The 72089-nt window shown below is 37.7% G+C and overlaps 1 protein-coding gene across 5 annotated transcripts; it reads right to left on the bottom strand.

The window, feature by feature from the left end:
* Window positions 1-19388: 19388 nt before the first annotated feature.
* LOC149554259 (uncharacterized) lies at window positions 19389-60660 on the bottom strand. Of its 5 annotated transcripts, none has more exons than XM_089789472.1 (3): window positions 60392-60625; window positions 59303-59597; window positions 19389-20616 (listed from the first exon to the last, which is right to left on the bottom strand). In XM_089789472.1, exons 2-3 carry the CDS (start codon window positions 59433-59435, stop codon window positions 19535-19537), a joined length of 1215 nt encoding a protein of 404 aa, XP_089645598.1. In that variant the 5' UTR covers window positions 59436-59597; window positions 60392-60625; the 3' UTR covers window positions 19389-19534. The 5 variants fall into 5 exon arrangements, with proteins under 5 accessions (XP_089645598.1, XP_089645597.1, XP_089645599.1 ...); XM_089789471.1 differs by having other exon boundaries at window positions 60373-60525; XM_089789473.1 differs by lacking the exon at window positions 59303-59597 and having other exon boundaries at window positions 19389-20624; window positions 60373-60660.
* Window positions 60661-72089: the final 11429 nt, after the last annotated feature.

Here is a 72089-nt window from a genome sequence, read left to right as displayed (position 1 = left end):
TTAATCTATGACCCCTTTTGACGCATTGGAACAAACCAAATGGGTCCCTAGGGGTCCTAGGTTCCCTAGGGGCATATTTTTTCATGAAATGCATCGAAAGGGTCATACGTTAACTTATGACCCCTTTTGATGCATTGAAACTAACCAAATGAGTCCTTAGGGATCGTAGAGCCCCTAGGGACATATGTTGTCATGAAATGCATCAAAAGGGGTCATAGATTAACTTATGACCCCTTTTATGCATTTCATGACATATGTTGTCATGAAATGCATCGAAAGGGGTCATACGTTAACTTATGACCCCTTTTGATGCATTTGAACCAACCAAATGGGTCCCTAGGGGTCATAGGACCCCTAAGGACATATGTTGTCGTGAAATACATCAAAAGGGGTCATAGGTTAACCTATGACCCCTTTTGATGCATTCAAACTAACCAAATGGGTCCTTAGGGGTTGTAAGGTCCTCGGGGACATATGTTATCATGAAATGTGTCAAAAGGTGTCATAGGTTAACCTATAACCCCTTGTATCGCATTCGAACCAACCAAATGGGTTCCTAGGGGTCTTAGGGCCCCCAGAGACATATGTTGTCATGAAATGCATCCTAAGGGGTCATAGGTTAACCGATGACACTTTTTGATGCATTGGAACCAACCAAATGGGTCCCTAGGGGTCGTGGGGCCCCTAGGGACATATGTTGTCATGAAATGTGTCAAAAGGGGTCTAGGTTAACCTATGACCCCTTTTATTGCATTTGAACCAACCAAATGGGTTCTTAGGGCCACTAGGGACATATGTTGTCATGAAATGCATCAAAAGGAGTCATAGGTTAACCTATGACCCCTTTTGACACATTCAAACCATCCAAATGGGTCCCTAGGGGTCATAGGGCCCCTAGGGACATATGTTGTCATAAAATGTGTTGAAACCTATGACCCCTTTCGATGCATTAGAACCAACCAAATGGGTCCTTAGGGGTCGTAGGGCCCCTAGTGACATATGTTGTCATGAAATGTGTACCCTTTCGATGCATTGAACCAACCAAATGGGTCCCTAGGGGTCGTAGGGCCCCTAGGGACATATGTTGTAATAATAATAGTAAAAATCATAATAGTATAATATAATAATCATATTTTTTTTAATACATTATATTTATAGGTCATAATAATAACAATAATAATATATATTACTATATTATATTTAATAATAATAGTAAAAATCATAATAATATAATATAATAATCATTTTTTTTTAATACATTATATTTATAGGTCATAATAATAATAATAATATATTACTATATTATATTTAATAATAATAGTAAAAATCATAATAATATAATATAATAATCATATATATATATTAATATATTATATTTATAGGTCATAATAATAATAATAAAATATATATTACTATATTATATTTAATAATTATAGTAAAAATCATAATATAATAATATAATAATCATATATATTAATATATTATATTTATAGGTCATAATAATAATAACAATAATAATATATGTTACTATATTATATTTAATAATAATAGTAAAAATTATAATAATATAATATAATAATCATAATAATAATAATAATATATATTACTATATTATATTTAATAATAATAGTAAAAATCATAATAATATATAATAATAATCAAATTTGTTTACATTGCCCACACTTTCCAAATTTTGACTTTCCTCCAAAATTTGGGCATCGATTTCGAGTACCGGATATGGGATCAGGTACCTGAAATACTGGCATATTTTTTCCAACACATTCCCTGCCACTACAAACCCTACAATCACATTTTTTGCAATCATTTTCACAGATCTAGAGAAAACCAATTTTTTAGGGCCCATACGATCGAAAAAGGTTTTATAATGTATGATTAGGTGTTCGATATTATTTTTGGAATGGGGAGCAGTAGTCATCAAAAGGCTAAACATAAAAGGAAGGTATCGAATGAAGAAATTGCAATATATAGGGAAAGGGACAAGGTAAATCACTGAAGTAAGAGACAAGTTATGCTAAATGTGAGTCAAGTTGATGATGTATTGATTGAAGGTGAAATCATAAAGTCAGATAATGAATATGTGCAGTTGGGGAATAAAAATGTACCAATTGGTAATGATAATGTTGTGATTGAAAATTTAGAAAATAAAAATTTGGAGAATGAAATGCTACTAGTTCATAATGTAAATTGCATGATTGCCCATGTCGAAAATGACAATGTGCAGGAACGTTACATATATCTTAATTATAATTGACATGAAGGTTTTAGAATACCAAAATGGATAATTGAAATTGATAAAATGATTATTACCAATTTGAAAGGAAAAAAATTAGAAAGAACCATTCAGTTATGGGCTTCAAGACTATATAAGATGTTTTTAGACAACAAGACAGTGGTGGAGCAATGTCAACTTTTTATGCACTTATTAAAGATGCAAAAAATGAGACCTATGCTTTCCAAATTGAAGATTCGTGTCAATAATAAATTGAAAAGAAATATTATTATTGTGAAGAATCTTTTCAATGCTTTCAATAGCATTGAAAAATATAGTAGGGAGAAGGATAAGAGAACTGCTCGAAGGGTTATTACAACATCTGTGGTAAGTCATCATTTGAGAAAGGGTAGATATATGAGACAAACTTGTATTGACTTAAACCTAAATCGTATTACTTTGAGAAGAGCACTTAGTAGACGAGCAAGAATTAATGATCCTCTTCAAAATGAAACATAGGCTTTTACTGGGAGACTTCCATGTTTTGATAAGAAGCTATCCAATGATGTGAAGGAAGAAATTACACACTGTTGGCACTCTAGCTCAAGAGTATCACCTAATGCTAAAGATGTGTTAAAGTTGAGAATTAGCACCAGAGATTGCACGCCACATCCTAAACATTATTTGGAGATAAGTCAAACTATGTTGTTCAAACAATTTAGGGAGAATCATCCAAGATTACATATATCACAAAAGGCTTTTCAATCTTTGAATTTATTTTATTGTGTGCCACTTAAAATTTAAAATACATGTAGTTGCAAATATCATGTCGAGTTTTCTAGCACCATGAACTATTACGCTCCATCTGTTCTACTTTGTATAGTAAAGAAATGTTAGAGAATTGTGGTGCTAGTGGTCTTCCAAAATCATTGAGAGACTTGCTAGATCAATTTTTATGTCGTAGAGTTGATAATTATTTATTTTATAGAAATGCTTGCTTAAATGAGAAGTCTTCAAAATGTGGTGGCTTATCCAAGTTTGACACATGTTTCCATGAGGGGTGCAAACAAGATCTTGGGAAGACAATAGTAAAAAAATTAGTATATGAAATGGTGAAATACGCATTGAAGAGTGAGGGTGAGGGCTCTAGATGTGAATTGGTTGCAAAAGAAATCAGTGTGGCTAGTTTTATTTCAGATTTCAAGACAAATCTTTTCTACAAGTATGCAAGACATAGTCACAGGTCTCAATGGTTGGATCAACAATTTGGAATGTGTAAGGAGACTTTTCCCTTTGGCACTATTATATCATTTGTTGAATTTGTTGAGAACTACACATTGCAGCCTCAAAATGAGACACAATCTCAATATTACAGCTCCATTCTGATTGTTATTTTTGTCCACATAACATATAAACATCCCCCTGATAGTGGGAAGATAATCATAAGATTATTAGAGAGTACCATTTTTATCGGAGTGATGATAGATCTCACTCTCACGAGTTTGTGCAACATTGTTCCGAGAATTATTTTAATTTCTCACAAGAGCATGCAATTGCTATGGATAGACATATCATTTGGTTACGTAATTGCATAGGTCAATTCAATAATGCTCGCATATTTTATTGATTGTGTAGGATGCACATAGAGAGGGGGGTGCCTCATATTTGGATTTTTTTAAGTCTGGTCATGATAAATGGGAACATGATGGAGTAGACGCATGTGTGAAGAGAGCTCTAGTTAAGGAGCAATTGAAGATTTCAGGAGTAGAGCTTCTTGATGCTCGTAGCATTGTTGATTGGTGTAGTTCAGCATTATCACACAAGGGACTCTTGATTAAATAGTGCGCAAGTTATTTTAATTGGTTGAGAAAGGGTCCATAGGTGGTAGATCAAGTTGTGCTACAATGAGAGACTCGTCAAAAATGCATTCATTCTAGAGCTCTAATTCTAGTACATGGACCATTTGGACATGACAACTAGCTTGTTTTTGTCCTAATTGTTTTTAGTGTGATTGGGATCACTGTGACTTGAGTGGGTAGACACATGGGCTCCACATTATTTTACTCCATTTTCTATCATACCCTCTATCAAAAATGATGACATGGAAAGTTCACTTGAGCATAATCATCTATTAGATCTTCTTGAGCTAGGACATGACTTTACATTGGTTGCACCACATGAGAATGATGAGAAATCAAATTATTGGTTAGCATGTTGTGTAAGAGGTAAACAAAAGCTTGCACAACCGATCACATATAATGATGGATTCACATATCCTACTGATTTAATGGTTGTAATTGGAACATGGTTGCAAACATACATGCTTAGAAGGAATGGAATTCTTGCATTCGAAGATTATCAAAAGCACAAAACAATTCTCATATATTTGCATCTTATTATAGCAACAAATGTAAAGTTGTTGAAGCATCAAGGAAGACCAAAAGTAAAAGAACTTTTTACTATTACTAATTTTGATAATGAAGCCCTATTGGAGACCATAAAATAGAGAGAGGACCCTACTAGAACACTCAACTAAGTATATTTACTTCTTATGTTATTTTGTTCATAATGATTCAGTGAACCAATGATTATCTTGTTTAATACAATAAGTTACTAATATGTTTTATGATATTAGAATCTAGATACATCATGAAGAGTAGCCATGCATGAAGATAAAAAACTAAATAGGGAGCAAAATGAAGAAAAATATATTCTATTTTTGACACTACTTTTTTTGACACTACAATTTTTTACTCTACTATTTTTTATAGTTGTGTATTGATGTAATAATGATGAAACACTTGAGATATTGTAAATGTAAACTTGTTTATTTTATGTAAGAAACAAAGATGATTTTACTTAATGCAATTTATGCGGAGGGACCTAAAAAATGATGATTTTAATACATACTAACACCAAACTTGCATTGTGCCCAATGCCAAAAACTTGAGAGAGGTAAAAAAATATTTTTTTAACTTAATAGTAACCCTATTGACACCCTTTTTCCAGCCACAAAGAGCCTCCATAATTCTCAGTAACCCTGTACCAAAGAGTCTCCAAGGTGCTCTAAGTGTGTGTAGAGGTCGATCTTCTGAAGGTTGTAACTCAGAGCTCATGAGGGCTATTGATAAAATTTCAAATGGTACAAGATGGTCATGTCGAGGCCTAAAATAACCTATCTCATTTTTTAGAGATCACATTTCGTTTGGATTCAACATAGCAATCTCACTCAATGTTGAAACTCACAGTGTGCCTTAGTTCATAGGTGCATCACAGAGTAACTTTGAAACCACTGATCTTGGCATCAAATCGTTAGTGCCATTAGCTCCAGATGGGTGGGTGAACCCTAGTGACACCCTTGTTCCAATCATGGAGAGTCTCTATTGTTCGCGGCCACCTCATACCAAAGAGTCTCCAAGGTGCTCTAAGTGCGTGTTGAGGTCGATCTTTTGAGGATCGTAACTTGGAGCTTTTAGGGGCTATCAATGAAACATCAAATGCTACAAGATGGTCATGCCGAGGCCTAAAATGAACTATCTCATTTTCAAGAGATCACATTCTGTTTGGATTCGGCACAACGATCTTGCTCGATGCCAAAACTTGTAGTGTGCCTCAGTTTGTAGGTGCATCACAGCATAACTTTGAAACTACTAATCTTGGCATCAAATTGTCAATGCCATTAGCTCCAAATGGGCAGGTGGACCTAGTGACACCCTTTTTCTAGCCGCAGAGAGCCTCCATCATCCACAACCACCCTGTACTGATGAGTCTCCAAGGTGCTCTAAGTGCGTGTCGAGGTTGATCCTCTGAGGGTTGTAACTCGAAGCTCGTGGGGGCTATCGATGAAACATTGAATGTTATAGGACGGTCATGACGAGGCCTAAAATAACTTGTCTCATTTTTGAGAGATCACATTCCATTTGGATTTAGCACAGCGATCTCGCTCGATGGAAAAACTTGCAATGTGCCTCAATTCATAGGTGCATCACAACGTAACTTTGAAACCACTGATCTTGGCATTGAATCATTAGTGCCATTAGCTCCGAATGGGCAGGTGATCCCTAGTGACACCCTTATTCCAACCACAGAGAGCCTCCATCATCTGCAACCACCTCGTATCAAAGAGTCTCCAAGGTGCTCTAAGTGCATGTCGAGGTCAATCTTCCAAAGATCGTGCTATTGATGAAACATCAAATGCTATAAGATGGTCATGTTGAGGCCTAAAATGACCTATCTCATTTTTAAGAGATCACATTTTGTTTCGATTCGGCACAGTGATCTCGCTCGATGCCAAAACTCGTAGTGTGCCTCAGTTCATAGGTACATCACAACGTAACTTTGAAACCTTTGATCTTGGCATCAAATCATCAGTGCCATTAGCTCTAGATGGGCAGGTGAACCCCAGTGACACCCTTGTTCTAGTTGTGGAGAGCCTCCATCATCTGTAGCCACCTTGTATCGAAGAGTCTCCAAGGTGCTCTAAGTGTGTGTCGAGGTTGATCTTCTAAGGGTCATAACTCAGACCTCGTGGGGGCTATAGATAAAATGTCAAATGCTACAAGATGGTCATGCCAAGGCCTAAAATAATCTATCTCATTTTTGAGAGATCATATTCTGTTTGGATTCAGCATAGCAATCTTGCTTGATGCCAAAACTCAGTGTGTCTCAGTGCATCGGTGCATCACAACATAACTTTTAAACCACTGATCTTGGTATCGAATCATCAGTGCCATTAGCTCCAGATGAGCGGGTGAACCTTAGTGGCATCCTTGTTATAATCGCGGAGAGCCTCCATCATCTATGGCCATCCCATACTGAAGAGTCTCCATGGTGCTCTAAGTGCATGTCGAGGTCAATTTTTTGAGGGTCATAACTCGGAGCTCATGGGGGTTATAGATGAAATGTTGAATGCTATAAGATGGTTATTCTAAGGCCTAAAATAAGCTATTTCATTTTTGAGAGATCACATTTTGTTTGGATTCGGCACAATGATCTCACTTGATGCCAAAACTTGCAATGTGCCTTAGTTCATAAGTGCATTACAATGTAACTTTGAAATTGTTAATCTCGGCATTGAATTTTCAGCACCATTAGCTCCAGATGGCCAGGTGAACCCTAGTGAAACCCTTTTTCCAGCTATGGAGAGCCTCAATAGTCTGCGGCCACCCTGTACCAAAGAGTCTCCAAGGTTCTCTAAGTGCATGTCGAGGTTGATCTTTCGAGGGTCATAACTTGGAGCTCGGAGGCTATCAATGAAATGTTGAATGCTACAGGATGGTCATGTCTAGGCCTAAAATAACCTATCTCATTTTTGAGAGATCATATTCCATTTGGATTCGGCACAACGATCTCGCTCGATGCCAAAGCTCGCAGTGTCTCAGTTCATAGGTGCATCACAACATAACTTTGAAACCATTGATCTTGGCATCAAATTGTCAGTGCCATTAGCTTCGGATGGGTGGGTGAACCCTAGTGACACCCTTGTTCAGGCCATGGAGAGCCTCCATCGTATGCAGCCACCTCAATGTAGGAGCACCTAGGTAGTCTAGTTTGTACCTAGTGCTTCTTTCTTATCATTTTGGCTTGTAGTGATGGTAGCCACATCACTAGTGGTTTAGTAAGACCTATTAGGTCTTTAGGTAAGGTTAACTTGCTAAGTGGGTTTTTGCTCCTAAGTTGTTGTTACGCATATAAGTTGCTCAATAGGGGTTAGGTTGACCAAAGTGGTAGAAAAGTTGACCAAGGGTCAAAAACCATCTTTAAATGTCTAAATTAACCTAATAGGACCCCTTACCAAGTTTTTTGAACTCATCTAATTTAGAATTTTAAGTTATAGCAAAAATTGCTCAAAATTGCAAAATTGCAATTTTGCAACTTTTGCGACTTTTTCTTGCAAAGTTGAAAATGAGTGCAAAGAGTTAGTTAGGGGTTTGAGCATGACCAAACAAGATTGGAAACACCTATATAAGGTGTGAAATGACCTTGTTATTGCTGTAATTTTAATGTGCTAACAACAGCAACTACTTAAAATTTGTTTGAGATATTGATTTTTAGTTATTGTAGAGTTGTTGGTTGACCCAAACTCATACATATCAATGTCATGATGCTAATGGGAGCCTTGAATCTTTCTTGCATTGTCAAAATGTCATGTGGTCTTGGTAAGCCGAATGTGTAGTAAAGTCTCATAATAGCACTTGTTCTCATTTTTCTTTGTAAAGTTGATGTACCAAGGTGAAGGAGGTGGATCTTAGTTGGATCCAAAGTGGAAGAAGAAAGAAGAAAATAACAAAGTCTTGAATATGACCTTTCGAAGTCCTAAGAAGGACTAGTTAATGTGAGCAAGCCTTGTAGTACATCACATCCCGTATCAAAGAGTCTTCAAGGTGCTCTAAGTGCACCTTGAGGTCAATCTTCCGAGGATCGTAACCCAAAGCCCATGGGGGCTATTGATGAAACGTCAAATTCTATAGGATGGTCATGTTGAGGCCTACAATAACCTATCTCATTTTCAAGAGATCACATTCTATTTGGATTCGGCACAATGATCTCACTCGATGCCAAAACTTGTAGTGTGCCTTAGTTCATAGGTGCATCACAATATAACTTTGAAACCGCTGATCTTGGCATCAAATTGTCAGTGCCATTAGCTCTAGATGGGTGAGTGAACCCTAGTGACACCCTTGTTCCAGCCATGGAGAGCCTCCACCTCATACCGAAGAGCCTCTAACGTGCTTTAAATGCATCTCAAGGTCAATCTTCCAAGGGTCGTAACTTGGAGCTCGTGGGGGCTATTGATGAAATGTCAAATGCTACAGGACATGTCATGCCAAGGCCTACAATAACCTATCTCATTTCCAAGGTGCTCTAAGTGTGTTTGGGTAGGTGAACCATAGTGACATCTTAAGGGATTCCAGAGATTATTTCAATTAAACATATATGATAGAATTTCAAATTAAACATTGCATCAAAATTTGATAATAAAGGTTGTTAAAATGTTATTCACAAATTATTGCATTTGAATTGAATATAAAAAACATGATCAAAATGAATGATATTCCATAAACATGAACAATACACATGATCCAAAATAAATTGAACAATACTATGCTAAATTAATATGTATATCATTGTGCACATAAATGACAAAAATATATATCAAAATACATGTATCCATAGACAAATTACCCAAATATATATATCAAAGTTCATGTATCCATCGACAAATTACACAAATATATATCAAAATACATAGATGCTTATACAAAATGTGGATGATCATGCCATTGGAATGTGTATAATATCAATGTTTCTGTATACAATGTGGCATATGCCATCTCAAAATGTCTCATGACGCATCCTATGACAACTATACTATCCTAGGCTATTGGTGGATGATCAAAATGCAGCCTCTTCGCTGCACTAGGTGGATCAGATGCCTCCTACATAAACAAAAAAGGAAAACCCAAAGTTAGACTACTAAATTTATATGATTCTATGTATCTAACATTGAATTACTCAAATGCATAATGGTTTTTTTAATGAATATTTATATTATTAAACTTTCATCATAAATACCTCTCTCATCAACCTTTTGCACCGGTCAGGAGTCCTCTCATCTGTCCTCAACAATTCTTGAACCTCGTTGATTGTGGCTTGTGTATGTTCAAGTATGTTTGTCAGATGAATCTACAACTTAAACTATAACATTATAATTCATAGCATGCTAAATTTATAACATATAATCAAGAATTCAAACTACAACTTACCTGTGTTGACTCCTCTAGATATAATGGTTGCGTCAGCAAAGATACAAAACTCTGGCATCCAACCTCCTGTGCACTAGGTGTTTCCTATGAGATACAAAATACTAGTTAATATCACGGAAATCAGTTTTGACTTTATTTATGAAAATAAGGAAAATAAAAAATAAATGATACTTATACATACAATGGGGCTCTCACTGTGAATGGAAATGCCAAAGGGTCTACAACATGGAATCTGCCTAGACTCATCACCAGTAGCCACACCCTATAGAATAAAGAATGTAATTAAATTTTATTACCACAAACATTTTACAAGAATGCATTGATATTTAATCAAATAGAAAGCACCTAATTACCTTTCCCTTGTCAATGGGTCATGCCTCATCCCCCACACTCTGACCCCCACTGATAGGTGATACCTACAAGAGAAAAGAAAGATTAGAAACCATATATGCTCCAATATCAAATAGAAAAAACAATGAGAACACAACATAATGTACCATATATGTCTCAAGGCCAAATGAAATAGATGAGAGCGTGACATTATCAACCTATCTGAGCTCCTCCTCAGTGATCAACTAAACATGAATGAAGATCACATACATGTATAAGCCAGTATGGGTTAATAATTAAAATTACTCTATTATAAAGATTAATTTTAAATCACATATGTCATAACCAAAAAATGTATACACGTACCAACATAGAAGGACTCCATGCCTCTGCATGCCCCTCCTCTCTCACGTCAAGGTGTGCAACATTTGTACGTGCATCTAATGTGTCCTCCTCAAATACAAACTAATACTCAGAAAGATCACCTATGGGACCCAAACAAATATTCTTGCACATTATGCAAGTATGGGGCACACAAACATGTGATGAGCTCGTCAATGACGAACTCACGCCAACATCATCAACACGGGGAGGCAACACTGACCTAGCCTAAGATATCAATAGGCTACTCAATCTATGGATGGTTCTAATAGTCTGAGAGCTACCCTCTTCAATGATATCAGGATGTTGCACTCGAGGAGGGGGGGAACATCATTAGGGGTGACAAAACTGCCAGCTTTCTTCCACTGGGAAAAGGGTCTATCCTAAGGAGCTCCTCCTCCTACACCCATGTTGGGCTTCATGCTCCAATAGTTCACCTTGAGGCCCAACACAAATTTGGCATACAATTTTTTAATGAAATAAAATGGCACCACTAAATTGTTGTGTGGAGGGATGTCAAAAACCATCCACCAATAATCCCAAAAGTTCACATAGCCTCATTTGTCCACCATTTAATTGATAGTTTGGGCTTTGTGCGTTCGACTTGGTTACCAATTTTTGGGTCCGCAAAAAGGCTAACCATATTAGCGTTAGTTATATTTAGGGTTGAAACCTTATCATAGTCCAACCCATCATCAAACATGGCATGCATTTGGTCACGCCAGCAAAGAGCAGCATTTTGTTCATTGGTAAGTGTTTCAATAATATCCACTATGGTGTTTAAAGTGGATAACATGGGAGCCAATGGGGGTATAGTACTATATGTGGTTCGCAAAACCCCCAATTCAGCAAGATTTTCAAATATCAAAACTTCAATTCAAGGAGGGTTTTTTAGGGGGTAGGGAATCATTTGGTGGACGGTTTTGAGGGGGCATTAGATTGTTTTGTGGAGGGTTATGAGGAACATTGTTTCTTGCCTCAGCACCATCATTTGGGTTAGTCATACCTATTAATTTGCAAAACATAATTTCTATTAAAAATAACCTAAATTTCAACATATTCTATTAAAAAACCTAATTTTTAACAAATTCAATTTAAAATAACTAATTTATAATTATATTCATTCAAAACATTAAAAAAAAAAAAACAAAAAAAAACCTACCCTTATTGTATATCCATTCCAAAATCCGATACCTGAAGAGAGCTCAACTCTCAAACAAACAAAAAATGCAACGTGAAAAGAGCTCTCGAGTTTTTTTTTTAAATCAATGTTATAGGTTTCGGGTATCTAATTTCATATTGGATACCCGATAAGGCTTGGTCCTAACTTTGTAGCTTTGGTATCAAGATGGGTGGAAAAAAGTCAGAGTGGATTTTGAAATGCTTTTAGAAGTTTTCAAACTCTATTTTTTTCACATCACCACTTTCTGGCACACCATGATCTTGCACATACCTAGGGGATTCAATGGTGGTGGTGCAAGCGGTGAGTAAAAAGTCAATCCATGCATGGCACCTAGCAAATTTGTTAGTCTATTATGGAGGAGTTAAATGGGTTTGAGGAGTTTAAAATTTGTCATATTTTTAGAGAAGCTAACAGAGAGGTGGATGCTCTTTCAAAATGGGTAATAGGTTTAGTAGATCATGGAAAGCCAATCTTTCAATATTGTAGTCATTGAGAAACTTTGAATGAAGTCGAATTTAGCATTAATTAAGAGGTGACCTTTTTAAGATTGGTCGAACGCTTCTGAGATAGGAAGTAATGATGATTGATGTCATAAAGGACTATTAGTAAAAAAGAGGAAGAGATTTGGGAAATCAGCAAATTATTGCTTTCATTATGACAAAAGGTGGTAATAGGCTTGCTTGATATGTGCGAAGGAGTGATGGGACGTTTTCTTCAATGGGAAGGCAGCCAAAAAGCAATATAAATTAATGAAAGGAATATAATTCCAACCACCTAAACAAAAATCTAGAAGAAGTGAAAATGACAGATTTTAAAGGCAGATGGAGGTGACCTTTACCTTTCAAACTAGTCGACAACATAAAGCTCCTTTTGGGCCGGTACAAGACGAAAGGCTAAAAATGCTACTAAAATGCCCAAGTCCAAGAGTGGTAGAAGCCATGAAAGAGATAGTTGGAGAGCTGTTTCAAAATTCCACACATCATTGGAAGATTAATGCAGATATTGCGGCAATCATAATGGCTTGGGGGGCTAGAAATTGCAAGCCCAGTGGATGAGGTGGAGTGGGTAGTGAAAAACTTGTCCCCGACTAATTTAATTGTGGGAATGGAATCACTTTTAGAATGGGCATGGTCGGGGAAAGGCTTTGACTATAGTGAGTGCTACGAAAACTATGAAGAAGGAAGGAGTAAAGGTAGAGTGGGATTCCTGTGGTGACGAACAAGAGTGGATAAGGGAGTTTATAGAGAAAAAGTAAACCAGGTATGGGCAAAATTGGTGGTAGAAATTGAATGCTTCCTGGAGAAGAGTGGGTAGAGGGTTAGAGGATTTTTCATAAATCACCCAAGGAAGAGGAGAAGTGCTAGTGAAAGAAGGATAAGGAGGATGGACATGGTGAAATTCCTTGTGCGGGTGGAAGAATGATGAAGAAGAAGAGGCAATTTGGAAATTTTGTTCCAAATTTTTGTGGGTAATTGTCGACAAACATGTTTAAAGTGACTAAGGAAGGGAAGCTGTGAGGATGGCAAGGAACAAGGCAACAGAGCAGATCAATTCAAAGATGAAAAAGATAGTTTTGAATGCAAGTTTTGGATGACCGAAAAGATGGATTAGAGGAAGGCATGTATGAAAATGGTCGAGATGAGGCAAGGGCCGAATGATGGCAAGGAAAAGGGAAAGCCAAAAAAGTTTTAGATGAATAGAAGGCGAACATTTTGTTCTTTTTGATGTTTTTGATGATAGCCAATTACTAATTGTAAAGTTGTATTTGGGAAGGGTTTATCAAGTTAGGGGGTTTAGGGAAAGAGGAAAGATAACTTGTATCAAATAGATGGTTTCTAGTAAAGAAATGTGTATGTGAAAAGGAAGGCTATTTTTTAAAGCCCATATGTAATTCTGTAAAAATGATATTTGAATAATATATTAAAAAAACTTATTACCAATCAAAAAAAAAAAAAGTTATCTTCTTGTACATGTACTTAAATGTATGTAATAGATAGAATCTTGTATAGAAATAATAATATGGTTTCACCGTTATTTTCATATCTATGTGCACATACATAAATATGTGTTATACTGAAATGATGGAAATGTCAATCATAATCTGATAAAGGTATGTAATTTAATTGAATTAAAATCATTAATATTTTTAATGTTTATCTAATAGCTCATGTGTGTCCATTAATTGTATCATGTTATGTAGTTGCTAGGTCCTCAACCGTGGTGATTCACGATTCATACCCATTTTCCCTGTGATGATGATGCTCCTGTACCCAATTATTTTCTGACAATGCTTCCACCCCTTTGATGTGCTCCCTACCAGGAAATTATCCTCAATTAAATCATATTACCATAACAAGTTATTAATCATAAATAATCATAACAACTAACTTCCTTTTCAATTCCATGAATTCATGATAAATAATGAACTAGCATGTTATCTTCATATGAAATCATCACGACTAACCATCTTACCAGTTAACAGGATTATAACAAATTTAACTATCAACTGACTTCATGTGAACCTCAACGGCTATATAAACATTTTAAATTGGGTCAAAAATTGGGATGTAACAACTAGACCCAATATTGCTTATAGTGTTGGTTTAATTTCAAGATTTATGTCTAAACCTCAACAAACACATTTCAAAGTTGCTAAAAGAATCTTAAGGTATATCAAAGGAACAATTAATATGGGATTATTTTATGATGCAAATTCTAATTTTATTTTACAAGGCTATACTGATTTTGATCTAGGTGAAGATCTCAATGATGGGAAATCTACTTGTGGGTATTGTTTCTTTATTGGTTCAAGTGCAATTTCTTGGAAAAGTAAAAAAGAACATTCTATTTCTCTTCGCTCAACTGAAGTTGAATACAAAGGTTGTACTAATGCATCTAAGGAGGCTTTATGGCTTAGAAGGATCCTTGAAGATTTGGGTTTACCTCAACAAGCACCTACTCCATTACATTGTGACAATCAAAGCATCATTGCCTTAGCAAAAAATCCAGATTTTCATGCAAGGACAAAATATATGTCTATTCAACATCACTTCATTAGAGAACAAGTGGTTGATATTTTGACAAAGTCACTCTCTAAAGAGAGATTTCAATTTCATTGTAAAATTTTGGGTTTACAACCCCTTGATGTAAGCTCCCCAAGTAAAGATTAAGGGGGGTGTTAGAAGTATTAATTTTTCCTTGGATGTATTTAATTTGGGATATTCCAAAGATCCCTACTTGTATCTTGTCCTTTTGTACACATGTGGAGGACATGTCATTTACTTGTCCTCTAGTCCACATGTGAGGACAACTCATTTTATAATTATGATATTGCTATCAGGATATAACTGTGTAGTTTTTGAGTTAAACTCATTGACCCATATATCATGAGTAGTGATTCACAAATGAATCCATCTCTCATGAGAATAAATGGAACACTTAGCACTCATTAGATCTAGGTGATGCTCACAGAGGTGAAGCACTGGGACTTCTTGGGAGATCACCCATCCCAGTACTACTCCAGCCTGAGCACACTTAACTATGAAGTTCCCTACATGGTTAAATCCACTCTGTTTGCAACCTCATTTGCAAAACTTTCACCAAGTCTTGTGCCTTATGAACCATTCATTAAAAAGCCCCTTAAGCTCATCAATTGATAAGTAGGAGATATTTTCCATAGCAAGTCAAATTATGAGATTGCTATCAGGATTTAACTATGTAGTTTTTGAGTCAAACTCATTAACCCGTATATCATGAGTAGTGATTCACACATGAATCCATCTCTCATGAGAATAAATGGAACACTTAACACTCATTGGATCTAGGTGATGCTCACAGAGGTGAAGCATTGGGTCAATGGAAATTAGTTTATCCTCCTTAATAGGAGCTTGACACTTTGCACACACTTATTATGAATGTGGCATTCTTAGAAATGGGAGTTACACATGTGACCACATGCAACTCCTTCCTCATCTCCATAAAAGAGATGTTTTTTTCTCTTTCTTCTTTACACATCACATTGATGTTATTGTAATGAGCTATTTTGCTCCACCATTTTTCTTTTTTCCTTCTCTAAACATTTGCCTTCATTCATAATACTCACAAGGGGTTTTCTTTGCTATCCCCTTTGTCAATCTGTGTCTCCTTGTTTGCTCTACATTGGTGTATGCTCTTGGAAGTTGTTTATCTCATGGTAACAATTCTTCTCACTTAACTCACTTGGATTATTTTATTTTTCTTGCTTGATTTTATCTTTTCTTACAAATACATTACCTCTTGTTCATGTACTAGTACCAATCCAAGTGTCACTATTATCATTAATAATGGAAGTCTTCTTTGTAAACTACAACTGATATCCCTTGTCAACAAGTTGTCCAAGACTCAAAAATATTGTGTTTCAATCCATCCACAAAGTAAACATCCTCAATGTTAGTCTTTCCATCAAGAGTAATATATCATTTTTCTTTTATGTGACAAGCTGCATTATTTCCTACTCTAACTACACCACCATCATAGCTATTGAATTCCAAAAAATTATTCATATCTCCAATCATATGATGGGAACAACCACTATCTATAATCTAATATGACTTCTTCTTCTTAATTTGTGATACTAAGGTTTTTTCTTCCATCCATCATTATTTTTACTTTGTGGATGGATTGAAACACAATATTTTTGATGGATTGAAACCACTATCTCCACTTTTACTCTAGACAATCTATCATTATGTTTCATCCATATCTTAGTTGTCTTCAACCTCGCGAGAAGAGTCTCTTTTGTAAAGTTAGGTGTACAAGGAACAACTTCTTCAATCATTTGTGCCTTCTAACTATAAGAAAGTGTTAAGGTCTTCAAAAGTTTCCATATAATCTAATCTTTTGTCTTAGATCCACCACAACTCTTAATTCCTACATCAATCTCAAATATTATACTAAAGTAGCCTCTTATAGTTTCATCTTCCTAAATTTTAGCATCATGAAACATACAAATCCAACTCTGTAATTTAACCTTATTAACACATGCATCACCTTCAAATATCTTTTGTAAAGCAATCCAAAATTCATGTTCAAGCTTTAAATATATTACCTCTAATTCAAGAAGAGTTGATATTAATGCTTCCTTAGCAAGTGTATTATGCATGAATAGATCTTTTTCACTTTGTTCATAGGATTCAAGCATGCCTTCTTGTATAATAGTATTCTCATTTAATGTAACCAACCAAAATTTCAGGCCTATGCATAATAGGTGAGTCTTCTCCTTCCAGTTTTCATAATTAATTCCATCAAACTTCAAAGTTTCTTTTCTGAGATAATTTGTCATAGATTTCTTCAAGTTGTTAAACTTTTGCTTCAAAGACCTGATGCTTTGATACCAATTGTTAGAAAGTAAAGTCCACCAAAATAACTGAGAAAGGGGGTGTTGAATTAGTATATTTAAAATAACTCTCAATATCTTTATTAAATCTAAAACATGTAAATAGTAGATGAAATAACTATAGAAAGATAACCCTACATAATAACACCAGATAAGTTAACTAGGGAAAACCCTAGCAGGAATGCCTTGGTTGACATGACAGTCCGAAGCAAGCTTGAAATTTGATGGTCAGTATATGACCATTTTAAAAATTGTGATATAATACATTAAATTATTACATATTAAAAAATTATTATAAGTAATAAAATTATATTATATTATTTTACAATATTTATAATCAAATATAAATTTGTTAGAATATTTTAAAATAATAAGATATAAATGTTTCTAAATTTTTTTTTAAAATTGATATATAACATATTAAAAAAAAATTAATAGGTAATTGATCAATTATTTATTATTCATTTATTGTTGTTGTTAAGATCAATTATTATTATATCTTAAGAGTATATTCAATAACGTTTCGTAATAGGCTTTTGCCTATAATATGTAATTTTCTATTAGTTATTATATATTCATATTAATTTAGATATGTAAAATATAATTAACATGTGATTCTTGAGTATATAATCTTATGTTTTAAAATAGTAACTACATTATGTACAAATATTATATTTTAGTACATTTAATATATGTTATTAATTAAATTGCTAAAAAATATTTAAATTTAAAATAATTTAATATGTATTATTGATAAATTGAAAAAAAAAAAAAAAAAATCCTCAAAACATTAAATTTCAAAGTATTCCTCTTTTTTAACATTGTTACTCTTAAAGGCGCCATACCTGTGGCTATAGAGCCATATATTTAGAATATTAAATAGAAAAATAATTTAAAATATTACGTTAGTATGATTTACTAAATGTGCATCCTCCGTCCACCTTTTCTCTGAGCTAGTGTAGTTCATTTTTATATAATTTAATGTATAATGGCCACTACTGTCATAAAAATATAAATACAAATTAATTTAAAAATAAGAATTAAAACTAGATGTAGTATCCATATTTCTTTTTTACATTAATAAAACTTAAATAGTACATTATCATAATTCCGTGATGTCAAGCTTCAACATCGCCTTCCAAAGATGGGTGTTTGGTTCTGTAATGATGTTGACAAATGATGAAGTAACCTTAAAGAAATAACTAAGGGTAAGTTTTTAGTCTGCTAAGCTGTAGATTAACGATTAAAACGATTAGAAAAGTAGGGAGAGGCAGGTTAATTATGGGTTCTACTGCATTAGAACTAAGCTCAAGACAAAATGTACTAGAGACAAAAAATGAGGAAACTTTCCCTTTTTCCAGATTTGCGAAAACACAGTGACTTTTCCTCAATTTTTTAGCTGTTTTCGATCACAAAATATGCAGATCATGAAGAACATATGCTGAAATTTCAGCAAAATCCATTGTGTTTTCAAGTTTTTGAATTCTGGTCAACAGTACATTTTGTCTTGAGCTTAGCCGTGTCCATTCTTGATACGGTAACATAGCAAAGCGATTAAAATATTTAGTAATAATTCAGTCTCCAAGTTGCTAGGGTGGTTGACTTTGAACTTTCTACAAAGAAACGTGATTTAATTTAACGAATATAACACATATAAAGAAAAAATTACTGCATGCATTACTGTACAAGACAGCATAATCTACATGAAAGATTGTGACTGGCTAGGCCTGTCAAAAAAATCTGAATTTTCAATAAAAATCAAGAATAAATAGTCTTCAACTCGTTCAGGAGCAAATTGGATGATGGCCAATTCAACTGCTTCAGGACAGAGGCAGCTGTGCTTGTCACCAAACATATCCATATCCATTTTGGTTGCAATGTAGCATCGAGAACTTGCAAATGTCACATTTTCTCATAGATCAATCAAAAAGCAGAAACTGTCGCACTATAATTTTTTAAGTTCACTGGGAAAAGACATTAACAAATGAATCTGATTGGCTTATCCTATTACAGCATTGGTTTTGCATTTGCAGACAAAATGGAACTGCCATCTTACAGAAAGAACAGCAACAACAAACACCTATGCCTTAATTGCAACATTGATGCCAACCCAAAAGACCAAGATTGTATCAAACCTTCACGAAGAAATTCATTCACATCAATGGATTAAATTTATCATTTCAATTCATGTATGCTACAATAAAGAGAAGATAACAATCTTTAACAAATGCATTTAAATCTGTACTAACAGAAGAAGCCAGTTCACAGAGTCAAGGATGCACGTTCCTTTTATTAACTACATTTGGATCAATGCGCTTCCATGACCTTATATTTAACCCTTCACTTATAGCCAAACCCATACAACTCAACTCCTTGCTAGAATTTGCACCTACATAATACAGCCAGTACTGACCTTCTTTGGATTTGACTACATGAGGACAAGATATGCCTCCACTATCCCAAGCCTCCTTGTCATCTGTGGAAGTAAATATAGGACCTCCAGGCTGGCTCCAGGGCTCAGCATATTTCCTCCACACTTGTCCATCAGTTGAGAAAGCAACCCCAATTGCATGTATGCCTCGGCTATTAACTCCTTCATAGAACATAATATATTCGCCATTGTCATAGAGAACATGGTGTCTTCCAACTCCTCCATCATCCCATGCACCAGGAGCCCCTCTTTCAAGAACCTTTCCTCTCTTTTCCCATGTCTCTCCATTGTCAGAAATTGCTGCACCAATTGCAAAGCAACCACCAGACGAAGTTTTTTCTATAGAGCAATATGTCATCAACCATTTATTGTTTCCATGCAATTTTGGAGGTAAGACTCTTGCCCAAGCTACAAGCAATTCATCCCATTCACCCTTACCTCCCAAATCCAAGACTGGAACTTCATTTCGTACAAATAAAATACCATCTGAGGATTTTGCTAAACCTAAACGCATTTTAATGCCTTTCATGTTACGGTTCTGAGGCCCAAAGACAGTTTCTTCTAAAGATCCACCAAAGTAGAACATCCACCATTCCCCATTATGAAGGAATAAATCACTACAACCAATATGCACACAATCAAAACATAGAGGGTTTGCCTCAACTGGATCCATTATTGCTCCTCCTGGAAGGGGACCAGGGTATCTAGACCAATTTATTCCATCTTCACTGATGACAAGACCAATTCGCCCAGAAGATATGAGTGCTGGACTTACTCCAGAGTGCCAAGAGTCCCGATCACGTCCATAATAATACATTCTCCATAAGGATCCAGTGGAAGAAGGATCCAATACAACTGGATAAAACAAGCACTTGTCATCCCACCACTGACCATTTTCTTCTCTTGGCCCAAAAAGCCTCCCTGCAAGACTAGATGATAAAAGATAAAGTCAATACCTGCAAAATTACTGACTTTGTGATGACTTTCCCAAGTATTCAAAGGTGTCATTCCCCTTTTGATTTATCTTTAAACTATTATTGTTCTTTGTAACTCATTGAGAAGAATTCTGTATGTTTCATAGATTAGGAATAACAGGGACCAAAAATACATTGTTTTCTGATAAGATTCACATTAAAATTCTAGTTTCATAAACAAACTATAGTTTTATAAGAGAAGGCTACGCAGAAAACTAGTATGAGAAGCATATTCTCTAAAAAAGATAACAGCATTCATAATGACATGGAACAAAATCACCGGCCAGTTATAACAATCAATCCAATAAAAGTGAGAGGTGGTTAACTTTCTGTCATTGTTAACATCAGGCAAAACCTGTTAAATAAGCAGGTAGCAATTAGAAAACTATGAAGAAAAATCAGATAACGAAGAATGTCTACAAGCTTTATTAACTCCCTAGACTAAATTTTTGGAACTCTTAACAACATGTAGTCATCCCTACCAAACATATATATATCCTTATCATGCCATCCATTATTAACAACACACCCATAGCCATCAGTAATTGCCTGTCCATCATATCTAAAACCTAACATCATATCTAAAATCTTTAAGGCCACATTAGTCTGTGTATTAAAAACTTCAATGTATCTGTTGCTTATTTACACAAAATTATCCTTGGAGTCTCTCTAGTCATTAATGCAATCCCTCCACTCATTCACATCCCAAAACTCTTCATGAGGAAATCATTGTTCTTGTGAGTGGTCTCAATGTTCGATCCATCAAAACATCAGTTCTGATTTCTAGATTCCTTAGTGTTACCCCAGTTTTCGAAATTGCCCTATTTCAAATTTTTGTCCTATGTTCATGATTTCAAGTGTTCACTTTGGTTAAAAACTTTGAATAAAAACATTTCAAAGACACCGAAGGTGGGTGAAATTACATAAATGAAGTACAACGCTTTGATCGATGTAAATTCAACAGAATCTTTAATAGTTCATATACTGCCTCAGATACCGTGGAACCACAAGCATGATGTGAAAAAAATGGTTGACACCTTGCAAAAAGATTCCAACATCTTTTTAAAACCAAGCACTTCAGTGAATGCAGAGCAGACATGATGAATTCATTGAAGTGGTTTTGCTAAAATATTTTGCATCAGCATTATATAACCATTTTCTAATTTGATTTAAGAGATTTTCAACACAAAAGTCATGGGACCTGATTTGTAATTAAGAAGCATTGGGAAAAAATGGAGTCTGTGGTGCAATCAGCAGATCGGGTTTTCTCATCCACTGTTGAACCAAGGTCAGTCAACAGTGCAAAGTTTCCAAGTCCACACGACTCCCCAACAAACCAACAATGACCAGTGACCTGATCAGAACATTAACGTTGACTCTAATGCAATGGAGGGGTTGACCTTGGTTTCCGAATCAAACCAAAAGCCCAACATGGTTCCCAAACTGCTGAAAGTCCCTGACAATGGCTCACAAAGCATCAAACTCCTCATATGCGAGCCTCAAAGATGGTGGACTTTATAACGATGAGACAAGGAATGATTTTACCAATGGTGGACTTTATAATGATGAGACAAATGGAATTACAAGGATACCATGCCTTCTGTTGAGGATTCAGAAACTCGACTTTATTCGAAGTCCATTGAATCATACCTCTTATACGATCTCTAATGAAGGAACAGAGCATGCCCAATAAAAATATCTCCTACTTCGAATGCCACCTGTCAATTTATAATATAATGTTTTAATTTATTTGCTCAGATACCGATTCGTGCCAGTCAGGCCTGGCTTCCGCATCCAATGCAGACGGATACGTGAAGCCTCCGGATGCACTGCGGGTGCTGCCCGGAAGCCACCCGGATGCCTGCAGGTGGCTTCCAGGCGAATCCGGGAGCATCCGAGCATGGATTGTCTATTTGAGCATGTACGATTTTTCCTGTCTTTGTTAAAAAACAAAACTCCTCAATACATTCGATACTCTCTACCCTATTCCTTGCGATTGTTTACAGGATTTATCTCCATCTTCCCCAAATTTCTGAGGTCCCTATGTTAATGTGATCTTTGTAAGTATTTTCCTGTGACCGAATTTAATATGGTATGATGACTCCTTTCCCGCAAATAGTGCTTCTAGTTCCATGTTGAGTTGTTTCTAACAAATCTTACATGATTTTGATTGTTCCTCCATTCAATGGGTCCTTCCACATTCACAAGGTGGTTCCCTCCAACTTCCATCATTTCTATAACAGGTTCAGATTGGGCTTACTTTCCTCCTGTCGTAAACTCCAGTTGGAAAACTCTCCCCTTATGTTGAATGTTGAGTCACTAAGAAAATCAATTTTTGATATTATTCTGCTTCCTCTGTTTTAACGCCTCAATTCCTAATTCGAATTTTTCCCAATTGGGCCTGTGTAATATGCTAGAAATTTATTTATTTTCGTATATTGTTCACCTGAGCTAAATCAGATGCATTTCTTTGCATATGTTTATATATATATGTATGTATGTATGTATGTATGTATGTATACATACATACATATATATATATATACACACACACACACACACACACACGTTTCCTCTCGCATCCGCATCCTTAAAAAAAAAAAATCCCCGCATCCTGTATCCGCTTCCGGAATCCACTTTGGAATCCGCATCCGAATCGGTAACTTAGTTTATTTGCAATGAATTAAACATGATACACATAGGAATTTGTGAAGAGAGTGTAAATTCTCATAGAAAATTCCAAGAATCAGTTATGGTAACCGAAAAGTCTTTAAAAATGTTATCAACAGATATTTGTGGGTGGGATGGAGTTCTAAAAGGAAAGGCTTCTTCTTCTGAAGCCTATGCTCAAAAAGGGGGTTTGTTCTTTGCTATTGTAGTGGTGGGGAGGGGATTTTCTTTTCAAAAAGCTTATGCTGGCAGAAGAGAATCTTTATATTTTTTTTTATTTTAGCTTTGTTAAAAAAAATCAGTATTTTGCTGGAAGAGAAGTTTAATTTTGTCTACAGATAAAGGGGCTTTGGACTCTTTGATTTGCCTGAGAAATAATGAAGTTTTCCTGAAACTTTGTGTTCATTAATATTCCTTTCTTTTGTTGTTGTTTTCCTGTGTCAGTTACAATCTTTCTTCGGTGATATCATTCTGTCGCAATAGATCATGATTGTGTTTATTTCAGGAACTTCGGATCTTAAATACTCACAACCTATATAAGAGTTTCTGTTGTTTTATATGAGTTTCTGTTGTTTTCCAGTCTATTTTATGTGAGTGCTAGGAGGGTGAGCTTTGTATAATCCAGCTTGTTCTCTTTTAATCTGAATCTATAATCACATCTGCAGCATAGCTATGTGCAGATGTTAGGTTGCCTTTATTGCTTTCTGGTTAAAATCATACCCAGAAAATAAAAAATTAAATCATAAGAGGGAGCTGTACCTCCAAAATTCAGAGGAAAAATGTAGCAGTTTTATCTTTGTTTTTTGTGGCAGCTTTGTTGCAGATGATTGAATACTCTAAATGTGTCCAGACTGCTTCGAATTCTAACTTCTTGCACCTTTTGATGTCTCTTGATGCTCCTTATGGGTCTGACCATTAGTTAAGATTTTTTTTCTGGAAAGGTTGAATCGAGAGCTGATTTAGGAGATCTAAGGTTTTCTAATGGGGAACAATTAGCTGGGTAGGCTAAACAGAACTGGAAGAGCACTCTAGTTAGTGATCTTGCAGAGTAAATTCATAGTGCTTCAAGCTGGCTCTGTGCCCAAGTGATCTAAGATTGTAGTTGCCTTAAAATTTGTGGATTTAAATGGGTAGATGGCTCACATTTACAAAATGAGTTTAATTGATTCACAAAATATGCATTATCGATTTCAATTGAATAACCTGTGCATTGATGACTGTTAAATGGAACATCAATCTTAGTTTGCAGATCAAGTTGTATCAGAGCAGTTTCTTTCTTTGTGGAAGTTGTGAGTAATTTTGCAAGTCCATACCCACAATAAGATCAAGTGGAAAAGATTTGCTACCTTTTCAAAGTGTCTCATTCCCCATGCCACTTCCACACTGATATGAGAAAAGCAAAAAACATAAATTAATTAGGATCTTTCAAAAGAGGATAGTGACAGATTTACAGTGTGTATGGGCGGCTTTGCATCACCTGCAATGCCGACAAAGAAATGGCACCTATCTGATACTTGTATTCCTTAAGAACAGTTAGAATAGGCTTCAGAATGTATGTCTTGACTGAGAGCGTGGACATCAATCATCACATACACAGATGTTGCACCACTGGTTCACAAAATTGAATGAACAAGCAGCCAACCTGATCAGCTTAGCTTTTACCACAATACTTCCAGTCACCAGTCGCCTATTTCTTTGTTTTTCTCAACAGATGACGATGCAAAATTTGTGCAGGATAAGAAGATAGCAACATTTGTATCCTCTGGTTCATTTTGAAAATAGAGAGCCAGGGTAGACAAGAGGAGAGGTAGTCAATGATTTCAATTTCTCCCATTTGAGCATAGTGTGGTTCAGTGTGATCTGTGGAAAGGCTTCTATATATTAACTACCAACGACTGGGGGATGATTATTTAAAGGGCTTTCTCCCTGAACTCTCCTCTAGATGTTGGGTAGTTGGAAGTTGGAACACCCTACAAACTGGAAATGGACTTTTTTCATATTTAGTAGAAAGTGCAATGTGGAAGCATGGGGCAGCAATTGCCAGGACAAAATCCCTCAATGAATGAATTCTCATGGTATACCATTATTGCAGAATATACACAAAACTGTTTCCTTGAAAAGGTTTAGAAACTTTCAAGCCAACATGATTGGCAAGTGCAAAGCCAGACTCCGCAATCTTTGTCAGCAGCCTCTCAGCCTGAGAGAAGATCAGAGCTTTAGAAAAGATTATGGATGCCCATCAAGCATGAAAAAAAGGGTGGTGGTCATGACTCCCAGAAATGGGTGAATGAAATATGGAGATTGGTAAGCATGCAGAGGGGGGGGAAGAGGTGAGCAAGCGGTTGGTAAGGAGAAGCTTTAGTTTTCCAATTAGCAAATTTTGTGGACAGGCACACCTGACTGAGGATAGGAGGTGAATCATCTGCCACTGACTCTAACCAGAGGGAAGATTGCTCACCTAAAGTAGATGCATACAGCTTTTCTATGATTTGCTGTGAAGCAATTTGGGATGGAGAGGTGTATTAATTCAATAAATGTGGCCAAAATTTCTGAGCAGGTCCTTCAGTTTCGGATAATGGCTGAGAAATGCCATTTGAATGCCAAGGATAAGAAGAAATACAATCAGATAGGAAGCATTTGGAGATTTACCGTTTCTGCTTGAATGAGTGGGAGATATTTACAAAGCTTGTGCCCCTATGATACAGATTGTAAAATTTTACTTTGAAAATTTGCCATGTAGATTGATAACCTTGTGAGAATGAATTATTACCGTGTGCAATAGCTTTCTAATCGTTGAGGAATTTTGTCAAATAGCTTGCATTTTTATGAGGAATTGTGGTAAAAAGCTTGAGTAGCTGGTGTATGCTCTTGCTTTTGCGTATGCATTGGCTTTCATGGAATATGACCATATACTTTGACATCCCTAATTATGCTCAACAGACTTCAAACCTAAGTTACAACTTACAGGTTCAAATCCAGATGCGGATGCGAGTACAAGAACCCAATACACGGAAACGCGAAATTGTTTTGGGGATTTTGGATATGTATGTGTGTATAATATATATACACATATACATATATATACAAAAAATTAAAGAAATATACAGAATTAAATTGTTTGATAGTAATATACTTCATCATTCATCACTAACCACCTGCCCTTCAAAATACAAAAATGGAGACCAAATGAGAAGAGTGCAAAATAGCAAACAAACTGGAATATTTTAACAATAAATGGCCTCATATTGTGCTCTTTTAGGGTTTTGCGGCAAAAAACATATTTAAAAGGTATATAAAAATGTTTTTTTAAGTGACTAAAAGACACTTTTGGGCGCTGCACACTCAGATGTGCCTGGATGTGCATGGATGCATGTGATGCACATTTGGACACATCCACAGGTGGATGTGCATCTGGGGTATATCCAAGCGCATCCCCCCAACATCTGCACCCTAACGTATCTGCATTTGCATGCACAAGCAGGGGGGCACATCCAACATCCTAGCATCAACCACCAAGATGTGCTCACATAAACAACTATGTATAGGTATTTAACCTAAATTGCTAACATACTTTGCATTTGGTAAACCATATTATAAATGTGTATTTTGACTATCGAGGGCCTTGAAAAAATGTATCTAGGCATGTCCTAATTAAAATATCCTTGTACTAAGAAACAACCTTCAAGATCCCTATACATTGACTCTTTTGTTCTGATGGTTACTACAATAACTTATTAATCCATAATTCTCACTAGATTTCTACTATTGGAAAATGTTATAATTATTAGGGACGAACTATTGGAAAATGTTATAAGACTTCATTTATAATTTTGCAATAGCTTTCTAATCATTGAGGAATTTTGTCAAATAGTTTGCATTTATGAATTTTGTCACACTATCATCCTCCACGTGTTGCACACACTTGATTGCAAAATGGACGCTAATCCACCTTGGCGGACATGTGATTTCACCTTGTGTAGGTGATAGCTTATCTCCTTATCATTGTCTTTTATTGCCTTGCCTAGGCACTTGTTCATTGTATATCAATTGAGTTTAGTTAGCTCATTCATTGTTCTAGATTCAATTAATCATATTAGTGAGAATAGAGCTTATTCTTATCATATCATTTTGCCTCTCTTGTGCTATTCATTGGGCTTCTATGCATGAAGACACAAAGCATTCATGAAGAATACACTTTAATGCATGAGGACAAGAAGTATACAAATTACACACATTGATAAGTTCATTGTTTCATCTTTTACCCTATAGGGTGGTAGGATCATGCTCTGATACCATTTGTAATATCCCCAGTTGGAATTTAATTTAACCTAAATTTCTCCATTAGAGTTTGAATTGTAATGTTCCTTGATAGGATTATTCATTAACCTTATTAAATTTAAGTTATCTATACAAATTATTAACATCCATACCTACCTTATTACTTCTTTAACTTAATAACTGAAGGAGTAGATGTTATCCAAGTTGCCTAGACACCAGATTCGCAATGGATTCCCTGAAAGTTTACAAATTCAAGCCCTTAAGCATTTCCTAGGACAATGTCCACAAGGCGCTCGGGGTCGTTGATCCCCACTCTATCTTAGGACAAAGTCCATTGCTTGGATTTATACAAGCCCCTCATTGGTAACACTCCAATCTTCCCTTCTTAGCCAAATAGTAATAGGATTGAATGTCTTAAATATATCAATAGTTTCCTCTTTAATTATTATTATTATTATTATATTACAGTGTAACAATGGTACTGGGGTACATCGAGATGTTAGGATGAGTTTCCAAGGCGGGGTGACAAAAGACCTCAAATTCGGGATAGTGGAGGGAAGATGGCGGAGGGGCAGTGTGTTGTATACTATACATGTAGAACTTGTAATACCAGTTATGAAATGATGTTTCAATGTGACATAGCAAAATCATGACACTAACCAGAACCATTGAACATTTAGTACATACCCAATAGTACCATTCAAAAATAAAAATTCAAATAGAAATTCAAGTATCCATCCGGGCAATGACGTAGTTGCAGAATGGCAAAAGTGGTGGTACTTGAGTATGCAAGTACCTGATGTAGGGAGGTCTCGGGGACGGGTACTTTGAGGTTTTTGGTAGGTGCGAGTCTCCATGTTTCACTGATTTTCTATTAATATATATTTATGGTATATAATCCTGATTTATAATTATTCCTATTTGTATATATATGTTGTCATATATATATATATATATGACAACATATGTGTTCTTGGCCCATCCATCATTAAATTCAAATATAATATCTGTAATTCAGTATTAATTCATAGATTAGATACAACATATTAGTATATTGCCATATGATACTTTGCTAGTGTTGGTAAATGGTTTGTCGCTTTGAATTTCAGATGTTACAATGACCTAGTAAGCCCATAAGAACAACAAAACATTCACAACAAAAAAATAGGAAGTACGATTACACCAAACCCATCTCTAAATTTTAGAGGTACAGCTCCTTCATGTAGGTTATGCAATAAATGAATGCTGCTGTGCTTTTAACCAAAAAGCAGAAGGAAACTAACATCTATACATAGCCATGAAAATAGCTATGAAGACTAAATATTGATGCACAAATGAAACAAAGTTCATTTAGGGAAGATCATTCTCAAAGCACCCACACACATTGTTATTTAAAAATAGCAATACACATAACTTTGTTAATTATCTTAAAGTGGAAACAATTCACATAAAACAAGGAAATAGAGGCCCATAGAATGACAACACAAAATTTTGATATTAGTATCCATGTGAAACCCCAAAAGATCAAAGTCTTTACATTACAGACAAAGCCAAAATTATGCATTTTCTTTAGTTTCTTTCCCTCCCTCGTATCTACAAGGAACATGCTTGTGTAGTACCTACTACTATCCACTACAGCAACAATTACAAAAGAACAAAATTGGTTCCATTTCCGTTATAAAAAATGGTGACGCTTTAGATTCCATTTGGGTCCACCTCATTGTCCACGTTTGCATGCAGCAGGTTAAGGAAGTTTGTCATAAAGTCCAGAGCCCTTTCTTCTTCCACTTTGGCCGGAACAAAGCCAAATTCAGCATGATCTCTTTCTCCTTCCAAATCAAAAATATCGCTCTCATAATGGGCATGGCTGGTTCTTAAATCCCAAGCGACTGTGAACTTACTGGAGGTAATGTTGAATTTTTCCATCTCTACTGTCAAACCAGGTTGGAGCACAAGCTTAGGCTCTTCATTACTATATCTCTCTACGAAAAGAATCTCATCTCAACAAAAGTGAATTGCAGGCATGCAACTTGCAAGATGATCATCAAAGAACAAGGTGAACAAAGGAAAAAGTCTGTAATCTATTTATAACCACTTCATTTAGCTATTAAATTTGGTGGCGCATGAGAAAATTAAAATCCTGAACTTCACCACCTCGTGACAAGATGCACCTTATAATGCGTCCCATTACAAGATTATGCCAGAATTTCTTTATTAAATGCAAGGTAACCACATGATGACTAAACTTTGAAAAACCCACCGTCAGATGGTTGCTTGCTTCACAAAGTTTTGAAGCTTTAGATGGAAGTCTCTAACTTCTGGAAAAGGGTGACCAAGCGACTATATCGAGGGGTCGAGTGAATATGGAGACATTGCGGCTGATGTAGCCACTTGTGGGCTTCACAAAACTCGTGGCAATGCAATAGCAAGTGATCTTAGCAAAAGTAGCTACCAAGTGACGTGGAGAGTGTTTAAGTTGTAAAGTGGGGAGTTTCGAAATGGGGTATGTGCAATTCATTGCTAACAATCAGCCATCTAATATAATATGTATTGTCTTTTGATGAGTGCAAATGATATGGTTATAATTGCTTTATATTGGCAATACATCTTAGATTAGGCATCTAACATTTTGGTGTTGTTGCCTAAAGTTCAAACCTGGAGGTTAGAATGGTGACAGGTAGAAGGATGGAGACATAATGAGTTGCACTTTTGACCAACAAGTACTTATGACCGATAGTGACATTGAGGAGACAGTCATCCGAGAGGATCAGTTGATGCAAGACCTTGTTCAGGCATGGGACATAGCAATAGACGAGTATGTGCAGTGGGAGGCAAAGCAGAGGGCTCTCTCCACTAGTAGGGTACATACTGAACGCATAATGAACAAGGCAACTTACGATCTTTTGGGAAGCCTTCCAAGGTTACTCGCACGCAGATTGGTAGAAGTTGAAAGACGAGAACCAATAGAAAGAGAATCTTGTACACAACAGATACTACAATAGTATGAAGAGAGGACCGAGGGGGAGGAGGATCCACGTGACACTAGAAAGCGTAACTCTGACAATTAATACCCAACATAGAAAAAAAAGGACAGAAGGCAACACATGTAGGCAAAGACAAAAGGAGAGAAGGAAGTTGAAACTGTCATACAAAGGTCTCTGCGTATCCAAGAGTAAGCAGAGAGATGCCAACAGCTACAACAACTAGTGAAATGGTTTGTTGGTCCCCCACTGTGGACACAAGGCGGCGAAATACAACCTTCAAGACAAGAGTGGGAAGAGATTGACAGAGAACTACTCCCGAGCAATTCCTAGGTGCACCAAGGATCTAACAACAACAGTTGGGAAGGTGGTAACTCAATACCAACCAAACCATACGTACATTATGAAAAGGACAATAACTAAGAGGGAAATTTCGAGGGGGGAGGTAGCGGATTTATTTAAGAGTATTTTGCAGAGCATCGACAATTTTGTTATCTTGAAGGGATCAGGGATAGGGAGAACAAAACCAAAGACTCTAAGAGAAGAGAGTATTGGTTCATTATGAAGGAGGCAACCAAGACATGAACAATAGAGGTTGGGGGGTAGAAGACCTGTGCATGGCCAAGGGTGCAGAAAATGCACAAGGACGCAGAGGAGGAACCAGACCACCGATGTCTAATAACATGCATAGTACCTACTGTACGTGGCAAATGGCAAACCCCCTAGAGAAGCAAAAACTTCCTAAGTTATGTGGGGACAGATCGAAGGATTTAGTCTGACACTATAAGGCATGTGTAGTGATACATACAAGGAGCAAATGGCCAAGATAACCAAGACTACTTGGGATGACCTAAATAAACCATTCCATGAGGAGTTCAAATTGCTCCGTGACAATGACAAAGTGGTAGCAAAAATCTACGAAATAAAGCAAGGGAAAAATACGACCGTACAATCCTACTATCGTAGGTTGAAAGAACTCATCAACAAGTTAGACAACCAGCCAGCTGATGGCTTGAAGAAAAGGTGGTTCATCAAAGGGTTGCACCCCTTCCTCCAAAAGAAGATGAAGGTGGTACCACCATCCTCATATATAGAGACCTACAATTGGGCAATGGGCATTGAAAGTGAAAACTAGACATCGGAAGGATGAACTAGTGACGATGATAGTATAGATGGTGAGTAGCAAAGGGGAGTCTTGCATGATACAGGCTCTTTGGAAGGACATGAGGAGGAAGATGAAGGAAATGCAAGAAGACAAAGAAACTGGCAAGGAGGCAAAGGCAAGGAACTATGGTATATCGAGTGTAAGAACAAAAGGCACACCAAGGCAAATTGTCCCAAGAAACTATTTTGCAACATCTGCCAAATACTAGGATACTCCATTAAGGAGTGCTCGTACAACCTCAAAGTAAGGAGCACACAAGTGCTCTTTACCCAAGAAGAGAGCAACTTTACCTACCACACTACCATGACAAACAAATAATAATGCTTCGCCCAGAGGATACTGTATCAATGGAAGAGGAAGCAACAATAACAATAACAACAACACACCAAGAAGTTGCATTCAGTACAACACGAAGGAGCGGCCTATGATACAATGTCGAAGGTGCAGTGAGTGAGGCCATTTCACACAAGACTGCTAGAGCAAGAAAAGTGGTGGAAGCATGTTATGCAAATGATGTGGTCCAAGGAACCATGAGGATGCTAATTGTCAAAAGGGGAAGGCAATGAACATAACAAGGGTAACATGCCTAGAAGATGAAGTTTAGCAATTAACAAACTCCAAGCAAAGAAAGCTACATACCCTGATCCACATGCAGCGAAAGAAAGATTTAAAGAAGCCAAAAAGGAAACAAGATTAGCCAAGGAAGAAGAATGGAGACACAACACTACCAGTACCCTGGTACGGTCAGCATCAAAGGCCAACATCATACAACAAATGTTGCATGTCACTGTCTCAATACGCATCATGGACCTATTGGAGATGCTACCACAATCAAAAGTGGTAAATATAGCCATTAGTGACACTATTGGCAGCCAAGTGAGCTGTAAGGCAGATGACAACCAAGGGGCAACCAAGCTCAGAAAGGAAGGCACTATAAAGGAAACTTCCACACCTCCAGACCCAATGTTGTTGATTATCACTATAGGACAAACCCCTACGGTGGTAAAATGGAAATCATGGGTTGTACTCTCACGAATACCATTGCAAATGGAGGGTCAAGAGTAAGCATTCTTCTAGAAGAGACATGGTGGGCCCTGGGAAAACCGACACTCTAATCACTAACTTTCCATTTGGTATATGTTGATCAACATGATTAAAAAACAATTAGAACACTCCTGGCCCAGAAAGTAACCATTGGAATCCGGCAATTCCTTATGGACTTTGCAGTCATCTCCCTAGAAAAGAAGGGATACAATGCCCTACTCGGGAGAGGGTGCCTCATCAGAAAAAAGGCAAACCACAATTAAAAGAACACTCTCTCCATTGAGTGTGAAGGGAGGAAACATGTCATCAACCTCCGAAACCAAATAATGAGCTAGGAATTGGCATCAGAATCTTAATCTAACTAAGGAGAATACATTGAGGAAGGAGGGATGGAACCCGATGATGAAGTATTGAGGCCAGGGAACTACTCAGAAGATGAAACTAGTTCCCTCAATGGGTTATTCAATTGGCAGATGGAGGGTTGTGAAATTTTTCAGCCCAACTGTCACATGTTGGAAATCTTGGAAGCCGAAGTGGAAGTGGAGGACACTTACCCACAAGAGTAGAACTCATACAAGGAAGGAATGGCAAGGGTGGATGACACTTTCACACACTGGTTCTAAAGGGACAAAAAAGTAAAATAAGAATAACCAAGTATAGAAAAGAAATTCAAAGCTGAGAGACCAAAAAAGATGGCAAAGAAAATAAAGAAAGGGCCCTTTAGAAATTTCAAAGGGGAATATGCAAAAATTGAACAGGAAGGCGAAGGAGCACAAAAGAAAAGGAAACTAAAAAGTACGAGGACTTCAAAAAAATTATATTTATGTAGAATTAAACGACTTATAGTTGAGAAGGTCGAAATAAAAGGAAAAGAAATCAGAAGAATAGAGAGGAAAAAGTCTTACTTAAAAATATAATGAAGGAATAATAGATGTGAGAAAAAGAAACTCAAGAAATTAAATGCCCCAAAAAGTCTCCTCTTTAATGTTTTTTATTGAAGTCAGTAACATAACCCTAATGAAAGCCTATGGTAGACCCTCATGGCAAGAAGAGAAATGTCATTATACAAAGCCAAGGGAAAAACTCGTAGGAGGTCGTACAAAAGGAACAAAGGATTAATGCGCCTTGTATAGATCATACATTTTGCACTGGACTGTACTAATCATACTTGTAGACCGTACAAACTGTACCAATGGAACATACAAACCGTTCCAATGGAGGTACAAACTATGTGGTGAACCACAAACCATACTACTGGAACATACAAACCGTACTGGTGGACCACACAGGTCGTACTAGTGGACCGCACAGACCACACTGGTGGAACATAAAAACCGCAAGGAGGATTGTTCATACAAGTCATATGGTTGTTAGCAGTTGCTAGTGGCAATTGGCAGTCACATAAAGGTTGTTGATGGTGATGACTTGGTAGTTGGCAATCACATGGTAGTTGCCAGTGGTAATGGCTTGGCAGTTGGCAGTCACATGGCAATTGTCAATGGCAGTAATTAGGCAGTTGGCAGCCAAATGGCACTTGGTAGTGGTAGTGACATGGCAGTTAAAAATCGCCAGTGGCAGTTGGCGGTCACTTGGCAATTGGCAGTCACATTGCGGTTGCCAATGATAGTGACTTGGCAATTGGCAGTCACATTGCGGTTGCTAGTGATAGTGACTTGGCAATTGGCAATGACATGGAAGTTGCCAATGGAAGTGGCTTGGCAGTTGAAAGTCATGTCGCAGTGGCAATTACATGGTAATTGATAGTGGCAAAGCCACATGGCATTTGATAGTGGTACTCACATGGCAGTGGGCAATGAGATGGTAATTGGTGGAAAGATGGAGATAACATGACAGAAGGTAAAGTTGGCACTAGAGATGTCTTTGGAATTGGAAGTAGAGTTGGTCATACAGTTGGCGACAGAATCGACAATGGAGCTAACAGTGGAGTTGGTAGAATTAGTAGTAGAATTGGCAGTACCATGTCACTAGACAATACCAAGGCAACTAGCACCTTGGCAGTTGGCAGCACTATGGAAACTAGCAATACAATTGGCAATACCATGACACTTGGCAATACAATGGTAGTTGGCAGTGCCATGGCAATGGGCAATACCATGGTAGTAGGCAAAACCATGGCAATTGGCAGTAGAGTTGGCAGTACAATTGGCAATACTATGGCAGTTAGCAGCACAGCTGGCACCAAGATGGTCAATTTCAATGGGAAGATGGCAATTGGCAGTGGGAAGATGGCAATTGGCACCAAGACAGTAGGGATGGTAGGTTGTAATCACGAAGGGGAAGATTTTGATGTGGAAGCAGACGACTTGCTAGCAATATTCCAGATGGAAGTGTGCAATATATTGCCACCCTCTCCCACGTTGATTATGGGACATTAGGATGAGGAATCTACCCAAGCCCAACTAGAGATTGTGGAGATTGAGGGTGGAAATCAACATATGGGAGAACAATAGGAAGTAAGAACCATTAATAGAGAAAGTCCTATCCCTCCATTCAGAGACTTGACACGGAGATTCTTGGTACAATAGGAGGCTATCATAGGTGCCAAGCAAGACATGGAAGACCAAGCAAGGAAGTTGGATATGGGGTCTCTAACTATGGCAACGAGGAAACAAGGAAGAGACTCAACACAGAGATTCTTGGTAGAATTGGAAGCTATTATAGGTGCCAAGCGAGACATGGCAGACCGAGCAAGGAAGCTAGATATGAGGTCTCTAACTATGACATAAGGTCGCCGCACGGAATTCAGCAAGTGTCTCACATAGCATAGGTGGCCAAAGATAGAGATACAAGAGAAGGTGAAGGCATGGAGTATGCTACATGTCCTGACAAGGCATAAAGGGCACACAGAAATGATGTGCACCCTTATTAGCACAGAAGAGACTTTCAGAGTTATATTTTTACAGTTGCAGTGAACTACACGAATGGTTCAAAAATTCGAGAAGCATATGCTTGTTGTCCAAAAGGAGACTTCCCTATAGATCAAAGTGTAGGATTTGGAGAAATTTGTTTACCATACAAGGTAAAAGGTTACTTGTCGCATGTAGTATAGCAAGATATAACATAGAACAAATGCGTTATTCATCTACGCAATATGCAATCCAATGCTTACTATATGATTATGCTCATTACAATGATTCCCAAAGTCCCTTCCGGACGATGTACATATACTTTCTCGAAGGGGTGACTCAACCGTCACACACCCATTCGGATACTATTCTACCCGTCGGCTACAATATAGAATTTACCGACAATATCCTCCCCCCAAAAAGTAAAGTCGTCTTCGGACGACAATACAACAAAACTCAAAATAAACAACTAATTATATCAATGTATAGATACCAAGCATAGGGATGCGCCCCTAGCGTAGTGGCCGTCCCTCATTCAGCTCTACCCATAGCTTGTACACTTGCTCCTTTCGAACTTTCAATTCCGCTTCCGCCTCCATCTGAAGCGCCAAAGCTGACTACATCATCCTAGCAATCTCTCCAAGCTCTCTCTCTTCATTTGCTACTCGCTCCTTCTCTGCTGCTAACTGTTCCTTCTCCACTACCAATTTCTGTAGCTGACTCTATCTGGCTAACAAGGCTGCCCTCTTAGATTCCCAGGTTGCTCTCTCCGTGGCTAGCCTGGCAGCTAACTGCTCTCGAGCCCTCTCAACTGCTACCTGATCTGCCTGGCTCCTCCAAAGGGTGTAATATGCCTCCCTGTGTATCTCCTAAGTCAAAATCTCTACTTAGGTCTCCATACCAGGATCTCTCGTCGTGGCCCAATCCTATCGCATCTCTACAGTCTCCACACTCAGCCATCCCTGTTCCTCAAAACAAATTGTAAAGGCAGTCGGGCATCCTAATTTCATGAAGGATACCACTCTCTCCAGCTCTTTTACTACTAAGTCCAAAGCCTCAGTCTCTGCAGAGGCCACTACCTAGCGAGCCCGAGTTGCTAAAGCTACCATATCAGCAAAGAATGCCTCTCTCATCACTGCTTCTATGCTACTAGATGCTCCTCCTACACACCCATAGCTCTCTCTACTGCTTCTGCCATCCGCTCAACAGCGCTATGCGGTAGTCCCTCATCCTATGTCGACTCCTCCACCTGCACCTGCAAAGGGTCTTCCTCCAGAATTACTTCTCACGTAGGTGTATGCAAGTATGCCACGCGACGTGCTGGGGTACGGTGGAACCACGTACTCAGGTATGTGCTCAACTTTTGGGTTCTACTCTCTGTCTCGCTCAGGTGATGCTAACAATGTCGAATCCACCTTAACCACTACATCTAAACCCACACGTCCAATTGGACACCCAATGTCCCCAAACCCTCGCCTATTGGTATCTTCGTTACTCCTACCTCAGTGTCCATCTCTGCATCAGGTACAAGTACCTCAACCCTAGCCTCTGGTAAAGCCTCACAAGCAAGCTCCATTGTTACCTCAAGAACAGCTATCTCCATTGGTAGCGAATGTGCCTCTACTAATGTCAAGCTCCATTGTTACCTCGAAAACAACTATCTCCATTGGTAGTGGATGTGCCTCTACTAATGTCTCAAGAATAGCTCATCTCCGCGGCGGGCTAAATCGCAACTGAAGCTGACGTCATCACTATTGGCTACCTAAACTGACCAAACCCCAGAATACCATGAATACCTTAGGGAGCCAAATGTGTCATTGCTGAAAGTCCAAAACGTGGGAATCTCAACGGTGTAGCTATAATTACTTCTACTTCTTTGTCCTCTTCCTCCTCGTCGATCCCACTTTCCTTAGAAATCTCCTCATGACCACTGTCAATATTTCCACTATCTGGTCTCATTCGTTTCTGTCGAACCGTGGTCTTGGTGCTAAGTGTATCAAGATGTCTCCATAGCATAATCGAGGGCTTGCCCTGAGTGAGTGGTCCTGGTTTGGCCTCCAGTGCATCGTTGGGGATCACCCACATCATTACCTCCAAGAATAGTCGGATGGCATAATGCGGCATGTAGAATGTTTTGTGTTGTAATGTCATAAATTCATACATCTATTCGGCCAACAATGCAACCCAATCATACACCCTACCATGCAGAATCCCGTTCATCATCGCCACATGTGGAAATGAAATATCTGAGGCGTGGCTAGAGCCTTTGAAGCGACTCTTCACAATGTCCAACAAATAATGCCAGTGACCTTCCTGCATGTTGGATTTCTTCAATCCTCTACCCCTTGATGTGTCTGTGAGAGCTTCTTGCTCTGCCTACGTCAGATCCCCACATACCAACTGTATAAATTGTCTTTACTTCCCGACTCAACTTTTTTGGTTTGCTATCTATTTTCCTTCTCCCTTGCGCATGACTAGGTATTCTGAATACTCGTGTGAAGTCCGTCAGTTTGAATGATATCACCAAGTTGCAACCAAGGTAAGCAAACGTACTGGTTCGAGAGAACCTATCATACGTTTCTATCATGATGCATAAAAATCCTTCATAATCCCTGATACAGAATACAGGCATTTGTATCACCCATTCGACCTGTGCCTTCCGAATGCTGGCCTTTACCGAATGGTTATCAAGTGCCTCCTGCCACCACTTCTGGCATTCTGCTCCATTCAATCCTTTTAATGCAACATTTTGTGCTATGGGAATATCCATCGTAACTGACTGTGTTGGTTGCTTCACTTTCTTTTTGCTTGGTCTTGTACTTGTTCCTCCTGCTGCACGACCTCCGAATGGCAAAGTTTTTACATTCTTGTTCATGGCTACAGTTGTCGTTGAATCCTCTTCCAATTTCCTTTTCTAGGCTCTCTTGCTAGCTAAATGCATAACTATCACCTTTTTGTCGTTTTGCTCAAAAAGAAAACAAAATCCATTAGGTTGGTTACCTTCCTCCATACAAATCCATACAGCCCTCAATCCAATGCTTTGTATACGGCTTCTTTCCCCAACTCCATCTATTGTACGGCTATCATATTCCCTCCTCAGATTGTATGGCTCTTGCTTCCCTGAAGAGTACGACTCCCTCCTAAATGCTATGGTATGGCCTCCTATCCTTCAATTTTCTATATATTCCACTTAGCTTGCTTTAGCGCCTCCGGAAGGTGACTTTATTTGTACCTCTGTCAGTACGATACAATGTTTAGATGATTTGCCTTTATAGTTACTTGTTGTATGGGGGTTCTTTCTGTCTCTGTGCTTGCCTGAAGGTCATACAATGTTTAGCAGATGCCTTGCCTTTATAGTTGCTTGTCGTACGGTCGTACGATATCCACTTGCACTCTCTTCGATGTTGTTTCATGTTCGGTCGTACGGTGTGCTCTAAGGTTGCCATATGGACCACCATACAGTGTTTGTTCCCTTCTTCTGTATTTTGTACAGGCCATATGCCACACTTCTGTGCCACCAAATTGTTGTACAATGTCTAAGTTTCATCCTTCCCTCATTGTACGGTACCTCTCCCTCTTCTGCACAGCCATATGGTGGATGTTTGTGTGCACAATGCCTCTTCATAGTGTCACAAGCCATACGGTAGACTATTTCTTCCCTCAATAGACGTACAGTTCCTTACGGATAGTACGTTATGTTTGTTACATCAGTTGTTGAGTTCCCCTCTATCTTTCCTATTTATGAATGTCGTACAATGTTCCTTACAACTCTGTTTTTATGGTAGCCATACTACCTTCTATCATATGGTCGTACGATCAAGCCTCTTCTTCACATGTACCCGTACAGTGGCTTTGTTCCTTCATTGTACGCTCGCTTTCTCATACTCCTTGGACCGTACGGTGGTTGCTTTTCCTTCTACTAATGGTCGTACGATTCCCAATCTGTCCTTTTTATGCTATTGTAAGGATCTCCAAGGCCAAACAATCCTTTAATTTAATACTCCTTTAATTGAATAATCCAATTCTTTATTACTTTATTACTTCCGGTCCCGTACTCAGGAAATATGCTCAACTTTATATTTCATCTACATTTAGTTATCTTACATATATACCCATTTTTATATTTTTTCCAAATTGTTCGGATGTGGAGATGCATTATTGATTTCATGGTAGATTTTCAACTTCAATCCGTTCACTGCATCCGCTACTTCCTTCCCATCGAGCATCCATAATTTGATTGCCCCATTATTGCCAACTTCGCGTATCTTGTATGGCCCTACCCACTTCACTTTGAACTTTCCTGATCTAATCTTGTTTCGCCCATTATATTTCAAAACTAGCTGTCCTGGTTGAAATTTATTCAATTTTAGATGCTTATCATGCCATACTTTACGCCTATTCTGAGTAACCTCCATGGCCCATTGTGCCTACAGTCGTCGCTCATCCAATTCATTAAAGTTATACAATCTCTCCCCCAGGCTTTCCATGTCGCTCAGTTTGTTCTCGATGGCAATCCTTAAACTCGGTACCATGAATTTCATCAGTACCACGACCTCTTGCCCATACATCAACTGAAATGGAGTGTCCCGTAGTTACTTTATATGAAGTGCAGTATGCCCATAATGCTAATGGTAGTTTTTCCTCCCAATCTTCTCCCTCAACTGCACAAGATTTATAAATCACCCTAACCGGGATCTTATTCATGGCTTCGGCTTGTCTGTTGGCTCTCGAGTAGTACAGGCTTGACAATGAATGATAAATTTTGAACTCAGTAGTGAGCAGTCGGATGACATGATTGACAAAGTGTCCTCCCTAGTCGCTTGTCAATTGCAATGGGATCCCGTACCTGGTGATGATTTGCTCAGATAAATCTCGTTGTGCTCACCGCAGAGTTGTTCAGTAGTGAGCATGCTTCCACCCACTTGGTCAGGTATTCCGTCGCCAATACGATGTACCTGCACCTTCTAGTTTTGCTTACCTTCAGGGGTCTGACAAAGTTCAATCCCCATCTTTCAAAAAGCTCCTGCACGTGCGAAGGATTCAGTCACATGAAGTCCCTATTCAGTGGTTTTCTAGCTCTCTGACATGTGTCGCATGCAACAACCCTGCCAAAAGCATCTTTTGCACAGTTGTGTCTAGCCCCATGTGTCCTGCTAGTCCCTCATGTGCTTCCTTCAATACCTTCGGAATTTCCTCCTCCAGAATGCATTGCCTTAGAATTTGATCGAGTCCCATTTTGTATGGTAGCCCGTTGATCGACTAAAATGTTCGGCTCCTTAGCACCAATTTCCTTCTCTCGTTCAATAGCATCTCGCTAGGAAACTGTCTCGGTGATAGATACTCCTCAATACGTACGCACCAAGATGGCAGTACTGCAATGTGAAATAGTTGTGCATCAAGAAAATCATCATTGACTCCCTCTGGTGGCTCTCCAAATTTTATCCTCAACAAGTGGTCTGCGCTTACATAACTCTTTCCTGGCCACATCACAATCTTGAATGTGAACTCCTGCAATAATAATAACCATCAACTTACTCTTCCCTAAATAATCGACTTATTTACAAGATATGGCAGTGCCTAGTGATCCACACAGAATACAAATGGCATCACCAACAAATATGTCTAAATTTTTGTATTGCGTACACCATCCCTAGTGTCTCTCGCTCTGTCGTACTATAGTTTTTCTCTACCTTAGATAATAATCTACTTGCAAAATACACCAGATGGTCCAATCTGTGGTCACCTATCCGCACTAGTGTTGCTCCAATGGCATAATTTGATGCATCCACATGAACATGAAATTCCTTATCCCAGTTCAGATAGGCTAGAATTGATGTCGTGGCCAACCTCATTTTCAATCCCTCAAAAGCTTCATTCTGCTCCGCTTCCCATTTATAAGGTTCGCCCTTACAGGTAAGTCTGTCCAGTGGGTAGGAAATCTTCACAAAGTACTTGATAAACCTCAGGTAATATCCAATGTGTCCGAGAAATGATTTTACTTCAAATACATCTATCGACGGTGGCATATCCAAAATTACGCGAACCTTGTCCGGATCCGTCTTCAGCCTTGCTTTGCAAACTATGTGTCCTAGCAGCTTCCATTGTGGTACCATGAACCTGCACTTCTTCATATTCAGTGCCAATCTCGCCCATCTGCACCTCTCCATGCATTCTCCGATTGTTGTTATATGTTTATCCTCTGCACTAAAAATTGACCACTCATCCAGAAATGCTTTAAAGTTTTCGACAAACATTTTATCAAATATGTGTAGGATAATTCTCTGGAATGTTGCCGGAGCATTGCATAGTCTGAACGGCATCTTGTTGTAGGCATATACTCCATTTTCTACGATAAATGTTGTTTTCAATCTATCTTCTTCGGCGATGGATATCTAGTTGTATCCCGAGAACCCATCCATGAATGAATAAATCTCATACCCCGCAACTTCTTCCAGAATGCTATCAGTGAATGGTATCGGAAATGGATCTTTGATTGTTATTGCATTTAGGCATCGAAAGTCTACGCATATTCTTATCTGCATGGTGTCCTTTCTCAAAGATATCACAATCAGTGATACCCACTCACTCATTTGTATTCTAAAAATAATTCCTACTTCCAACATCCTATCGATCTCATCCGTGACCTGTGCAGCATAATTTTTGTTCATCCGGTACGATTGCTTCCATACGGATACTGCACCTTCTATCAATGGTATCCGGTGGACACATAATTCTGGTGGCACTCCTTTTAAATCTTTATACATCCAAGCGAAGACGTCCTTGTACTCCATAAATATTTTGAACGTTGCTCCCTTCAGAACTGGATTCCAATCATCTCCTACAAGAATATTTTTTGGATTGGCTTCATCTCTTAAGTTCATTGTTTTCACAATAGGCTCTTCATACTTTAGAGGTTTGCCCTCGCTAAACGTATGGGTTGGCGTTTCATCTACATGTGCTTCTCCCTCCTTTATTTCGCTATACTCCTTCGAAAACTCGTTCCTTTCTTTTCCCTCCTTGACACCCAACACGTTACAGCTCGGGAAGAGCTCATAATCCTCCATCTGCCAGTGGAGTAGGCCATTCACCGAGTCTAGGTCGTCATCATTCGACCCTCCTAATTTCAATACTCCTTTGTCTAGTTCCATCCTCTTCGTTCCTTCATCATCACCTTCACCTTCACCTTTGGAATCTGACAATGCTGCCTCCTCACCTACCATTTGTATGTGCAAGTCAATTATCAATCTTCGGCCTCCACGTTCCATGGATACGGTATTTCATTTCCAATCATGTTTCACTTTCGCTTGCACCAACCAACCCCGCCCCAAGATAGCGTCATACCCTTTTCTTTTCAGTGGAATGCTCACAAAATCTAATAAAAATGGTTGCGTTCCGATAGTTACTGATTGTTTCATCAAGGTTCCCAATGGTTTGATTCCGTACTAATCCGTCATAAGTAACTGAAATGTAGGTGGCCACAACGAAGGTTGTCCCAACTTTTTCCATGTATCCTCTGGTAACACATTCACACCTGACCTTCCGTCCACAATTGTGTCCATAAGTATTGTTCCCAAGATACCCATCTCAACTATTGTCGGATGCCTTCCCATCATGAGTGCCAGTAGCATTAGGTCTGCTGCAGTCGTTCCAATACCGTCCTTTCCTATTTCCTTCGTTGCTTCCGAAAGTGGTGTCATATTCAGAATCACCATCCGTAACTGAGGCATTGTAAGGTCATTTAATTTTATAGGGACTTCTATTTGCATTACCTACCTTATCATGTTTTGTTCAGCCAGGTTCCTCTTCGAGGTATCGACCATGTCTTTTGCTTGCTACTTCCCTATTTCCATCTGTTTTTCCAACTCCGTTTGTACTTGCTGCAACCTCCTCTTTTCTTCCTCTGCATCAGGGTACTTTGTCTTCTTAGCTTGTTCACGCGTAATGGCTAGTGCTTCCTCCTCACATGTTTTGATGCTTAAGAAATTCACCCCTTGCTTTGGACATTTCAAATCTTCGTGGTCTCCTGGACCACACCATCTGCATAACAGCTACAATGTCTCCTTCGTGGTACAATCTCTGGCAAAGTGCCCCCAAAGGTTGCACGCACGGCACTGGATCATCAGTCGTCCACTCGCGTCATACTATATCCGACTCCGACCTCCATTGCTATTATTGTTATTATTATTACCACCCCTTCCACGCTAGTTATTGTTGCGATATCCTCCAAAGGTTACATCGTTGTTCGTGTTTGTTCTGGTGGACACTTCCTGTGTTAGTAACACTTAATGGTGTCCCTTTAACTTCATATTGAACAAGCATTCCTTTATGGAATGTCCCACAATCTGGCAAATATCACAAAATTGTTTTTTCGGGTACAAGCCCTTTGTGTGGCCTTCCTCTTTATAGTCCGTACACCACAATTCCCCCTTCACTGAGTCAGCATTCTTTTCCAGATTTTTAAATTCTTTCATCATCTATAGCATATCTTTCTGCAACGCTCAAACTTTCTTGCTTGATTATTCATCACTACTACTACTTTCAAATGATAAATCGTCTGAGTCCGATGATTTGTGCTTCTTCTTGTTTTTTGCTCATTCTCCAAGTCCATCGCTCGATTATATGCATCTACTTACGATGCTAGAGGTACAATCTTCATTTTCTTTTTCAGAGCCCGCTGTAGCCCCTCAACAAACCATCGTTTCTTTAATCTGTCAGCCGTTTGGCTCTCCATCTTCCCCCACCAACTCTTTCAGCCTTCTTGCATAGGCACGGATCATTTCGTTCTTTCGCTGCTTTGTACTATATATTTCTGCTACAATTTCGTTATCGTCCCTTAGCAGTCGGAACACTACTATGAACTCCTTCCTAACATCTGCCCATGTAGTTAATTTCTGAGGATCGGCATCCGCAAACCAATCAATTGCTACACCCCATAGGGTCACTAGAAACTGTCGGACCCAATCATCCTCGTCTGTTCCACCATTAGCTGTCAATATTGTTTCACGTCTTGTGGTGCCTGATCGAATCTGTCATCCCGTCACCATTAAATTTTGGCAATTTCTCCTTTGGTCTTGCCATTGCTACTTTCTTCTAATTTTGTGGTACCTGATGTGTACCCACACTGCTCTGAGCATCCGCGTTGTTCTACACAACCACGTTGCTTCGGACAACCGTCCTACTTTCAACAACCGCATTACCTAGCGAGAAAAGATCTTCCTCAAGCGAAGTGCAATTCTCTGCCTATATCCATTCATCGGGTGTATCAAAAACAAAGAGTTCACTCCACACTCGTGCTCCTTCAGCACTTCGAACCGTGCGAGTTGCTTCCCTTTCGTTCGGATTCTCTACCCTCAGCGTATACAAGTTAAGAAACTCCTCTCTTGTCTCTTCCACCAAATTCAATCACTGTCATGTCTCTTCTAGCAATTCCTCGGCACTCTTCGGTCTATTAGGTGAATGCACTCCCTCCATCTATGCTCCTTCACCCCCTCGATGTTCGTCAGTAATCGACTGAAGCTTCTATCTGCACTCTGCCTATTGTGCTAAAATTAAAACTTCCTATGTTGTGCATATTTCATCCTTATCTTTTATCTTATTCCTAGACTTGTTAAGCAAATTCGGCAGTAATCTTCATAACACTTCATTCCAAGTTCAACTTGCAATGGCGCAAAATGTTTACCATATAGGGTAAAAGGATACTTATCGCATGTAGTATAGCAAGATATAAGACAAAACATATACTTTATTCATCTACACTATATGCACTCCAATGCTTACAATATGATTATGCTCATTACAATGATTCCCAAAGTTCCTTATGGATGGTGTACATATACTTTCCTGAAGAGGTGACTCAACCGTCACGTGCCCGTTCAGATACTATTCTACCCGTCGGCTACAATATAGAATTTACTGACAACAAAGTTAGCATAGATGGAGGAGCAAAAGTTGTGGATTGCTGAGAAGGATCTCATGAATGCTTTAAGGTTGTTGAAGGTTTTGTGCGTGAGAAGTAAATGGTAGTTGGTAGAGGTTTGAAGATTTTGCATCACCAACTTCCATGCCCCACCACTTTCGCGACTCCAAGGACGTCCTATCACCTATCCCAACAAAGTTTTTGATATTTTCTTTTCTGCCATCTAGAAGACAACAACTTTCTTTCTTTCTTTTTTCCTCTCTTTTTTTTCTGGGGGGGGGGAGGGGGGGGTTTGGGGGGTGGAGGGTCGGGGTTGATGTAGGCAGCTACTATGCCATAATAAGACTTTGTTAGTTAAGGGGTAGAATAATAAAATAGTCATTCCAAACAGTGTCAATTAGCATCACTTGGTGGACTTAACCAACTATCGAGGCTATTTGTATCCACGATGGAAGTAAGCAAGGAATCATGGCGATTGTGGAAAGAAACAATGATGTTGTGAAAAGCCACATCATTCTATCATATCTCCTTGTATGTTCTATTCTTTCTGGTTACTATTGTATGTTGAATGGTTATAATTGCATTATATTGGCAATGCATCTTAGATTAGGCATTTAACATTCTTCACTTCTAGGAGTGGCCCAAAATTGATGGTTCTATACTATGATATTGGGATTAGATGGGGACATTGAGGGTTTCATTTTCTTTCATGTTTCTTTTGCAAAGAGGTGATTCAATCCACAGCCTACTTGTTCATTTGCTTGCTCTGATGGCATAGGTACACCATTCTTTCTATAGAAAATTTTGATATCCTGTCCAAGTATTCCACACAAATGAGCTTTCACCTAATTATTAACTGAATATCTAACATCACATCCTTGGCAAATCCAAATATAACCCCTGCCATCTAGAACTGGTTGTATCAACATAATTCCATAGTTTGAACTCAGATTTGTTTTACATTACAGTTGAGATATAGGATTAGAACTTGCAGCCATTGTGATTCCTATGGCAAGAAATTTTATAAAAAAAATTTAAAAACACATTAAAAACAAAAAAATAGATATATACAACCTAGGTCGCTTGACACATTCATAGAAAAATGAAACAATCTTAAAAAAACAAAGTAAAAAATTTGATTTATATTTGTAAAACTTAAACGAGGAGAAAAGCAAAAGAAATGCATTTGCAAAGATATTCTTAAATGGTCCTCTTCACAGCCAATGGACTCTTGTATTTACATAGGAATGACAACACAATCATCAAATAACCTTTAAAGATCAATCTTCAAGTCCCTTTGTTGATTGAACAAGCAAAATGAATGTTCCACTCCTAAAATAATATATGTTTTTTGCAACAGAAATGGGCTAAATTGTATTTGTTTTGGGGTTTGATACATTCTAAAAGTGACTTTTAGGGTTTACAATTCATTTTAGGGCATCTAAGTCAAAGTCAAAGCAACAAAAAATAGTGCAAGGATAAACAGGTTCCCCGGGGTTTCCCGAGGTTCACCTAGATACTCCCCGAATTCATCACAACCACACTAGACAATGTTTGCAAGGATCCTACCTGAATCCACAGGCAGACCAAATCAAATCAGGAATCCAATTCAAACTGAATCCATATCTGGCCACTCTACAGCTAAATCCAACAACATAGAGAAGAGTTTCAGCAGGCCTATATCCGGCCTCATTAATAGAACTTGAACAAGAAAAAGATGCAAACTTCGAAGAAATACATAGATGAGCATAAAAATTGACAAACTTGACAAAATTGAAAATTTGAATGTGATTAAAATCCTAGTTTTGAACGAGTTGTGAAAGATTTGAATACAGAGGATATTGCTGATTCTGTCATTGGTACTTTTGCAACTGATGCTTATAAAACAGCAGCAATTAGAAGTGCTTTTGGAAATAGCTTCTTTTGTTACCTGATCTGATGAGATAATCACTAGTGTTTTATCTTCTTGACAATTTCTTTGGTTATCAAGCTTTGTAATATTTTGAATCTGAACCTCCTGGCAGACTCTTTCAGCTAGACAAATTTTTGTTTTGTTTTGAAGTTAGATTGACCATTAAGGGAGGGTATTAGAGTACAATCTCTCTAATTTTGTTTCTCTCTTCCGTAGATTTACTTTTGTTTCTAATGGTCACTCTTCTTCTATGTTTCCATATTCTCTCTCTGTTCAATATGGAAACTTTCTCTCTCTTCAGAATATTTCTATTTATCTCTCTTTGTTTGTTATAGAAACATTCTTGTGTATACTTGTATATATAGATCATTTATAATCTTTGTTTAATAACACATTCATTATTTTGCCATAATATGGCATCGGGGCTTCTTCTTCTTTTTTAAATATTAATTTCATTATTGAAATTCTCTGAATTATTTTTCGAAATAGGTTATGAAAATCTTTAATTTCTTCATGAAATTTTAGTCTCAAAATTTCAACATCCTTTGCCTGGGTGTCTTCAAAAATTTGTTTGCAGGGATATTTTCTAAAATCCGTCTAGGGTTTTTCTATATTTTTTTCTCTGGGCGGTTTGTCTCCTACAACTCGTGCATTATTTGCCTTTCCCCCGCCCGTTGGGCTTGCATTTGACAATTTTTTGAGCTTGTTTTTCTGCAAATGTCTAAGCGTTCATGACCGCCTTTGGTTCCTGCACTTTTAGCTAGGGTTTCTACCCTTCAAATCAAGCTAAAATTTTATTTTAATTGCAAATTCCAACTAGGTTTTTCCAGATCTCAACTGGGTTGATCTTCGTTTTTCCTAGTGCATCGTTTTCTGTGCCTCAATTTTTGAGCCAATGGATTCATAATCTAATTTCAAATTCTTTCTGGATTTTTGTGCTCTCTTCTAGGTGTCATTTCATTTTTTTCTAGGTTTTCCATCAATCTGCCTTGAAGTTTGTGCATTTTTTAGATATTCACTTTTTTTGCATAAAAAACATGCCATGACATCTCTCACCAATCTTCTCTTGTAAGGCAATCAATGATTTAACGAAAAGAACTACAACACCTAGAAGCAGAGAATGATGACAATCTTCGAGTACCATCGCCTTTAGGCGCTTGTTCAAGGTACCAAAATTAGTCCTACCACAGTCAATCTACCACAGACCAATATTGCAGAACATACGGAGCTCACTGATCAGCCCGAGTCTGCCTTTTATGCCTTTTGAGTATTCTCCTGCAAAAAAAAATTGTTTTGAAGTTTGATTGACCATTAAGGGGGGGTTTTAGAGTAAAATCTCTCTAATTTTGTTTCTCCCTCTTTTGTAGATTTACTTCTATTTCCAATGGTCACTCTTCTTCTATGTTTCCATATTCTCTCTCTGTTCAATATGTAAACTTTCTCTTTCTCTCTTCAAAATGTTTCTATTTCTCTCTCTTTGTTCTTTATAGAAACATTCTATGATATACTTGTATATACAGATCATTTATGATCTTTGTTTAATAACACATTCATAATTTTACCATAATAACTCAGGCAACTAATAGAAGCTCCATTGGGATGTGGTCTACTAGTAAGCTACAGCACTTACTGCCACAGTAACCTATGTCCAATCTACTAATGGAACACTGCTTAGGCATATGTAGCTTGGTGTAATATAAAGGGAAAATTAACTTTATGACAATGTTTTAATGTAACTAACAGAATATGCATAAGCCCAACAAGAGAAACTTTGTTGGGAATTTGGAATTACTGGAGGGACCTTTCAACTTGATTCAAAGAATTCCATGCTGTGTCGCTGCTGCTTTGTGACATATGAATGGAATCTTAGGGATAGTATATAGTCAAGACTCAAAACACATCAGAAAAGTTTGTACATAGATTTTCTTTTGTCAAGTGTACCCATTGTTCACCAGTGGTACGTGGAATCACTGACATTGTGATCTTAATTTCTTAATTTATTTTTGGTGTACCGTCTCTCGGTCTTACCATCCATTCACCTATCAACTGGATGACCTGAAAGAAAGGTAATTCCTTAAAAATCACATTGCTAAAAGCCGTTTTATAGTAATTAATCAAAACAACAGTACTAAATTTGGCCATAGACTTTTCCATAGTTATCTCTTTACAGAAAGTACTTCAACCATGTCTCTTTCTAACTATGCCTCCTTTCTGTCTTGTTTGGCAATTGAAGATATAGTTTTATATACAAATCAGTTGGTGCAGCATATATATCAGTAATTGCTACAGGTTTTCCCTTGGAAGTGATAAGTACTATGGAAATTAATAATTTACATTACTTATTATAATTAGACTAATAAAACCCTAAGAATATGATTTCTACAAGGTCCAACTAATAAGAAACAGAAGTGAATTTCAAAAAGAATGGAATGATATTTTAATGTCTAAATGCTCTAATAGCACAGGTGTTGAAAATAGCGCGGAAGCCAAAAACAGCGTGGGTGTTGGAAATAGCACGGAAGTCGAAAACAGCGCGGGTGTTGGCAACAACGCGGGTGTGTGGAACAGCGTGGGTGTACAAAACAACGCGGGTGTCCAAAACAGCACGGGTGTTCAAAACAACACGGGAGCTCAGAACAGCACGGGAGTGCAAAACAGTGCAGGTACACAACAAAACCCCCAACATACAGTGATAATGGCAGGTCCGAAAGAAAAGTTGCCTAAATTTGATGGTGATGAAGCAGCTGATCCCATTCGACATTGTAAAACATGTGAAACAATCTGGAGGGCAAATCGCATAACAGATGCAAACGAATGGATCCGACAATTTTCCGCTACCCTACAAGGTGTTGCGATTGATTGGTTTATTGATGTTGATCCACAAAAATTAAACAATTGGGACAACATTAAGGAGTTCATCGTAGAATTTCAACTTTTGCGTGATGATAATGAAATTGTAGCAGAAATATTCAATACCAAGCAAAATAAGAATGAAACAGTACGGGTCTTCGCTAGGAGATTGAAGGACTTAATCTGTAAAATGGAGAATAAGCCGGCAGATGGACTCCAGAAAAGATGGTTCATTGAAGGCCTTCACCCGAAGCTGCGAAAAAAGATGAAGATCGTGCCACCATCAACATACAATGAAGCGTACAATCAAGCAATGAATTTCAAAAGTGATCAGAAGACAAAGAAGAAGAAAAACAGCTTGTCCGATTCAAATGACGATGCATCTTCAGGAGAAGATAGCAGCGATGAGGAGAGAAGTAACAACAAGGTTCGTGCCCTCCAGAAGGACATGATTCGAATGATGAAGGAATTCAAAAACATGAACAAGGAGACTAAGGAAAATGACCTATGGTGTACGGAGTGCAAGAAAGATGGCCATACGAAGGGATCCTGCCCGAAAGATCAATTTTGTGAGATTTGCCAAATTCTGGGACACTCGGTAAAGGAATGCCCTTTCAATTTGAAAACAAGAACACTGCAGCAAGTGTTCCTCACACAGGAGGCATCCCCGTCAGGAGGGAACGGGAACACCAATACGGAAGGAGCCACATCGGGCAGATACAAAAACAATCGGCGCAGTCAAAACAATAGCAGCAATGACAACAATGCGGCAACAACAATAATGGCAGAAGGAGTCGAATTCAATACGATGCGAATGGTCGACTGATTGTTCAATGCCGCACATGCAATCTATGGGGTCACTTCGCCCGAGAGTGCACAACGACGAACACACCGAAATTGCTATGCCGATGGTGTGGACCTGGCGATCATGATGATACTAAGTGCCCGAAGTCCAGAGTAAACTTGATTGCCGTCGGGACGGACGAGGAAGAAGTTCTGGCTATCACACGGAAGTAGGCGAAGCTCTACCCTGATCCGGCGGAAGAAAAAAAGAGACTGGAGGAAGCACGAGCAGAGATCCAGAAAGCAGCACAGGCAGAAACGGCACACCTGAAGGACCCGCCAAGTACCTTCGTACAGAACTGCGCAGAACAAAACATTGTACAGCAAATATTGCAAGCTGAGATACCCGTCAGGATAAATGATCTGTTGCTCACTATGCCTCAACTCCGTACGGCCCTCACAAATATAGTCCCCAGTGCTAAGCAACCTGTAGAGCATGAAAAGGAGAAATAGGGGGGTGCAAGTGCAGAAGACCCGATGCTATTAGCTCTTTCATCCAGACGCTATCCTGCAGGTGTTGAAATGGGCATTCTCAGGACTGTGCTAACGGACACGATCGTCGACGGAGGATCCGGTGTCAATGTGCTGCCAGAGGATACTTGGAAAAAGTTGGGACAACCAACATTGTGGCCACCTACCTTCCAGTTGTTAACAGCCAATCAACATGGAATCAAGCCATTGGGAATACTCACAGCACAACCAGTGACAATTGGAACACAACCATTCCTGTTGGACTTCGTTGTGATTCCTCTCAGGCGGAAAGGATACGATGCTATTATGGGTCGAGGGTGGCTAATACAAGCCAAGGCAAAACACGATTGGAAGAAAAATACTTTATCACTTGAAAGCAAAGGCCGGAAGTATGTCATCGATCTACACACTCAAATGGTTGGAGAAAAAGCTCTATCGTTAGATTCCGAAGGAGAAGATGATGAGAGGAGGCAGAGTATGGAACCCGATCAGAAAGGAGTCCTACGATTGGAAGGAGATGACGATCTGGATTCAATAAATGGTCTTTACCACTGACAGATAGACGATTACGAGCTCTTTCCAAGTTGTAATATGTTAAGAATCGACAAAGGTAAGAAAGAAGAAGGAAATGAATGCCCGAAGGAACATAGAGAAGCAGAAGGAGGAAATGAATGTTCGAAGCAACACATGGAAGCCGAAGAAGGAAACGCAGGTATGACTGAAGCTGAAGGAAAGAACATACAGTACGAACCCGAAAGAAGGAAAGATTCTACTGTACAACTGCACAGGAAGAAAATATTACGTCGAACCACAAATATAGTAGAAAGGTACCGGCAGCAAGGAAGACACACAATATGGTCTGCACAGGCAACAAAGAGGAAGGGTTCAATAAAAGTTTTAGCAGTACAGAGTGAATGTGTTATTGATGGGCAGAAGGGGCAACTGACAGAGTCCATGGTAGCGAGCTTCAGGAACAAACTGGGCGATATGGAGATGACACAGAACAGGCGTAGCAGGTTTCAACTCGGACAGTGGGTGTTGAAGTATGACGACCGGAATGAGATCAAACCAGGCAAGTTCAAAGTTAAGTGGATCGGGCCGTATCAAATCCAAGAAGTAGGGGACAGTGGAGCAGTAAAATTATGGACTTTGGATGGACAGGAAGTGCCTCAGGCGGTGAATGGCTCGAAGCTTAAGATATACCACGGTGTCATGTCCCCATTTTGGAGGCAATTTGATTTAATTAATTTAATTAATTAGGTTGTCCAAAATAATGAATATTTTATGAGGATGACTAATTAATTATTTTAATTAAATAAATAAGTGGTATTAAGTTAATTATTTATAAAGTTATCAAATAAATAAATATTAAAAGGTAACTTTATATTTAATTAATTTAATAAAGTGACTTGAATTATAAAATATTTTCTAAAGTCACTTAATAGATAAAATAAAATAATGTTCTAGAAGCTTCTGGAGAAAGTGGAGGAAAAAGAATAAATAGGCACCCTGGGCTTCATTCTAATCATCCAGATTTGTTGTTATTGATGTTGATATTTGTTGATGTGCATTGTGGAGCCTAGGGTTTCTGCAATAGTCACAACTGGCCATTGAGAACGAAAACTCTCAATTGGTACGCAATTTTGAGGGTGTGAAATATCACTTGAATTATTGCAGCTAGGAGGAAGATACTTCAGTCTTCTATTTGTGCTACATTGAGAAAAAATATTTGAGTACAAAAAGCAGGCCAAAAAAGCAGCTCGAAAAAAGCAGGCCGAAAAAGCAGTTCGAAAAAGCAGCCGAAAAAGCAGTTCGAAAAAGCAGGCCGAAAAGGCAGTTCGAAAAAAGCAGGCCGAAAAAGCAGTTCGAAAAAAATAGGCCGAAAAAGCAATTCGAAAAAAATAGGCCAAAAAAGCAACTCCGAAAAAGCAATCCGAAAAAGCAGTTCGAAAAAGCAAAAATGAAAAAACAAATCTGGAAAAAGCAAGTGGTAAAAGCAGATCGGAAAAAAGCAAAGCAAAAGGGGCAGCATTGAAGGAAAATATTACAGCCATCCACAATCAGGTTCTTCACTTCTCATTTGGCATATTTTCTGAGAAATGTCTGTTTTCAGCTGAGTATCAAATATAACTTCAGCACTTCACTATTTCATATTGTACTTGTCTTTGTTTGCCATTTGGCATTATTGGTATCAAAGGAAGGCTAGGATTTTGCAATTGAAAGAGCATTGTAATTTTTAGACTAACTATATTGCAAGCCTAGAGTTTGATGATCAACTTATTAGTTTGCATTCCAATTGTTTGACAAAATATCAATTGGTTGTAAGTGCATTAATGTCATGCTAGGTTGCATCCAAAGTATTTGTCATAATCACTAGTTGTTGTAGCTGCATATTGCAAGTAGTTAAGTCTCATATTTGTATTGAATATTGTCAAAATTAGTTGCACATTCATGTTTGGTCATTGTTTAGACAAATCTGGAGTCTTTTGTAAGCATTCTCTTTGATGCAAATTGAAACAAGAGTTATTGCAGCAATTTGAAAAGTTATATTAGTCATATGACCCCTTGTATACGAAGTGTTTGACAAAATTCTTCGAGCCTTCAATCAGCATTTTGAGATCAAAATTGAGCAGGATTATTACAGTGGTATCAAAGCTTGCTTGCAAAGTGTTTGACGAAATGTCAAACCACTTAAGTATAAAGATTTTTTGTGTTGGAAGAAGTTATAACCTATTGGGGTTGGAAGACTTCTGTGTTAGAGAATGGCCTTCGGGCGACCCCTTCGTCGTTGCAGGCCAACGATGCCGACGGTCGAAGGGAAAACTGACTCTGCTGTTTTAAAATATTAAAAATATATATATATATATATATAATTAAAAAAAAAATTTTAAAAAGAAAAGAAAAAAAATAAATAAATAAATAAATAATAAAAATAAAAATAAATAAATAATTTTTTTTAAAAAGGAGAGAAAAAGTGTCGTACAGGTTCTATATTTGAAGAAAATAGTACCGTACGGATTTCATAGTTGAAGGGAAGAATACCGTACGACTTTCATATTTGAAAGTTGGTGTACGGTTTTGCTATAGTACGGTTTTTAATACAATTTTTAAGATGTACGGTTTTAGTGTGGTACGGTTTTTAGCAGTGTACGGTTTGTAAAGAGTTGCATATTAACCACCGTACGGATTTTAATAGAGAAGGCTAGTGTACAGAAATTGAAGCCAAATTTTGTTGATTTCCATGTACGGATTTTAAAAGGCTACTGCACGGTGTTTAGCAGACAGGCAATGTACGGGTTTTATGCAGTCATCGTACGGCTTTTGAGTCCCTGACACCGTACGGACTTTTCAAATGCAATGTAGCAGTACGGATTTCCCAGATGCAATCAAATAGGCACCGTACAGACTTGGAATTTCTTTGCAAGGCTGCGCACAGATTTGGGAGCCAGTCCCGTACGGATTTTGGAGGTTGAGTTACCGTACGGCTTTGTTAAAAAGCTTGCCGTACGGATTTTTCCATATATATGTTATTTGCTGTACGGAATTCGAGTCTCAATGCAGATTTTTTTTTAAACAGCCATCGTACGGATTTTCCAACATGATCACCATACGGATTTTCTGAAGCAGCCAATGTACGGATTTTTAGTACAATATGGTGTGCGAGTTTTGCATAAATGATAAATATGGCGTATGGATTTGGCATACGGCTTCTGCCTGTTATTGCATTCAGATTTTGAATGGCATTCCAGGGTATTGCATAAGGAATTGGCGTAACATGGCAGAGGGTGACAGGAGGTTTTCTAAAAAAAAAAATTCAACAAATCAAGAATGCTCAGAATGAGTATCAGATGATGCCATAGGAAAGGGGAAGCATCAGCGATTGCCAGAAAGAGTGTAGAATCAGCAGGGAATGACAGAAATGGTGTGTTCCGTGCAATTTTGTGTGGGTTTCAGAGTGCTAATTTGGTCTTGGCGACGAGGGGCGCTGCCCCTCGACCCCGCCCTGTACTACGACAGGAAGCGCACCCGGGGCGCTGCCCCAAGACCCCACGGGGGCCCTGCCCCTCGACCCTGCCGGGGGCGTTGCCCCCTGGACCCCTAGTTGTTGCAGATATCAGTCGTGGAAGTCTGACCAGTTGAGAAGACTTGGAGCTACTGCAGGCATGGAGTGTTTGTGTACCAGAGGCACTGAGAGTAGGTGTTGGTCGTGAGGCTGTCTTGGTGGATGCGTAGAGAGCTCGGGAGGAGCTGATCATCCAGTTGGAGGTAGTGCAGCGACACTTGGTTCAGTGTACTCGGAATTGGTATGCAGAAAGCGGCACAAGTGGCTATTAGGGTCAGATGTCAGATTGGCTAAGGTGACAGTGTTGAAGACCAGCTAGTTAGTCAATGTATTTTGGTTTTTGATTTGTCTCAGAGATTTTGTAATAGTCGTCAGGAGACGACTTTTCTTTTTTGGGGGGATGATGTCGTTAGTAGAAATTGTGTATCAACCGACGGGTCCCTTCGGAAAGGAAATTGTGTATCAACTGACAAGTCCCTTCGGAAAGGTTTTTGTTATGTAGCGACATGTTGTATGTGGCCGACAGACTCCTTCGGGAAAGTTCTTCGGAAAGTATTTATAACCCCTTTGGGAAGCATTGTATTCATTAGATCTTATCATGAAAGCATAATGTAATATCTTGGCATATGCGAATAATAATAAGAGTTCTGTTGTTCGTGTTCGTGTCCATTATCTGTGTGCAATTCTTAATTAACCTATGCAGTAAACAACAATCCTGCAGTAAACTACCTCACATTCGGTGCTCTGTCCACAGACTGGGGAAAACTCGTCCTTCAGCTACTCTCCAGACTCACTACTTCGAAATGAATGAATCACTCCAAGAATTAATGACTAAAAGATTCCACAAGACCCCCCTACTTATACCCAACTAAGCCACAAGTCGGCCTAGCAATTACAAATTAAATAAACCCCTTGGCATTAAATGCATATTTAAGCCACAAGTCGGCTCACAACAAACATTAAATACACCAAGAACTCCAGTCGGCACCGACTCCCAAGTGATAGCAAACTCCCAAGCATCGTCGAGCTCCCACAAGCATTGCCAAGTTCCAACACATGCCGAGCACCACAGACCATGCCGAGCTCCCAAACCATGCCGAGCTTCAAGACCATGGTGAGCTCCCAAAGCATGCCAAGCACCCTCCAAAGCAACAACTGAGCCTCCTCTCATGAACTCCAAAGTAGTCAACAAGCAAACCCAAGATACTCCTGCAACAACTATGAACAACAATATCCCTTGCTTCTCACTCATAATCTAACGTTGCAATCAAGGCTAAAGAAGCTCTTCTAGATATCAGCTTCTCCAAATCTTGTTTGCAAACGCTCCAGATGAGCCTTCTCCATGTCAAGTCAAAATCAACAACTAAAGTTAATTTCCCCTAAATGAAAACTACTCGAAGTGGGGAGCACTTCAAAAACACCATTAAAGTTCCCACAAGAACTATGAAAGAGAATGCCCTAGTGGCTACAGAGATAATAGGTGCTCTCCAAATAAGATTTGTCACCTCACTTCTCAGACTGCATGAAAATAGTGCAGCTATCCATCCATCTTAGGGTACGATAGCATCAGCTTTCAAATCAGAGGCGACTTCACCCAATATGTTATATCAAACAAATGGCTTCCAGTTACATCTTCAAATATTAAATTAAAAACTTTCTCCCTGAGCTTGTAGGTTTTTCCCTAGCAACCCTGCCAAACTTCTAACTTGTTCTGCTCAATACACAAAGGACCATCCCACATTAATGAGACTATCAACAACCCAAGGAACCTCTCTCTTCCTCACATGCACAATGAGTTCTATCAAACCTTGACAACGAATTTTAAAACCTTCAGGCTTTCTTGAAGGCTTAGTACTATCATCCATTAATGCATTCTGTAAAACAACATCATCAAATTAATGAAGTCGTGGTTGCCTAAGATCTATTGATGATCATCTTTTAGAACCACCACATTCTTCAAGACTCGTGATCTCATTTATGTTAGGATCATCAATCCTTATCATCTACATAGCACAAAATTTGACAAATGAAGATCTCTAATGCCCAACGCTTCTTTGACGTGTACAACATTAATATTGCCCATTTTATTAAAATCCACGGATTCAAACGACGTCCTCAACCTCTTCACACTTACCACACCAATGCTGATCTTGTCTCTTTGATTCAAATGGCAAACCATGGGCAAAACATTTCCACCACATCTCTTTGGTTCAAAATGCCATGACATTTGATCCTTAGAATTGGCTGTAAAATCCCCTTACAAAAAATCCCTACTGTTCTTGTCCTTGAAAGCAGCTTGGGGAATACAAATTAGTGAAGCATCACAATTCTCTATAAAGCACCCATCCCCTTACAAAAAATCCCTACTGTTCTTGTCCTTGAAAGCAGCTTGGGGAATACAAATTAGTGAAGCATCACAATTCTCTATAAAGCACCCATAGCCTCCATGGTCTATGTATTGAAAATGATTGTAGATATGTTGCTCTATACTGCCTTCCAAAATAGCTTCATGCTGTTAAAATACCTTTTCCTCTCATCATTAGACTCAATGCCACTGTCACATTCCAACATACTAAGGAAATCGTCAATAACTGAATTAGCTACAACATCTAATGACAGAGATTGTGTAGGCAATGAAAGATCTCACACTTTAGGGTGACTCTATACTACATACAGGGTGCCTGGTTTGTTACCCGAAGCAATTACCAAGACCCCCTTTTACTTTCCATCTATTGGATTCAAAAGTAATTCCACACCCTTGAGAACCCAATTATCCAACTGAAATCAAATCCTGCTTCAGTTAAGGAACATATCTAACATCCTTTAACAGCCAACTGTTTCCATTTGCTAATTTTAACCAAACATCCCCTTTGCCAATAACATCATAAGAATTATCATTCCCAAAGAAAATCTTACCAAAGTAATTCATGAGTCTTTGAAAAACTCTTTGCACAAAGTGACATGAATTGATGCTCCCGAATCAAGCACCCAAACATCAGTTGGAATCTTTTCCAAGTTTAAGATAAGGATAATATCTTCTTGGTCTTCTACATTGACTTCATTTTATTTTGACTGATTTTAGCTTTAAGGTCCAATTTCTATTAATGTGGCCTTGCTTGCCACAATACCAGCAAGCCATTTCTCTGCCTCTTGATTTTGATCTTCCTCGTGATTTCTCATGAGGACTTGGGCTCTTATCTCTTTCTTTTGTTCTTCCCTTGTCTTCTGCGTGCAAAGCATGACCCAATGTTGGAGTCTCACCAGTGCTCTTCCTTCATATCTCCTCACTTAGGATTATACCAACAATGTCATCATAGTTCAGAGTATTTGAACCCAAAACAGAATTAGCAACTGCAGTAACCAAATTATTTCAACTTTCTAACAAAGAATACAAGATTGCAAGAGCTTGAACATATTCATCAAAATTAACATTTGCAGATGCTAACTCACTAGTAATTGTACTTAATTCATTTAAATGGCTCGCTACAAAACTACCTTCGACCATTTTCATATTAAACAACTTCTTCAATAGAAATACCTTATTTGATGTTGAGGACTTTTCATACAACTTACCCAACATACTCATTGAATCAGCAGTTGTGGTTGCCTTGGATATGTTGAACGCTACAGAAGGGGATAGGGAAAACTGGATAGCTCCTAGTGCTTTTCTCTCTAGTACATCCCATTTTTCATTCGTCATGGTCATCGGTTTCTTTGCTTTGCTATGTAATTAATGCTACAAATCTTTGTGATACTAATAGTCCTCCATTTGCATCTTCCATAATTAAAAGTTATGGTAATTGAACCTTTCGATCTTTCCTTAGTCAGCCGACACTGCTCCAACTCCATTTTGAAACTCTCCTACCACCTAATTGAACACGGCCGCATCTCAAATAACAATTGTTAAAAAATTAAAACGCAATAAACAAGTATTCAAACCAGAAATAGAAATACAGAAACCCAGCACAGGACAGAACACAAATTTACAGTGGTTCACCATAAAGTCTACATCCATTTTTTAGATGCATAACAAAGCAGCAAAAGCATGCTCTTTATAAACGTAATAGCGTTATCTGGAATTTGAAGAGCCAAGAGCAATCAGAGGAGAACCAATTGACTGTTGGGTTTCACATTCAAAATCAAGTGCAAATCACCCACCCAAATAAGGCAATCCATTCTTTCAATAGGCACAAAGCATGTTTACAAATCTTAAAACCTTTCTATATACAGCATTAATGCAACCCAAGTAGTCTTAAATTTTAAGATCTCTAAAAATAATGATTTCCATATAATATAGGCGTTCTATCAGGCAAATGCAGTTGAAGTAAGTACGTCTGTATTTGATTGACTAAGTTTTGAGAATTTGCTTTACACTTCTACGGAAAATTGAAGAAGACGAAAAATTATCCAATAATTTATAAATTCAAATAACCCATGAAACTATCAAAGCCAGGGACATTTACTAAGATCAAAGAATATTGCAGATTTTCAGAAATCTACCAATAATATCTGAAAAACTCTGTTCATGTGCAGAGAAATCATGATTTCTAAGGACCTCCAAATATTTCAATCCAGTCACTTGTTTGGGTTTATTTGTGATTGCATTGTTTTAGTAAAGAAAATTGCATAGACAGAGAACATACGATAAGGATGAATTGAAACCTATGATCCTTGGTAGACATGGCTGAAGAAGTTGCCGATAATTGAAATCTGAGCATATTTGTCCTTGGCTGCTGCTGTTTAGCATTGAACAGCTTCCAGTTGAAATTGTTCAATGCACAAACGCTCATTGTCATCCTCACAACTGCGCTCACTCCGCCGTGTGAAATCTTCCTTTTATCACATCCATGTTAAATCTTCCTTTTATCACCTTTTATTTGGATGTGAGGGCTTTTATTTGCACGTAAGGGGTGGGCGATTTAAGTCCAAATAAACTGTTAAACGAGGACGCGAGCCTAACTCGTCTTTCAGGGAGAGGATGTTTTTTTAATGAATAAGTATGTCAATATTTCTATTAATTAAAAATATATATAATATTTAGAGTTATAAATAAATAAAAGTTGGCTGAACACGTGATTACATCTTTAATGTCAAATGGGTAAAGTTTGGAGATTTTAAAATGATATAAAACAAAGTCATTAAGCACTTAAAATAGCAGGGGCTGGAAGAGATTAAGGATAAGGATTTCAGTCATTTGATTTGTCTTGTACACTAGGGTCTGAGATACATCATGGATAGAACATCCTGCATCTTCACTAAGTTTTTATTTGTCTTTAATATGCAGTGTATTAAATCAACTAGATGAACCACTTTGAAGCATCATGAGTTAGCCAACCATAACCACTACTGATTGACAACCTTACCCACCAAAGGTCGCCCAATACGAGCATCCCCAAGGGGGAGAGGCGGAGTGGGATTGAATAGGTTGAGAGGAGCTCTTGCAGCCACTAAAATGATAGCAAGGAGTTTGAGACTTAGGGACTAGGATTAACAAGTTGAGAAACTCTAACCTTTGTGCCAATTACGGGGAGGAGAACAATCACAAGAGACAAAAGGATTTGGAGGCACCCTAGCAACAACACATGGAGTATTACTACAAAGATCAACCATCTCCTCAACATGAGCCACCTTGCAAGACTACGTATGGATCTATAACAAAACATTTGAACAAATTACAACTTTAGGGTAAAGCAAAACATTTGTATAAATAGAGTAATGAGAAAAAATGAGTTTATATTTTTCCATACACTAAAGAAGCTATTGACCCTAAAAGCATATCAAATTTAAGTATACATGAAGGGAATGTGAAATCAATACCCAATGTAGCCATATACCATAAGAAAGACTATGAACAAAAAGAGAAAAGTCATTAATCCAACTATTTAGTTGCTAGGCTCTAAAGAAATTTTTGAACAACTCTAGTCTCCCAAGGAACTCAATACCTATATACTTGAGACAAGAGCCCGCATGTAAGCCTTGGAAATATACAGTAAGAAAAATTATTTATCTAAGGATTAACAATAGTCTATCAGATATTATGAAGTTTGTGTCTCCAAACCAAGAGTAGTGATTGCAAATGTCATCTCAAGTTTGAAAAGGGCACCGTGGTAAGATGTGGCAAAAGCTAGCAATAGACCAAGCATGGCATGTAGTCACCAAATCATTATTAGTAATCCATCAGTAATTTGTCCACCAAGTTCTATGTAATTTCCCCACTCCTTAAACTATATCATGAAAATAAATATATACTCAAATTTAAAATAGTAGAGAAAGAAGATTAACCAAAAATATATATGTCAAATCACATCTCAATTGTATTAGTTTCCAATTGAGTTATTAGCACGTGAATAGGATGTACAAATAGTAGAATTAGTGCTTGCACATTTGAAGGGTGCGAGGGTTAAGTCGATAGTCTTGTGTACTTGTGATAATGTTCCTAAGTGGTTACTACCATGTTTTGGGTTATAATTAAGTTTTTTGGTTCATGTAAAATATTTAACATACTATTTCTATTTTTGTTGCTTTATGCAGTCCCAATGCTTGCATTTTATTTGAAATGCAATATGTTTCAGGTGAGCTTCCTCTTTTTTTCATATAACTATATGTGGATTACTTTGCATTTTGGATTATCTATGAAAGGTAAAAGTGGGTTGAATACAAAGCTTGTCTAGTGATTGCCCATGACATGGTGATTAAGCATTGTCTTTGGTTGCCCATTGTACAATGAGGCCCAAACAATTTCATTCCCATATTCATGATGCCAAATCTTGGGAGCCCTTGCCCACTCTACTCTATTCCCAAGAGGATCGGATGACCTCTACGCCAAATAAGATGAGGGGGCATATTATATACATCACATGCTTGAAACCTCTCCCTCCACCTAATAACTCGGTGGGTGGGAACTATAGTTGAGTATGTAGGGTGGCCCTACTACTCTATGTGAAAAGTGATTGGTACTATTGGTATACTTTTAGGATCTCTACACATCTAGTGGCATACAACTCGATCTATAAATGATATAAGTGATCTTAACAAGAGATCCATTAACAATCTTGCTTCTATCCAAATGTTCATTGTAGGAAAAATGTGTTGTCGTGTGCAAAGGAGTGCATGATTTTCTAGTTGTTCATTGTGCATCTGATTGTTGTCTTTGCTCATGCAAGTTAACATTGTACTTATTATGATTGGGTGATTAAATGGTCTTATCATATTTTTATTTTGTAGCTTGACTACCTCATTAGTAGGAAATAGAATAATTAGGGGGGATGGGTGAAACAGTTATCCTCAAGTCCAAATGTACCAATTCAACTTTTAATAGCTTCAAACAATCTCATTAAACATCGATATCCATATAGCATATCATCAGCAAATAAATTTTTCATGCAATTAGTTGACTCTCCATTTCCTATATGTGTCGATGCCAATAAAATAAACAACTATAAAAATAGCATGCATAAAAAAATCCACACATGTAAATAACACTTTGACACCAGGATTTAACGTGGAAACCCAATTTGGGAAAAATCACCAAGTAACATGCTACCAAATTTTCACTCTTCTGAAGTGAGCTCAGTTAAGAGCCAACCCTATTAAAGGTTATACAGCGCACTATTGAATGTGACCCTATTAAAGGATTTAATCACCCTATTAGGAGTGGCCTTGTTAGAGGACTTTGGATCATTCTATTAGAATGCCACCTTGATTAAAGGATTTACAAAATGACTGCTAGGTCAACCTTGATTAAAGAGTTTTGACTATCACAATGGTTAAAATTGTTAGTGTAAACACATATTTACTATTTACACTCACTTAAGTTTACTTAGGTTAATGCATTATTTTATTATTTTGCATTATTTTCTTATTTTATTTTGTTAGACACTTAGGAGTTTGCACACCTTTTTGAGTTTTCATGTTGACAACACAGAAATACACAACTCTATTTTAGCACATGGTGTCTACAACACTGATTTGCATGTTACATCCTTGTAGGCTTATCCTCTCATCATTGCACTTACTTCTGTGCTTAATGGAGGATAATCCATATCTGGTGGACATGTGCCTGGTTGTATGACTTATCATGATGCTAATTCTGATGCATTCTAGATGCATCTTAGAGGCCTTTATATACAGGCACTCCTAGTGTACTCTTAATGTGCATATTGAATCAAATACATTGTTATTATGATCATAATCCTTTCTAGTCTACAGTTGTGCTTGTGTTTGAGTTCTTAGTTCTTGGGTGAATTTTGCCCTAAGGCAAATTCTTACATGGTATCAAAGCTAGGAGATTTTCTCTTCAGATAGCCATTCGAAACCATTGTTGCTTCATCACCTCAGCTCAAATATGGAGTACTGCAAAAATTGGGAGTGTCCAGAGCTAGATCTGACCTCGCCATTGCGTCCAGAACGCTAATTTCGTGAAAATTGACAATAAATTCGGCTACCTTAGCCCAAAGTCAATCGTGAGGCAAAAAAATTTTACAAATTGGCACCTAGAGGCCCTGATTTGCAACATGGGTATGATATTTTAGATCTACAATTTACTATTATTTAGATCTAATTTTCAATTAACCTCTACAATTATTTGTCGAACTGGGTATTTTCAAAAAAAAAATCGCCCAATCGGGCTAGCGAAGAATTTTTTTTGCAGAATTGGGCAGTCACACCCCGACCTTGCAATTTGTGAGAATATATTTCGGCAGGCTTCCTACAAATTTTTAGGTTTATTCATCATAACTTGGCAAGTGAATCTGACTAGCCACTTTCTTCTTCAATGGATCCTCCAAACCCGCAGCCACCATAAATTTCGACCAGCCTGCACCACTTTATTTAAACGTGGAAGTGTTGGCACTTTTAAACAACATCCAAGTTGTTTATCCCATAAATGTGGGACTATACTCCCAAACTCTGACGTGATTTTGAGAATTTCGGTGGTCATTTTAAATTTTTTGACACCATCAATTAATTCCATCCAATGACAGTATTCTAGCACCTGCATGGAGGTTTCCGGTCCATGCGTAGGATTCTGACATCATTTGAACCCCTGGCCACACATCAATCTCCACAACCAGGCCACGTGGCACCAACCAAATTGTGACAAGCAGACCTATAAAGCTCCACCATGCAACCCACTTATAATCTGCCATGCAGACTGTATCTACAGACACCTCAACATGTTAGCAATGCCCTCCATGTCACCCACCAGTGACACCGCAACAAATCCCTACCTGCCATGTGTCCTCTTCACATGTAGAGACATCAGGATGCCAGCTTGGATAAGCCATGTCAACACTTTTTGCCACATCATCTGGTCATACACCACGTGTCATCTATATAATCTATACGGTCTAGTCAGCTGCCACATCACCTTGAGCTGCTATTTTTCACCGTCAGCATTTCACTAGGTTAAATTTGATGGTCATTTGACTGTCATTACTAGTCATTTTTCAACTACTATGACATTCATTTGACCATCAATTTTAAACACTCAGTTTTCTTGGAAGACCCCTCTCCAGATTGTTTTTGATTTGGTAGCCTAACTTTGCGAGGCCATAACTTGGTCATCCAGACTCCAAATCAGGTGTGATTTTTTTTGAAATTGGGTAGAATTTCTTGAAATTTCCAGTGGTGGTGTTCTTTTCTAGTTTTGGTGCAAGGATTTTTTTTAATTATATTTTTTGGCAATTGTACCTACTTAATCCTGCATTTTGTAACTTCCAATGCTCTGTACGAGCTCATCTAGACATGAAAATAGGTTCTATTTTTTTGAAAGTGCATTATTTTTCATCTACTTTCTAGATCTATAGTCAGATTCTAGGGTTGTGTAGACAAAAATATCACTTTTAGAATTTGGGCTTTTTTGCATTGTTAAGCTTTGATTACTTTTTAGAATTCTTGTACATCTCAACTACAATGCTTAGTTCCAGATTTTGGCCTCAAAAGGTAGTTGTAAAAGCAAAATCAGAAAGTCCACTTTGTACATTTTGACAAGTGGCCCATTGTACATGCACTACTTATAAAGTGTCAAAAGCATCTTTTTTGGGGGGGTCTTTTGATTAAGTGAAAAGGGGGGTGTGTACTGTGTTCTTGTGTCTCTCTTTTGTGCTCTTTTCATTTTTTGCATTGGGTTCATTTAAATCTCCACCTCTAACTTCATGCAATTATTCTACATGGAAAGATATTGCATGGAGTAAATTAATGGAAAAAGGTTACAGTCTTTATGTTGATGGTACAATTACCAAACTTACTGATGCTAAAGAACTCATTGATTGGAAAAAAACAAGATCAACAGGCTTTAGGAATTATTAGGAGTTGTGTTCATAGAGATCTCTTCTTTCACATTGCCAATTGTATGGAATCCAAATCAGCTTGGGAAAAACTTGAATCATTGTATGGTAAGGTGGATGAAGAAAAGGGATTTCAGAGTGAGGACAATTTACTTCTCTTGGATCCAAAGAACTTTGACACAATTCAGGATTATATCAACAAAGCCAATGAGTATAGGGCACTACTTAAAGATTGTGGAAATCACATGAAGGATGACAAGTTGATTCATCACATCCTGAAGAGGCTACCTTTAGAGTATGCTTCATTTGTTTTGAGTTTCAATACTCGCAAGTTAACCATGAGAAGTTCCTACCAAAAGCCTACATTTGATGCATTTGCAGAGATGTTGATTGTGAAACAATCTCACTTGATAGATTTGGGACTTCTCACAACATCAAAGACCAAAGCATTGGTGGCAAGTGATGAGCACCAATCAAGTCAAGGAGGGAAAGGTTCTAGCAACAACAACAAGAAGCAGTGGAAGTAGAAATCACAATTTGAGACACAACAATCCTCCTCGCAATAAGGCAATTCTTCTTCCAACAAGAAGGGAAGTAATGAAAAGAAGGACAAACATTTTTGTGCATATTGAAAAAAGCCAAATCATGACAAGCATCATTGCATGACTAAAAGAATCGATGAGTTGGAAAATCTACTTAGGAAGAACAAGATTCAAGTGCCAGGTACTTCCAAGGATTCAACTCCACCCACTTCAAAGGGAAAAGGACAAACACTTATGGCAAACTCAAATTCTTCCATGGAATGGATACTTGAATCAAGTGCCTCCTATCATATGGGTTCTTCAAAGGGAGACTTTTCTTCATTGGAGCAGTCCCAAGTACCGCACATCTTCATGGGAGATGATACCAAAATGGAAGTTAAAGGAAAAGGACATGTGGAAATGGAAAATGGGGAATTCAAAGATGTTCTCTATGTTCCAAACCTTAGCTCCAATGTCCTCTTAGTTTACCAAATCACTCACCTTGGAGATGGCAACAAAGTTGAGTTCCTTCCAAATTCAGTGCTGGTGCATAGCCTTAGATATGATTCATTGGTTGCAATGGGGAAAGTCAATAATGACAAGAGACTTTATTCCTTCTCCCATTTTGTGCCTAAGTCTCCTTCAGAAGCCAAATGATTCACTCACATTCACAAATCAAACTATGGCATGAACGGTTTGGTTATCTTGCCTTCCACCATCTTCAGCAACTTTGCTCAAAACACATGGTCAAAGGTCTACCTAACATCAACTTTTCTAAGGGAGAGTGGCCATCATGTTCAGTGGATATGCATCTCAAGAAAAGTATGATAAAGGGAAGTCTTCTAAAGCACTAGTTGTTCTTCAGTTGGTTGACATGGTTTTAACAGGACCTTTTGCAGTGACTTCAGTCAGCCAAGGCCGCTACATCCTTACTTTTTTTGATGACTTTTCACGATTCACATGGGTCTACTTCCTTCATCACAAGAGTGAAGTGGTTCATAAGCTTCAAGCCTTTAAGACTCATGTTGAACACAAATCAAGGAAAGTCATCAAGGTACTATGGATGGACAATGAAAGTAGATATGTGAACAAAAGACTTAAAGACTTTTGCAAACTTGAGGGGATTGATCTTCAAAATCCACCAGCATTCAGTCCACACAAGACAGATGTTGCAACACTGAGGATTAGGACTCTCAAATCCATGGCAAGTTGCATGATAATAGCCAAGTCTCTTGATCCAACACTTGAAGTTGAAGCCATTAGTAGTGCTACTCACATACTTAACAGGTCTCCTCATAATGTCTTAGATGGTAAGACTCCATTTGAGGCATGGTGCAGTGAAAAACTAGTTGTGAGTCACCTTAGAGTCTTCGATTGTCTAGGATCAACAAACCTATCTTCCAGGGGTTACGAGGCACCGACACCTAGGCCTTGTACTTTCATCGGTTATGAAGACAATGCTAAGGCTTACAAACTTATAGATCCAGAGACTCATGAGATCTTTGTGGAGAAGGATGTACATTTTGAGGAAAGTTCACCAAGCTTATCCTCTAATCCTCTCCACACTTCATATACTATGGAAATTGATAGTAACACCAGCGATAGTGCTTCAATAGATTTAGGCACGTGGGGTTCTGTCGATAGTTGTAGTGAGAGGTCATATCATCAGTCTAGTCCACATGCATACATTGCCACAATGAAAGGTCCATCACAACAGGGTACACATCGTCTTTCAACTCCAGCTTCAGTTGATGACTACATGGAAAACATTACAGATTTGTTAATGGAGTCACACACCGCAGACTTGGGAGATAGCCTTGATGATTTACATCTTCTCTTTGATGAAGATGATCCTTCTACAATTGTTGTGAGGGCTCACTCTGACCCTCATGTCCATTCTCTACATGATCAATCTTCACAAGTTGGCATGATTGTGGATACTTATGTACAACAATTGGAGGAGGTCTCTTTGTCAGCAGAGGAAATAGTTCTAGAATAGGTTCTACAGATACTTGAGCAAGTTTCAGGGCCACCATACATCTTCAAGATTACACCTTTTCCATTGTTTCTTCCAAAGGGGAGGAACGTCATTCTGCATTTTTGGACCAACTTCTTCCTTGGAGCAGTGATTACTGGTCAACATTCTTCATTAGGGGGGAGGACTTTTTCCTCTTATGAGGTCTTGTTCTTCTCCTTCTTCACTATTGTATATACTAGATGTATGTCATAATGGGAGGGTCTTAATTACTCCATCCATCCATACATTGTATGGGTTTTTCATCTCTCTTTTTGGGGTAGGTTTTTTCCCATGAGGTTTTCCCTCTTTCTCCGCTTTATGAGAGATTGCATTTTCATTATGCACATGGGTACCTAAAATGGCCTAGTGGCTGGGATCCATCATGCATTTCATCCTAGTTTTCGTAAGCTTACGGGCATTACCCTAAGTTGCACTTAAGGGAGGGTGTTGGTGTAAATACATATTTACTATTTACACTCACTCAAGTCTACTTAGGTTAATGCATTATTTTATTATTTTATTTTGTGACACACTTAGGAGTTTGCACACCTTTTTGAGTTGTCATGTTGACAACATAGAAGTACGCAACTCTATTTTAGCATATGGTGTCTACAACACTGATTTACTTGTTACACCCTTTTAGGAATATCCTCTCATCATCACACTTACTTTTGTGCTTAATAGAGGATAATCCATATCTGGTGGACATGTGCCTGGTTGTATGACTTATCATGATGTTGATTCCAAGGCATTCTGGATGCATCTCAAAAGGCTTTATATATAGGCACTCCTAGTGTACTCTTAATGTGCATATTGAATCGAATACATTGTTATTCTGATCATACTCCTTTTTGGTCTACAGTTGTTCTTGTGTTTGAGCTCTTAATTCTTGGGTGAATTTTTCCCTAAGGCAAATTCCTACAAAAATATAACAACAGGTTTGATCTGTAAAACATGTAGCTCACTTTGCAAATTTAGATCTTCATTTGCTCATCTATTGGTTCATTGACTGGCATCTATTATCATCTCCATCACCAATCTACTTGGCACCTCCTCAAGAAATCATAACTCATCAATCTCTTCATACTTCTCCTTAGATGCTCTTATCCTCACAAATTCCCCTTAAGATTGTCAATCAACAATGAAGCAACATTAGAAAACATCTCTTATGCCTCCTTAAATAGATAATTTTGATCTTTTGTCACTTAAATATCATTGTAGATCTTAGGGTTAGGTTAGATTCATCGAATCCTTCCATCATTTTCCTCTCCTTCTTCTTCTAGAAACTTATGATCAAATCCTTGCCTTTGATTGTATAACAAACTCTCTCTATTTATTAAATACTCCAGCTCATTGATCCTTATCATCCACACACTTTGACTAATCCAAAATTTCAAATTTGTCAACCTCAAACTCAATTCTTTTAGAAATTGTATTTTTTTTTTGTCACTTGGCAATCACTGTATTTTTTTGCTCAGTCGTTACTATGTATCTCAATATTCACTAGTTTGCTCGGTCGCTACTAACCTTCCTTTATCAACTTGCTCAGCAATAACTATCACTCGACTTGAACTATTTTGTTTGGCTTCTACTTAAGTTCCTTAATCTTTTGTTCCAACTCCTTCAATGATTGAACAACACCGATACTCAGTCATGCTTAGAGCTTACCTCAACTCTTGTCATTTTACTTATACATCAAGTTCATTTGTCTTCTTCACTCTGTGTATTGATTAAACAACACATTATCTTGTTAGGGACTAACTTATCAAGTGCCCATTGTAATTCCATGATACTTTAACTTCCTATCACTCATCAACATCACTAACTCACCTTGTTGTCTCTTCTTTTCAGATCCTATTCATCGACCAATGGATATGGCACTCTACACTATTAGTAAATATCTCTCTAGTGGTTAGATAGTGTCTTACCAATAGATTTGACATCAATGACAACATAGCGATTGTTCCAATTGTAGTTTCCAACACATAAATCAATCAAAATCTGTGTTCTCATCCACACTTAAGATTATGTATATACTTGTGCATAATTCTCAACTTGCTTTCAAAAAATAGTTTGTAATGTAACAACTATTGTAAACTATTTGCATAGTAACTTGGCATTTGAATGAGGTATAAATTGACTTGTCCATAATAGGGGGTAGTTATGCTAGGTCACAAAGAAATATGATCGATAGTCCACCAAAGTATACATGTCATCAATGGGGAAGCACCTCTTAATATTTTTATTTTTTTAAATTAATATTGAGAATTATAACATTCCATCAAGTCTATATGAAACATCTAGACTATCCTCAATTATGTGTAACTATGGTTAAAATAATTTATCTATGATATGTAACCCATCAACAAATAACAATATTAATCTTCTATATGTATATGGACAATCCAATGAATATGATGCATAATGACCCTAATTTTCAAGGATGTTTTGGCTAGTTTTGGCTCTTCATAATACCCAATAGACATAATTTATGTCATATTTATGAAAAAATACTAATAAAAAATAGTTCAGAGACATGTTATTTTAAGAATCACTCAATATACTAATTATTGATAAAAAAGACCAATCAAATACTTCCTTTTAAAGAAAAATCAATAAGTGGTACTTCATTGCATTATTTTTATTAAACTACATTATCATTGCTCAAAATTCTATAATGATCAAACTTATAGGATGAATATATATAAAGATAGGTACACATTGGAGTGAATCTGGCTAGTGTAAATAAATAATTAAACATTTTATAAATTAAGTGTAAAACTAATAAAAGATGATATGGATAATGATTTTTTTAAAAATTCATACTAAAATAAATAAGATAATAAAACTAATGTCTAGCCTTAATGAAGATTTCTTTGAACATACGATGTTGATTTATCAGCTTATTTGAAGTTAAGGTTTCAAATTATTTAGGCAAATGCCTTTATACCAATCAATTTTTTAGTTCTTGGTTTCTTTTATTCATAAAAGGAAAATTTATTGTCATGCTCCAATCATTTTTTATTTTTTTATTTTATTTAATATAACCTTTATTATTATTTAATCAAAATTTAAACAAGAAATTTAATTGTTATTTCTCCACTTGCAAAAGTAAACTGTTTCAAAAATTAAATATATATTTTAGTATTATACTTGAGAAATGTTATATTGTGTTCATTTTAATAAACGTAAGCCTACATTATTTATTAATCATTTATTGTTATTGTTAAGAGTAATTGTTATTATGTATTAATCTAGAGTATATTTGAACACAAGACCTCCCAAACAATCATTGTGACATTCTATAAAACATTTCCCAAAGTTGTCTTGTTCTTTGAAAAAACTCTATTGTCATTGTTGTTCTTGCATGCAATTGTGGCCATGATGATTATTTACTACTACATGTGGAAGCACCCTATAAATCTTATCCCTTTTGTCATTGCCCTTGGCATCTTTGACAATTCATCATATGCTTTTAATATTTAATGAATCATTTGCTTGTTTCTGTGGGAATGTACTATTTTCATGATATTAAT

Source organism: Cupressus sempervirens, chromosome 6, assembly GCF_028749045.1.
Source record: "Cupressus sempervirens isolate cs-2001-9-10 chromosome 6, ASM2874904v1, whole genome shotgun sequence".
NCBI classification, from domain to species: domain Eukaryota; kingdom Viridiplantae; phylum Streptophyta; class Pinopsida; order Cupressales; family Cupressaceae; genus Cupressus; species Cupressus sempervirens.
This window is presented reverse-complemented; position numbering and strand designations above follow the sequence as displayed.

Bases quoted from the DNA above. Each gene is read 5' to 3' on its own strand.
- LOC149554259 (XM_089789470.1), bottom strand. From the start codon at position 60,525: ATGACAATGAGCGTTTGTGCATTGAACAATTTCAACTGGAAGCTGTTC. The intron at 20,625-60,391 runs GTTTCAATTCAT...TTTATCATCTAG, and splicing joins ATGTCTACCAAGGATCATAG to TCTTGCAGGGAGGCTTTTTG.